Genomic DNA, 54855 nt, shown 5'->3' with positions numbered 1-54855 from the left:
TCTTCTTTGAGTTGGATTACAACATCCCAAACTCTGCAATCGCCTAATGAGTGTACATAATGGAGTCAGTGTACTTGTCGCTAAAAAAACAACGTATTTATTTTTAGAACTTTAGAAAATTGTGGCTGTGTCACCATCTGGGGTACAAAGGACCAGTGAGCCCAGTTTGCTGTAGTTGCATTTGATGACTCCAGATGTGCCACCACCAAGCTAGTCTCATGACAATCCAAGAGATTTGAGGGGACAGGCTACAGCTCAGGGTCCATTGACAGATTGTAGAATGAGACTCTGGGTGTGAAAGTTTGTACTCCAAGGCAAAACATTAGGGGATGATTAGTAGTTTCATGTTTAATATAAGCAATTTCTTGGGAATCACTATTATTTACTTGGCCTAGCCATTTATATAAGTATATGGTGATGTTTCCCAATTACTAGGTTTAGACTTCCTATAATGTTTTTTCCTTCAGTGTAATCAGCCTGTATTTTCTACTTTTAGTACAAAGTTATTGGGTGCTAAGCTAAGTAAAGGAAATGTTAATGTTAATAAAGCCACTGTTTCAGGGGAATTTACCATAGCATGCTTATTAAATAAATTTATAGTTATATGTTAAACACATGGCTTGATATATATTTGTTGAATGAACAAATTTGAATATCCTTCAAAATACATTTCTAGCTGCCCAAATGTTTTAATACCATATATTATTGTAACTTTGGTAATATAGAAAATCGTGGCTATAACCAATGTGTTTTTCAGGATTCAAAATCAATGTTGATAATCTTTCTAACTATCTGGCCTATCAATTCCCTATCTTGATCTCTGCAACTTCCATGTCATTGTGCCTCAGAGTCTCCTTTCCATAGCCACATCTTAGTTTTCACCACTATCGATATCTCCAACTTTTAAGTTTCCTTTGATCACTATCTGTCTGTCTTTCCTGTTATCCCACTCCTGACCCACTCTTCACGTGTGTAGGCCCAGTCCATTTGTTCTTTTCCAATCTGCCACCCTTCCTGGGCTTTCAGGACATCCCAAATCACTAATTGTTCCCACTCTGCTCACATCTGCATCCTAATGACACTTATCTCACTGTCGCAGCTATCCTGCTAAACTTCAGCTCTGGTTAAGGCAACCATCTGTTTCTTTTTTTCCTTTTTTAGTCAGCTGAACATTTCTGGAGAAAGGATAACCAGGTTAATTGGATGTTCTAAAAGATATTCCTTCCAATTTGTCTGGGAATTCAACAACACTGGGAATTCTTTTTCTCACCTCTCATCAGTTCACTCTTAAAATACACACAGCTGTTGTTTCAGTCCTCTGCGGTCTCATTCGATTTCTACACCTACCTCCACACTCTTTTGCTATCTACTTCATGAGAAACTGTAGGTCATCTGCTCTGAATATAATACATAAATTTCATTTTGTCCACTTTGCCATACTTTTCTTTTATCTTCTCTCTGGTCTTTCAGGGATTTTCTTGATTTTCTTCTCATGCCAGTGTTTCCATCTACCCTTTCTTTCCCTCTCATATCTTTCTTTATTTTCTCTGTTGTCAGTCATCTACTCCCTGAGTACTTTCTGGGTCTTTCTCCCTTTTTATCCCTCCCTTGTTACCTACAAACCTTTCTTCTCCCAGCTAAAGACTCTCCCTTGATTCTAAATTTCTGTTCATGGTATTTCTGTTTCCTTAATCATCACTTACAAGCTTCATTTGACTTGGTTTCTCCACCCCCCCCCCTTGATCTTCAACACCAACAGCCTATGGAAAATTCTAAAGACAAAATTTTCATCTTATGCTTTGTGATCCAACTCTGTTCTCTGCAGAAATTTGACAACACTGACCATACTCTCCTTGTTTTATTCTTCTATCTCTCCTGCCTCATGAACTGCTTCTGTCTAGTTTCCTTCTAGGTTTCCTCTCCACCCACTCACACCCTTAAAAAAAACCCTTTAAATATAAGCTTTCTGAAGAGTCAGTGCTAAGTCCTCTTTGTTTGAACTCTTGACAGCCCCTTGGTAGTCTCATTCTATCTTATGACTCAATCTATCTAGCTGTCCCCTTTATAGAAACACTCCCAGCTCTGTCTCTCTAGCCCTCATCTATATTCCTCTAGTCAAAATTATTCTGAATTGTGTATTGAGCATCCCACACTGACGGACTGCAGACACCTTGAAGTCTCATTTCAATTTTCCTCATCACTTTTTACCGCTGTGTCTTTGAGCTTGAGTAATCAATCAATGGGGTCTCTCTTGTTCATTGCCCTTCTTCAGAAACTCACTCTTCCCTGGACCCTTGAAATGTTCTTCCTGCTTTCAGTATATTTTTCCCTCCATTTAGTAAAATAATAGCAAATCAATCATACTATTCACATGTGAAATGCTTTAGCATTTAAAAAAACACCCTTTCCCCATTCTTTGACTCATTTAATTGTCTTTCTTCACCAATATCTTGAATATTCACTTGGTATTACTGCTGAAGTCCTCTTCCGAAGGTTCAGATCTGAGCATATCACTTCAAACTCAGACTCTCCTTTTCTACCCATTGCCTTCTAGAGTCAAAATCCTCCATGATTTTGTTCAAATCCATCATTCTAGTCTTATCTTCTATTCATGCTTGTGGCCTGGTCTGTAACAAATTCTCAAAAGGCTTTATACTCAGTTGCCTTTTCTTAAACTATTGTCTCTGACAGGTGCTCTTCTTTCAAGATTAGTGTTTGTGAGTTAGCCTTCAAAGCCTAACTCAAGTCATTCTTCTCCAAAAAGTTCATGCACTATCATCAAGGTCAGAGCAAGAACCTCCTCATATTATTCAATACTTGGTTTATAATGCAACAAACAGAATTCTCCACAATCTGTCTTGGCATCAAATTATTTGTTCCTCTTCTCCGTTAGACCATACACTTGGAAGAGAGAGGCCATCTAATTCATTTTTGTATCCAACCTAGTGAAAGTGAAGCGCTCCCATAGGATTTACTTCATTGTTCATTGAATTATTAAGTTCCATATGATTTATTTTAAAGAATTAAGAATAAAAATTTGTTTACTTGGGAAAGCAAAATTTTTATGTTGTTTTCCTCGATATTTGGTCTTTACTGTTTCATAAATTTTCTATTAACAATAGAACTTTTATAATAGGAATTATTTAATGAACAAAAATTCATGATATTCATCATATCAAAGTAATTCACGGTCTAATTTAAAAATAGTATGACAAAAGTAAGTACAGGTTTAAGAATATATGCAAATATCAGGGGAGTTTCTAATATAATTAAAAGAAATAATGTATGTAAAGTGCTTACTCATTATTTGGTAGTGTTTATAACTATTACTTACTATTACTCAGCAAATAAAGCAGCTAAAAAAATAATTTCCTTTTCCCCATGTAATCTGCTTAATTGTGTGTGGCAGCTGATATTAATTTTGAGCTGTAGTCAGTTATTTATTAAGTCAAAGATATGTCTTTTATGATAATTTCAAAAGCAAGTAACAAAGAATAATAATGCATGTGAGGAGATAACATGATGTAATTAACCACGTGCCCTATTGATGATGACTTGGCTTCCCTTGTACCACTTGATATTCAGTGAAATAAATAATGGTGATAATTGTCACATTCCCAACAAAGACATCTGCTAAACCAGGCAACTCAAGCAAAGCTGTTTGCTACTGACAGCTTGCTTCAAATGTGAATGTTGCCATTAAGAAAAAATAGAATTTCTGTATTTATCACATTACCTAATATGTTGTGTTGGCAGTGCTTCATCTGGAAACTAAAAGACCTATTCCTGGTAATTAAATTCAACATTCAGACTTCTTTACTTCTATATTTGCTGAAAGGACTGTTGGAAGATCTTTAATTTTTAAAAAATTTAATGGAAGTGCAATATATCTACATGATCAAAATTAAAAATCAAGTCAAGAATAGTATCAACTGAACAGTAAAATTCTTCTCCACTCTTTCTACCCACATTCCTTCTTCCTCAAGATTGTCTTTGGAATCACACACTAGATAAAAACTGTACTAAATAACAATAGTCAGCTAACTCTACTTTTTTTCCTATGTGACCCTGAATTTCTGAAAATCCCTATGTTGCATGATACCTAAAGACAAATCATTACATCTTTTTACTTTTTCTCAACCATTCAATTAATATCATTGTAATAAAAAAAAATCTCAGTTTCAAAGTGATATTCCAAAGGACCCACAAGAATGGAAGTTTTACTCTCTACTTCCTCATCTGGGATTGATCATCAAAAGCCACTGAAGCAGTATTACCCTTAAATATATTGAAAAAGTTTTGTGACCCTGGGCCCCAAACACTTGAGGGCCCCAATCCTGCCCTCTTTTGTCCTGCCCCCAACCATGAGATGAGGGGGTGGTGTGTGGACAGAAGGACATACCCACTGAACGTCTGTGTGCCCTCTATTAGGCCACATTTGGGGTAATCTGGACAGAGGATTCCTAGCTCACATGGTCCAAGGATCTTAAATGTCTTCTTCCCCATCTCTGTCCTCACAAAGATATATAGGCCAAGGACTTGGGGCTAGTGACCAGCTCTCCTCTGCCTTCCTGCTATTTTCTGGTATGAACTCTAAATATCTGAGAATTCTAAATTCAAACATAATCTTTTAGGTTTCTCTGAAGATGTCAGTGTATAAGGATTTAAATGTTTAACAATTGCTTAGCTTGATTTATAACTTTAAAATATTTATATATACGGGACATTGACTCCCATATGCACTTTTGACCTGGACCCTCTCTAATGTTAGGAGGTGGGCCTGATTTGAAAATAATGCTTTTGTGAAACTCTTAAAATTAAATGCCCTTCCATTTGAAGTGTGTTTCTAATATTCCTTTGAAATAAAACAAAATGAATTTTACTCTTCAAATTATTAGTTTTTCATGAATAACCCAATTATTTTGATTAGATTGTTTTTCCAATACATTTCCTGCATGTTTTTTTAGGTATGTGGAAGTTATTGATTTCTATTTAATAATTTCATAAAGTAGATGTTATTTCAGTTCCTTATCACTGAGATGCTTGCCATTTCTCTCCCTCTTAGGTCTTGTATGCACTTGTTGAGTACATTATTCCTAAATGCCATGGTTATAACTGTCTCATTTTCCTCCATTGTGAAATATTGTGAGAAATCAGTAAATGTTGATTAAATCAGCAAAAAAAAATTCCTCAAGTTGATATTCAATGACTAAGTCTGGGAAAATTTTGGAGTAGATCATTTGAATGATTGTTTAAAACAATGTAGGGATGCCGGGCTTACACTTTGTTTTTAACTTTCTATTTTGAAATAATTTTAAATATAAAGGAAAACCACAAAAATAGAATGAGAGTTCCTGAGTACCCTTCACCCAGCTACCCTTAACATCAGCATTGTAAGTTTGTAATATAATGATCAAAACTAAGAAATTAACATTGGTACATTACTATTATTAGCTAACCCACAGACTTTATTTGGTTTACCCTGTTTTCCTAACATCATTTTCCTTTTCTCTGATTCTATTCAGGAGTTCACACTGCATTTAGTTGTCAGGTTGCCTTGTCTCTCACAACTTAGGCCATTCCTCAGTCTCTTTGTCTTTTATAACTTTGGCACTTTTGAAAAGGACTGTTCAGTTTATTATAGATTGTGCCTTAGTTATCCTATATCTGCTATTTCCTCATGATTAATTGAGTTTTTGTGTTTTTTGTTTTTGTTTTTTACCAGAACATACAGAAGTGATGTGCCCTTCTGGACCTCATACTCCAGGAGTTCATGACGTTGATGTCATTACTAGTGATGTGTACTTTCACTTCTTGGTTGAGGTGCTATTTACCAGGTTTCTCCACTATACAGTTGCTGTTTTTACCTCTATAATGATTAAATTTCTTGGGGGAGACACTTTGAAATTATGAAAATATCCAGTTTCTATTCCACTGATTTTAGCATCCATTGGTGGATCTTGTCTGCAACGAATATTACTGTGATGTTCTGTTTCAATTTTCTATTTCCTAATTTCTTCCACATTAACTGGAATTTCTTCCACATTAACTGGAATTTTGTGTAAGAGATCTTTCTTCTCCCCCATTTATTTTAAAAATTCAACTATTTGTTAATATCAGTGTGATTCATGGATACCTACTTATAATTTGGGGCATTGTTATTTCTTGCTCAAATTGGTCCAACTCTGGCCATGGGAGAGTTCTTTTTTCTGGCTGCCCCTGTATCTTTTTCATGTGCTGCCATCATTTATTGAACACTTCCTTACTTTTTTAGAGTCACAAGATGTGCCAGACTCACCTTATATTTTCCTCACCCAGCCTCAGAGTTAGTGGCTTCTCCAAAAGGAATTGAAACAAAATAAAATCTTAGAGCATAAATAAATATTAAACATAGGCAATTGAAAAAAATTGAAAAAATAAGACAAGGTTGAACATAGATGAAGGTGGTGTACTTTTTTCCTTGGAATTTGGCTCTTGAATTATAGTTTTCCTTTCAGATAGGTTGATAGTATTCATTAAGTGATCACAACATAGTTTTATGGAGCAGTGAATAAAAATACCATTTAAGCATAAAAATTAAGAACCTACACTCTCGAAACAGATTGGGTAGGCTCAGATTCTAACTCAACCACTTACTAGCTGTGAGACATTAGGCAAGTTACTTAACTTCTCTGTGCTTCAGTTTCTTCATGTGTATAAATGAGATTACTGGTACTTAAAAGTTCAGAAGAGGCACGCAGACCTCTCCTGCTGCGCCCGCTGCTCCCCTCAGCAGTGTATTTCATCGGTCTGTCTGTTCTGTTCCCTGCTCTGGCTCTGGTGAATTCTCTTACCCTCCCGTGCTTCTGACTGTACCCTGGTTCTTGTATAAATAAATAAATAAATCTTAAAAAAAGTTCAGAAGAGTGCTTAGCACGTAATATAAAATTTTACTACCAATGTAGTGATCTTTAAATCTTACACAGAGCTTTCAATTATATGAACTCATTTTTATCACTAATAGCACTTGATGTATTACTATTTCAAACTTACAGATAAGGAAGCTTAGGCTTAGAAGGGTTAAGTAACTTCCAAGATGACATAGTTTAAAAATGACAAAGACAAGCATCAAACACCAATCACCTTCTTGCAAATTCTAGATAGGAATGGGAGAAGTAACTGTAGGGAGCAGAATATCAAAAAAATGAATTGACAAAAACCTATGTTTACAAATTACCTGGGAACTTTTAGTACTAATATCAGAACTTCAACAAGGTCTTTAACTGACCCTAACTGGATTTATTAACCTGCTCTATGGTACCAGCTTTAAAAAGGATTAAAAGCACCCTGATAAATTTTTTCAAAATTGGATATATGTGCATTTTATCTGGGAAATGTGCCCATATGTTTCATTGGATTTTCTAAGGAGTTTGCAAACCCCAGGAGGTTTAAGAACTTTGGCTGAATTTCCTGAATTCTCTGACAAGCTACTTACTTGGAGTGGTTATTATTTGGATGTTTATTTGAAGAGACATATGGGGGCAATTTTCTTGATGGGAAGAGAGCTACATTTTTTTCTTATCTCTTTTAAAACTGTTTATCATGGAAATTTTCAAACACTCAAGAAAGTGTACCTTCTATGCCCGTCACTCAGCTTCAAAATATTCAAGAGAGAATAAAGGCAAGCTGTAGAGAGATATGTACAGTATGGTACTATTTGTATAAAGTTTCAAAATATGTAAAACATGCTATATATGTGTGTGTGTATATATATATTTGATAGATATGTATTGTGTGTATGTGTGGTACAAGCAGAAAATATGCATAAGAATATAAGCATAAAATTTAGAAAATTCTACCATTAAATTAGAGAAGGAAATAGGATTGAGAAGAGTATCACAGGATTTCAATTGAATCTAATTTCTTGTGGTATTCTTTCATTATCTGTAGTTTTTGAATGCCTGAAATATTTTATACTTAAAGAAACCTATGAATCAAGTCAAAGTCACATAAAATTCTCCAGTGATTTCCTATTGCTCTTAAAAAAATTCCAAACCTCTTACTGAGGTACTTCCTGTGTGATCAAGCATGATTAAGGTCTTGTGTGATCTGTACTCTCCTTGTCTCTCTAATATCATCTTTCTTTCTCTCCATCTGTTACCATGTTCTGATTTCATTGACTTTTTTTCTGTTCTTTGAAGAAGTCAAACTTGTTTCAACCTCAGGACCTTTGCTGTAACTCTTACCTCTACCCCTAGAACTTCTTCTGTTTAACCATTCATCTTCTCATTATTGAGATCTCAAGTCAAGCAAGACTTTTCTTGCACAGCTTATTAAAATAATCCCTCCTATTCTGTTTTTCTCTACTCATCCCCCTTTTTTTCTCTTAATAGCACTAATTACCGATGAAGTTCTCTCGCTTATGTATTTACTGACTAACTTTCTCTTACCAGGATGTAAGTTCCTTGTCTCTTTCCTACTGCCCTATGTTTGGCAATTACAACAGCACCACATGCATAGGAGGCACTTAATAAGTATTTGTTGAATGAATGAATTTATTCATATTCTGAATAACCAGAAAAATCTCCCTAGCGCTCTGTTTGTTTGTAGAGGACTAAAGCCTAGAAACCTAACTACTTTTCTGGTTTCTTTTCCAGATGTTAGAAATTTTCTTTGCTATGATCCATGTCAAAGGATAATAAATCCAATTTGTATTTTGATGATAAACACTAGTATCAGCTCTTTCTCATTGCCCCTCATGTGGACCACAATACTGGGTAATGTGAGTCTGTCTACTCTGATGTACTGTCATAATTCCATTGCTGAGTCACGTTAGTCTCCTTTTTTCTCTAACACACTAATCTGGAATGTTACACATTCTGATGGGTCTTTGTCTGGCTTCTACAAATTAAGCCCCCACAGATTTTGAAGACCTAAGCTAATAATAGATTTCAAGGGAAGAACACTTGTTGGGGATCACACAATTTAATGTGCTAATGAGCCCTTGATCACTTTTAGGTCATATCTTCTGCCACCTTCGTCTATGCGGTCATCAGGTTTCAGCTGGTTCTGGAACTTTGAAATTAGGAAGCCTCTGAAAGACAGAAGGTCCGTTTCTCACTGGTGACTGCTCAGAGTTTTGTGGAATTCCAATCAGCCTGCAGGCTCAATAACAGGAATGTTGGGTAAGCAAGGTCTAGGTGCAGCTTTTTTCTCCCAGAATATAAAAGTAATCTCAAGGGCGTTGTGTCACATTTTGATTTGTCATGAGAATATGAATTATGAATAATTATATTATGAATAATTCTTAATTTTTTAAAAGATTTATTTATTTATTTACACAAGCACTGGGTATAGTCAGAAGTGCGGGAGGGTGAGAGAATTCACCAGAGACAGAATAGGGAACAGAACAGGCAGATCGACGAAATACACTGCTGAGGGGAGCAGCGGGAGAGACAGGAGAGGTCTGTCGCATCATGTGGGACCCTTGCCGGTGGTTGGGGATCAAACGGGTGCTGCAGAGGCTGTGGGCAGCTTCGCAGCCCAGCGCTCAACCGCTGCGCCACCAGGGGAGGCCCGAATTCTTAATGTTCTTAAGACATGTGATCCCTAGTGAATTCAACTTTGGTCTTTTATAGATAATGAAGATTCTTTTGTCAGGCATGTCCCCTTGATCAGCACTGATTTCTCAAAGGGGCTGCTCTGCCCTGTGAAGATGGCCTTGAGGTAACACAGGTTTGCAGTGCATAGTTCACTTAATTGATTCTTTTCTGAAAATTTCTTCAAATCTCTTTATTTCTAATAAAGGTATTCTTTTCACAGTTGAACCTACGCTGAGTATTTCTTGACTTAATCCCTTAATTTGATCTTTGGGTTAAAAATAAACATATAGGCTTTTCTTCTTTCTGGCTAGGTCTACCTCTCCAGTAAAGAAACCGAGCATATGTCTTACATTAGAGAATCTTATCAGACGCAGAAGATGTACTCCCCTTTCCTGTTCATACCACGCTTACATGCTGTGGAGCTAAATTAAAATCATAGTTGCTGTGCTATTTTTAAAATGCAGTTACACTTTGAGTTCCTGGCTCCCTTTGAGAACCATGACCATACTGTCACTTTTTCTCACCCAGTGCTATTTTGCTGTCTTTTGTGACTGAAATAAGAAACATCTTTATGCTAACATTCTCCCGAGAACCAAGAAGTCTTGCTACCTTGCTGGGTGGGAAGTTCATTTGGTAAATGAGATGTACAAGAATTTTCTTTGAAAACTGAATGAAGTGATTTGACATCTAAGTTGCATTCATTTCTTTAACAGAGACAAGGTTAGGGTGAAGGTGAAGGCATAGGGGTTGGGAGTAGGAGTTAATCCAACAAGCTAGTTAAAAAACCACCACCTTGTTTTAGAATTAAACAACAACCTTGTCATATCTTCTAAACCAGGTAAGACAGAGAGGTGGCTTTTATCTGTTACCCATCTAATCTAGAAAAACTGTAGTCTGCAAAGTGGAGTTTGCTTACTTATTGTTAGAGGGAGTTGGTAATGGCTGGTTTTTATTTGCTTGCTTGAAATATCTGACTTAGCTGCTTACAACGTTTAAATGAACTGATAATTCTGTGCTGTGTAGGTACAACCATAATCTATGACTGGTGTTCATATGTGAAAGTTTGGGAATAAATAATGTTCAGAAGGGTCCTGCTCCTGGTATCATAATTGAATTTTCGAGATAGAGTGCTCAAAGGGAGAGGAGATTAAAGTCAGGCCTAGAAAAGAGAATTGCATTTTAGTTATTAATATTTCCACTTGACAGAAATTTTTATCACTCAGAATATAAATGGGCATGAATAAAAGGATAGGTCAGCCAGTCACAGAATAAATCTCTTTCAACTGTTCCCCTGGGGAGGAGTTCCTGACGTTGTTCTTCATATGTTACAACTCTAACGTTCCTCTTCAGAGTCCTAATTTTGGCATCAAGAAGTTGGATCATTTGGGTTCAAACATCTGTTGTTTCTGGATGGCTTTAAAATTCCATTGCAAGCTCAAAAATGCTCAAAGTGCAAAGCATGTCCTTATGAGAAGTATCTACTTGGTGTATGTTTGCCTTTCTCTCTCACGAATCTTCCATGAAACTTCACTTAGGCCTACAATTTCTGCTGTCTCTACATATAGTAGTAACATAACATATTTCTTTTACCTAGGTCCCAGTTTCCAAGATTTAATTTGGGCATGGAATGACTTTTCCTAAGTTTATTCTTTGTATCGAATGTGCTGGAATCTATGTAAATAGTTATCAAAATCAGAATTCGTTGATTTCACTTGCCTTTGCCTGACTACTCCACACCAATTTCTGGTAGAACTTTGCAAGTTCTAGCAAGATTTTTTTGAGAAGCATAATTGCAATCAGTTAACCCTAAAGGGGCAAATATAGTATGAATAAACTTCTTGTTCTGAGAAATGTTTGTACTATAGTATTTTTTCCATTTACACTGTGAGATAAGATTGCAGACAGAAAATGAATTGGCAGAAAATATCCTCATTTTGAAAAAATGGTCTTTGATGAATGTATTTTGAAAAGAGTCAAATTCTTATGGCTCTCCCACCAAGCTACAGAATTCCCTAGTCCTGCATGCTTCCAAGACTTTTGAACACTTTTTTAAAAGTACAGATGGATACACATTTATGAAATGTAGATTTCTGGTGGGGTTTGGAGTCATTTAAAAACTTTTGGAGTTTAGACAATCCTTAAAAAATGAGTCTTGGCATTGATTTCCCACACGTCATCATGTATCTAAAGAAGATGATTTGGGAGGATTTTTTTTCTTTTTGTATATAAACTTGTGTTTTCTCTCTCAATCCACTAATGATCATAAATAAATACAGCCTGTACTATCCTAAGAACTACAATGTATTAAGTAAATGATTTATAGAAAAAGCAAATAAACCAAGAAAGGTCTCGGCCTTCCACTGTTATTGGTTAACTCTTAAATTCTCAGAGTCTTTGCTGGCTCAAAAATGCTCAAATTACAAAGCATGTCCTTATGAGAAGTATCTACTTGGTGTATGTTTGCCTTTCTCTCTCACGAATCTTCCATGAACACTTCACTTAGGCCTACAATTTCTGCTGTCTCTACATAACAGCTGCCCTTTCTGGTATCAAGGGGTCACTACCTTGTGGGTCATTAACCCTAGTCTTTCCTTGGCCCTCTGGCTCCTTTATCTCTAGAAGCACAAGACATGTTTTAAACCCACACCCAGCCATTGCCATTCTGGACTTTTACCGTTTCAGGCTTAGCTCTGCTTTTTCACAGAAGTAATTGTGATGTTTGGAAGGCTACCCACTTCAGAATATGCTCTGTGGTTTCTTCTTTCCTCCAAGTTTTTTTGTTTTTTGTTTTTTTTTAAATCACACACAAATTAAAAGTTTGCTCTTTTAAAGAAATCATTACTACTCCTTTTTGGATGGGCCAAAAGAGTAATATTATTAGGTTGTATTCTGCCCTTTATTATTATATTTGTGAATATTTACAAAATCTTTGCTACTGGGTTCCAAATCCTTACTGGGCTGTTTTCATATTTGTCTTCTGCAGGGATGACTCAAAGCTTGCCACTGAGAGAAGAAGGGTTGAGAACTTAGGCCCTCATGACTGAACACACCTGTATTGAAGGCCTGGCCCTGCCACCTACTAGTAAGTAACAACTAGGTTATTATTTAACCCTTATAAGCCTTGGTTAAATAAGATAATGTATGTAAACCACTGAATACATGTTTGCACAGAGTCATTATTAAAGTGTTAGTTATTAGAAGTATGTCTATACTTGCTGGATTGAGGAAGTGCAACTACTGCCTGGATTATCTTGACGGCCAGAGTATTTCCATAGAAAAACCCATGTGAATTATGTATATTGATAGCACATATTTATACAAAATAATTAATGAAATCTAAAAGGCACCCTTTACTAAACACTGGTTTTTAAATTAATAATTGCTGTTTTGAAATCCATGTGACAAAATGCATGGATGGCCCCAGCCTCAGAAGAATCTGTGAGTCTGTAATGTGCTCAGCAATTAGGTGGTGACTTTGGGCAGTAACCAGGTGACTGGGATGTCGGATACCTGCCTGGCCTTTGAATTTGGGATTGGCAAGGCTCTCTGAGGATAAATTGTTCTAAATCATGGGCCCCCTTGGAGCATGTGAAGAAAGAGGTGCATAGATAAAACATGTGAAGAGGGAGGAAAGGGAGAGAGAGAGGAAAGAAGAAGCAGAGGGTTGACACACGATGGGATTACGTACCAATGAACACATTGTAAATTGATAATATGGTAAGTTGAAATGCATTTAATACACCTAACCTACCAAACAGCAAAGCTTAACCTAGTTCACTTTACACCTGATCAGAATACTTATATTAATCTACAGTTGGGCAAAATCATTGAAAATAACATTTGTTTTGGGCCTCCCCTGGTGGTGCAGGGGTTGAGCGCTGGGCTGTGAAGCTGCCCGCAGCCTCTGCAGTGCCGGTTCAATCCCCGGCTGCTCCCTGGTCACCGGAGGAGGGTCCCACATGGCACGCAGACCTCTCCTGCCGCCCGCTGCTCCCCTCAGCAGTGTACTTCGGTCCTTCTGCCTGCTCTGCTCCCCGCTCTGGCTCTGGTGAATTCTCTCACCCTCCCATGCTTCTGACTGTACCCAGTGCTTGTATAAATAAATAAACAAACAAACAAATAAATAAATAAATAAAATCTTTAAAAAAAAAAAAAAAAAAAGAAAATAACATTTGTTTTATAATGAAGTACTAATTATCTCATGTAATTTTTTGAATACAGTACCGAAATGGAAAAGTAGAATGCCCGAATTCCAAATTTGAAGCACAGCTTCTACTGAATCCATACTACTTTCCACTATAGTTAAAGCCCCACATTGTAAATCGAATCATTATCATTTGGGACTGTCTATACAGAAATTGAGAGAAAAGAGAAGGAAAAGGGGGAAAGGAGTCAAAAATCAGAGTGGGAACAGGAATCACACACAGAGAGGCCGTGACGTTCAAGGAGCTGAATTCAAACAGACTTGGTTTAAAATTCTCATTTGCAAACTGCGATCCTAGACAAGTTACTTAACCTCTCAGTTTCCATATCTATAATCTCAGTTTCCTTATCTATATAAAAGGGAACAAAAAACAACACTCACCTCAGAGTTTTAGCGAGGATCAAATGAAACGATGCCTTTAAGAACATGTAGCCCAGTGGATGTAGTTGAAGACCCTTGCTCATATATGATACCTGTGTTTGCTTGTTTATTTATTTACCTAGGTATTAGAAAGGGACTTTACTAGAAACAAATGCATACGGTCCCTGGTCAATCTGGAGAGACTAAGATTATTGCTGTTTTATTCAGGGACAATTATAGATAGTTGTTGCTAAGGTTTTGTTTGTTTGGTTGGTTTGGTTTTTGTTTGTTTATTTTTTTCTCTTCTGAAGGGGCTGACACTACCATTTGATGAAATATTGATTTAATGGTTCCAAAGCCAAAATGGGAGTCACAAAATCTTCCCTCCCTCTCTCTCTTCCTCTCTCCTTCTTTGCTTTTTTTCTTTCTTTCAGAGTTCAGTACAGCCAAGTCAAGTACCGAGTTAGGTAGGCATAGAGCATGCAGGGTAAGGTGGGCATACACATAGTGGGGACAAAACAGAGTCCCTGCTTTAACCAAGACAAGGGATTTGTCTCTTCTTTGTCTTCTCCTCTGATGGGCAGGGAAAAATTTCTCCTGTTGTATCAGGGGATAATACCAGGGCTTCCTAAGATGTTATATAGTCAGAGGGGTCAAGGATATATAAAAAGCAGATTTCTGGGTGCTATTTCTGTTCCCTCTAGTCCAACTTTACATCATTCTATTCTGATCAGTCCAGCTGACTCATGTTGGGTTGGGTGTTTTTAGTTTTAGTTTTCACATCTATAAAATGAAAAGATGGTTATTCTCACTTCCCTTCTTTTGGGGACTGATATAACTTGCAAACATTAACTATATTTGGAAATCTTAAAAAATTAAAATACTTGGAAAGCATTTTAACGTCACAGTTGAACAATGAGTATAGTTTATGTAACAAGGTATAGTTTATATGTTTGCTGTATTTGGTAATTTCCTTTCTATTATGTCCTTCAACATGGACATGGATGTTTTCAATTTAATAATGCAGCACCTGCGAGGTTGTGGAGAAAAAGGAACTCTCCTGCACTGTTGGTGGGAGTGCAAACTGGTCCAACCACTATGGAGAGCTGTGTGGAGATTTCTGGACCTACTAAACATAGAGCTTCCATATGATCCAGCAATTCCACTCCTAGGTATTTACCCAAAGGACACAGAAACATTAATTCCAAAGAGCACCTGCACCCCTATGTTTATAGCAGCACTGTTTACACTAGCTAAGCTTTGGAAACAACCCAAATGCTCAAAAATAGATGACTGGATCAAGAAGATGTGGTACATATACACCATGGCATATTACTTAGCATTCAAAAAAGATAAACACATACAATTTGCAGCAACATGGATGGCGCTGGAAGGGATCATGCTCAGCGAAATAAGCCAGAAAGAAAAAGGAAAATACCGGATGGTCTCACTCATAGCAGGAATCTAGAAAACTTAAATAAGGGACCAGGAAAAAGAATAACTATAAGAAAGAAAAAATCAAAATCAACAAACAACTATGAACCAGAGAAACTCTATGGGGGGTGGGGGGCGGGGAGGGGAGGGATTGGGGTCAGAATGGGGGGTCGCAATTGTATGGGGAATATAAAAATAAAATTTATAATAAAAAACCCCAAAAAAATAATAATGCAGCACCTATCCCTGCATTATTGTGCACCTATTACAAAAAACTCTACTGTGCACACCTATTACCAAAAAAATAAATAACTTCACCTTTGCCCCTCACTTGTAAATTGAACTACTTTCAAATTTTACTTGTGTGCTCCCAGAAGGACCTATTTTTTGATTGAATATAAATTAACATTTGTGTCACCAATTTGATCCTTACCTATTCTCTAATATACACCCCACAGAGAGATCAGAAAGAAATTAGAATCTTAGCATCTGATGAATTTAGTCTAATAAAGAGCAGAATACATACTATAACCAACAAGAAGGGGGACCTTTATTCTTTCAGCTGGCTAATAGGGGTAAAATGGGAGAAGAAAGAAGGAATGTGTAAGGAGGGCTGTCTGTCAACACTTGGAGAACTATGTCATCAGAAGAACAACTCAGTAATTTCTTAGATGATTCCCTCTTCTGTACTATAGGCTCACCCAACCCTTCACTGGGCTTTGAAGCCTAGAATATTATGTAAAGACTGAAATCAGGTTCTAAAGATGAGACATGATGTTTAGCTTCAGCCTCAGTCTCTAATAAGATTTAGTCTGTTTACCTTGAGAGAGCCTCCAGTTTGATACCTTTCCAACATTACACCAGTATGCTCCAAGTTTCTCTGCAGGGCTATAGATCTATTTTAGCTGGCTCCATTTTCCTTTGGAGCAGATAAAGCTGAGATTGCAACATCAGATACAGTTCAACCAATCATTATGTATAAACCTCAGCCCATTTATATAATGCGATCCTTCTGGTAGTAATGACACCAGAGATGCAAACAGGGAGGATCACAACCCTGTCAAAGTCCCAAGTCATCTGTGGCAACAGGGCCACAGACTCTCTCTTTCCTTGGAAGTATAATAGTTACTTTAATGGTAACCAAATACCCTCCTGCTGGACAGTATTTCAAGAAGGTGGTGTATGCATGTATTATATAAACATATATGATTCTTTTAGAAGATGATTATCAATATCATGCAGGGAAGAGGACACACAGAAAGACTGAGTACTGTCTGGAAGACCATGCCACAAATCTTAGAAGAAGCACTTATGTCCAAGTCTGGGATCCTTTATCCTGGTCATGAGATAGCACAGCCCATGTGAAGAAAGGACCAGCTAGTTTTCCAGCATAACATGGTATTTTATTTCACCATAGTAGACTGCTGGGAAATCCCTGGAGGCCCTGGCAGCTGCGTCTTGTCTTTAGTATGAAGCCTGGGGCGAAGAGAAAGAGAGATACACATAATTCACAAGAGTCACAGCCATAAGAAAGCCATTCTGAGTAACTGAATCAGACACAGGGGGGGAAGCTGCTATTTTATTCCCAAGTCAAGAATGCCTTTTGTCTTCCTTCCCTCCTTATCTGCTGTGTCCTCATGAAAAGATCATTTATGGATGGTGGAATGAGTGCATCAGAGTCAGCTTCTGTTTCTTTCCTTTTCTTCCCCCATTGCTACTATCCTGTGAAAGAGATCTTTTGTTAAAGACTAAAACAGCAGATTCAGCTCAAATATTATCTTAAAAAACTAGGGGTTAGGGGCAGTAGTTTATCTTGAATTGACCCACCACCATTTTTTGTATTGTAAGAAGTTCTGCTACTGATCCAAATTTTCTAGAAAGTTGAGAGACACATACCAAAGTAATATTTTACTCATTTCTTTAAAATGATGTAGGGCATAGGAGACTGATAATAGCAAAAAATTTTTAGGAGAAAAGGACATAAAATCATCATGGGCTGAATGAATCATGTGAGGCCTTATGGATGAAGTTGGATTACTAGAAAGTGCTGACTTAGGTCTAAATGAAGGTGTGGTGCTAGGAATGGATTTAGTGTGTGCAGAAGTAACAAGACTTGTTTCCTAGGTACAGAGTTAGAAGCAGGCAGCAGAGAAAGGTGCTCAGGCCCTGCAGAGTCTAAAAACCAGGTCTACAATTTTACACTGTTTGAATAATCAATTGATTGCTATTCATGTTCCTATTTGTGGAAAATATTTAAATATAGATTAAAAAAATAAAATCATTTATAATCGCCCCAGTTGTAGAGTAACAATGGTGAACATTCCAGTGCATATTCTCCCACATATTTTCTTTACAAACTTATTGTCTTACTTTAGGTTCCCAAAGGCAGATCCTGAGTCAAGGATTCAAGAGCAAGTAGTTTATTTATGAGGTTATTTCAGGAAATACTGGTTGGGGAGTGGGAGTAGTAAGGCAGACAGGAAAGAAATTTCCCCCAAAAGGCATGTTCTCAAATGAGTCAATTAGAACCTGTCATACTGGGGAGCTCAGTTGCCTCACTGAGAGATGAGGAACTGTATTGTTTATTCACTAACTCCTGTCAGTTGAGGGCATTAACTCTCTGAATGAGTTTCCCTGGTCAGAAAAATAACCTTAGGCAGAAAGTCATAGGTATTTGCAGTAAAGAGCCCCCACTGTGTTTTTCGGGGATATGGATGCTAAGTGAAACTACGCAGGTTATTTATAAAAATAGATTTCTGTGCATCAACCTTTATACTGCCTGCATTAGCTCATGTAATCCTCATGGAAGCTTTGTTTGGTAGGTGCTACTCTCATCCCCTGAGGATAAGATGCTAGTAGAAGTAAACATGAGAATCACATTTGCAGAGATTAAATACCTCCAAAAGAATTTTAATGACAATCATATTCAGTTAGCTCCAATCTTCTGTATACTTTTTCCTCTTCCTGCCAACACAGAGTTTTTCCATTCCTTTCTGTTTTCAGAGACATTAGCTAGAATACAAAACAAGACCTTAATACAATAAAGATCTTTAATGGATACCTGTCAGTTGTGTCTGTTCAGAAACTCTTCTGGTACAATACTATTTCATCTGGGGGAAATGATTCACTTCTTCTCTTTGTGGCTTCAGTAGGCTGTCAAACCAGTCTTCACAATCAAGATGAACATTAGATCCAGACTTGGCCAACTAAGGTCTCCATAGATTCATCCAATCACTTGGTCACAGTGATTGTTTAGAAATGTGTTTATGGATGAAAATAAGCCAATCAGAGCCTTTCCCTGGGATTTTACATATGGACTATGGGAGAAGGAAGCTGTGTCACTAGATTGAGATGAAATAACCAGGAATTGTCTGAATCATGTTTATTTCTTTTCCACTCTAAGGTAGAGCTAGCCCACCTATAGTAGTAAAGAAGGCAGCATAGAAATAGAACAGAGATAGAGATAAAGAAGTAGCTAGATATTTAACCTCATTGTTAAATCCCTGGAATCCTGAGGTCTATCTCCCATTGCAATAGCCAAATAAACAATAAACCAATAGTCAACAACCTTACTCCATGATCCCCCCTTACTTTCTTCATCCTTGTTTACTTGTTTATTTGTTTGTAGCTGGTTTGACTTGGGCTTCTGTTTCTTGCAATCACAGAGTCTTGACTAATTCAGGACTAAGTACATTCTAACCAAATATTTGTGTGTGTCTCTAAGTTATTTATTGGTGTAAGAGAACCAGAGATCAAGGGCCTCCCTGGTGGTGCAGGGGTTAAAGACAGAGCTATCAAGCTATCGCCAGCCACTGCAGCATGAGTGCAATCCCTAGCCATCAGGCCAGGGAGCTGACCCAGTGGTGCAGCAGACCTTTCCTATCTTGCCTGCTGCTCCCCTCAGCAGTGTATTTCAGTAGATCTGCCTGTTCTGCTCCCCACTCTCTCTGGTGAATCCTATCACTCCTCCCACACCCCTGCACCTCAAGAACTGCATACATTCCAGTTCTTGTATGCATAAATAAATACATCTTAAAAATGAGAGAGAGAGAGAACCAGGGATGGAGAGATTCCAATTATGACAGGACAGGGGTGACCTTTTCCCCATCCTTCACAACTTTATTTGCCTGCATGATTCCCAAATCGATTCCAACTCTCTGAGGCATGAAGGAGGCAACTGCCTCCAGGAAACACTGAATTGCAATAGTAACCTGGAACATGGTTTCCTAGTGACTGCTATCTGTTGCGGCTGTGGATGACAATAGGAAGCTAACCAATAGGGACCATCAGGTTTTTTCCTTCTATTCTTGCAAGTCAAGGACATGGAGAACTGTTTTTAGGGGACATGAATTGATTGTTCTTTGAGGCCTAAACTCTGGCATAAACAGTCTTTGCCTTGTGTGATCCTCCAAAGATTCAGCATATCTAAGATCTCAACATGCTTGTATTAATCTGGAAGCTATAAAACATCCTTAAAATCACAGATGCCATTTATTAAGCACTTTCTATATCCTGGCATTCTTCCTTTGGGCTCTGTGTGCATTATCTATTTGTGTAATGTAGTTTGTTTTTTTTTTTTAAGATTTGTTTATTTATACAAGAACCGGGGTATAGGTCAGATGTGCGGGAGGGTGAGAGGATTCACCAGAGACAGACAGGGAACAGAACAGGCAGATTGACTGAAATACACTGCTGAGGGGAGCAGCAGGCGAGACAAGAGAGGTCTGTCCCGCCATGTGGGTATCTCCTTGGCCGGTGGGGATCGAACCGGCACTGCAGAGGCTGCGCTCAACTGCCTGTGCCACCAGGGAGGCCTGTGGAATGCAGTTTTTGCTGAACCTTGCAATTATGTATTATCAGTCCCTTTTACAAATGATGAAATTGAATTCAAGGAGATTAAAAGCCAATAGTCATTCCTCAACCCCAGACCTGTAAAACCAAATGCTTCTCCTATGCCTTCCCCTCACCTCCCCCGGCTCTCACACATACTCTACTCCCTGCTTCATGGCTGAATTTCAGAATTTAGGTTGAACATGTTTACTCTTAGGATATGTATCAAGGCTCAAAATATAATTCTAAACTCCCAAGTACAACTTATAAAAATATTCTCTGGCCTGGTTTGTCCTTGGTTAAATCAGTGGATCTTAAACTGGGTATGAAGACCCCTACTGGGTGGACTTGTATATCAGCTCAGTTAAGTGGAAACTACAGCACCCAGAATTACCTTGTCTGCGTAACTCTGGTTTCAAGAAACATTTTGTGCAAGATTGGAAGAGAAAAGCAAAACAGTAAAGTGGCAACTTTATTCTCTTTGCACTTGGAAGATTGGTGCAGGATACAGATGCTATCGTAATTCATCAATATTGATGTTTACTGCTGACTCATATTGCTGTGAGTAGAACAGAGGCTGGGTCTCCTTTTTCTCCAATCTCTCTGACTCTGAACCAGATATGTGTTTAGCTATGGTGAAAGGACACCAGCTTCTCCTACAGATAACTGTACCATTGAAACTGGGGGCTTAGAGCAGTAAGATATTATAGATCCCAATCCATCCTGGTGGGCTCCAATTTGCTCCTTAGCTCCCCCCTTCACAGCCAGTATTTTTGTTTATTTGTTTTTTTTACTAATGTAAACAAAGCAGCTTTATTTTTACATCTTGCATTAATGCAAGTGAAGTTTTCCTTTTATGCATATATTTTAATACTTTTAAAAACATATTTAAAAATTTTTTTTCCCTTCACCAAACCACCCATGCCTAGACCCCATCTGTCTTATAACAATATTTTTTTTTAAATTTATTTATTTATTTTTATTGATTGATTGATTTATACATACATGCATACAAGCACTGGGTACAGTCAGAAGCGCGGGAGGGTGAGAGAATTCACCAGAGCCAGAGCGGGGAGCAGAACAGGCAGAAGGACCGAAGTACACTGCTGAGGGGAGCAGCGGGTGGCAGGAGAGGTCTGCGCGCCATGCGGGACCCTCCTCTGGTGGCCGGGGAGCAGCGGGGGATTGAACCGGCGCTGCAGAGGCTGCGGGCAGCTTCGCAACCCAGCGCTCAACCGCTGCGCCACCGGGGAGGCCCTGTCTTATAACAATATTTTGTTCCCAAGTACCTTCTCTGAGAATTTCAGGCTTTAGCACCAAACATAGTAAAGAAGCAAGAGCCTCACATAGGGGTGCAAACAGCTCCTCCAGTTGAGTACAACCAAATCCCTATAACATATTCTTCATTAAATATATATTTCCTGGTATTCTGCTTCTCAAATTCAACCCTGATTGGTTCCTTCCACCTATGTAGTGAAGACTTAGAGGTTACAAATAGTTCTAAGGCAATCATTTCCCTGCCTACCTATTTTTTTTAAGGATTTATTTATGCATACAAGAGCTAGGGTGCAGGCCAGAGATGCAGGGGGTGAGAAGATTCACCAGAGACAGAGTGGGGAGCAGAACAGGCAGATCTACTGAAATACACTGCTAAGGGGAGCAGCGGCAAGACAGGAGAGGTCTGCTGCGCCATGTGAGTCACTTCCCTGCCTAGGGATCAAACTTGTGCTGCAGTGGCTGCCAATAGCTTCATAGAGCTGTGCTTAACCCCTTGCGTCACCATGGAGGCCTTGCTTACCCGTCCTTAAATATGATCTCTGAAGAATAGCTCAGTTTGGTTTTTCAGGAGAAAAACCAAAGTTTTGGTTTTTTTTTGGTTTTTTTTTGGTTTTTCAGGAGAAAAACCAAGCTGAAAAAGTGTAGGGAGTGACAGACATGAAAAGGGAGAAGGCAGTGTCGGGCAGTTGTAGTCACTTGACATGATCAGCTCTTGTGGGAGCCCAGAGCCAAGGTGTCCCCTTACAAGTCCTTATGTTGGATGGAAATTGCCAGACTCTTGCACCCCAGTCTCACTTACTCATTGGTAAGAAGCATTTTGCGAAGTGTGTGAACTGTGCTGGAAAGCTGAAGGGAGACCTAGAGGAATCTTAGCTAACCACACTCTTCACAGCTGGGCAGCACATTTGAAGTCTTCATCCCTCTCATCCTAAGTCTTATAATGAGCATTGCTCTGGGCTGTGAAAAACTTGCTTAGGAAGCAAATAAGGGAATACATTGAAATATTGATTGGAGGACCTCATAATTCCATCAGTGTCATGAATGGGAAATTACTCTTCATCGATATTTCTCAACTTTTTTTCTTTTATTGCACATCTGTCTCCCTACCCCATCTCAGGAAACTTTTTAGTTATCACTGCTCCCTCCTATTAAAATGTAACATCACAGGTATACCATGTATATGTTTATATACTTGGTGTATCTGTGCTTTGTATATAAAAATAGTAAGATTTTTATGATCCCAAAGAAACAATTTTCACTTCTTGGAAACAATATTACCCCATTAGGAATGCATGTTCTAGTCAAAAGAGATATAAAGGATATGACAACCACATGCAGTGTATGGCCCAGAATTAGATAGATCCTAGAATGGATAAATCAGCCATAAATGGCCTTTGGGCTAGGGGAGGGCATGTGACAAATTTTTACATGGTCTGGATACTTGACTTAAATAGTTAAAACAATCTTTTGGGATTTATGTGTGCAAAATATTTAAAGATTCCTGAGCTAAAATAATGTGTTTCAAGTTAAGGAGGCCCTCTCTTTTGCCTCTCTTTCTTTCCCAGGAGAAATGGCTAATAATAGACACCAAATACACCTGATCAGGATTCCAGACAAAATGGCAGCCCTTTGCTTTTACTGGTGAGAACCAAATTTATTTCAATAACATTTTATTTTTTCTCAGTGGTAGATTTCCACTTTCATATAGCCACAAAGCACATCGGTAGGACTCCAGAAACTTATATAAATCTGCAGCTGTCTCCTGCAACTTTTCTCTGCCTTTTACAAAGCTCACTCCTCAGTTTTCACTGAGCAGGTGAGACCCCCTTCCTGTTAACTGGCAGGTGAATGAGAAATCATTCTAAATGACAAAAAAAAATCACTTTTGTTTTCTTTTTGATATTTCCAGTCAGTATTAGATTGAAAAGTCAAATGTGAGGGACGGTGTGTTTTTTTCAGACAGGATGAATCATTGGCATGTTGCTTTTTGAAGGGTGCCTAAATCATTTCACACAGCACACTTTTTAAACAAAAGCCCTCCCATAAGGCTGAAGCATCTGGTATGATATATGTTCTTCCATATTTCTTGTGATTCTAAGCTTCCCAAGGCACGTTGTACCCCACCTTTAAGGATTTGTTGGTCTGTCTCCCTGCTGGAGCTTGCATATCATTCTCATTACTGCTGACTTTGATTGTCTAGTCTTGGCCGAAACTTGGAAAATTCCAAAGAGGAATGTTCTACTAGTTTTCAGGCCAGAAGTAAAATTCTAACAAGATCTTTTGTTGCTCACAGAGTCTGCGACTCTTGGAAAATGATTACAATCAGCTGTTAGGATTTAAACAGACTGTGTGCCATTAAGTCTCAGGCCCTTACCTTTCTCTCTTAACTGCAGGCCTATAGGTCCAACTATTTGCTGAGCATGTTCTTTTGATAGTTTACCATGATATCAAGCTAGATGTCAGTGAAGGAACTGCTGTCTTCTCCCTTTAATGCTTCCTGGTGCTGTACCTAATTATGCTTTCTGAAGTTCTATTTTTGATCCTGTCACACCCTCCTGCTCAAAAGCCTGCAGTCATTCACCATTGTCCATAAGATAAAACACAAATTCTTTTTTTAAAAAAATGATTTATTTCTATTTATTTATGCATACAAGAATTGGGGTACTGGCCAGAGGTGTGGGGACTGGGGATGAGAGGGTTCACCAGAAACAGAGTGGGAAGCAGAATAGGCAGATCTACTGAAATACACTTTTAAGGGGAGCAGACAGGAGAGGTCTGCTGCACTATGTGGATTAGCTCCCTGGCTGGGGATTGAACTCATGCTGCAGTGACTGGCGATAGCTTGATAGTGCTGAGACTTAACCCCTTGTGTTACCAGGGAGGCCCCTAAAATACAAATTCTTTTTTGATATTCTAGGTCCTGATTATTTCTGTTAGATTGGTCCATTTAATATTGCCCACACAAACCTTCTACTTAATTCCATTAGGTTTTTGGTCAAATGTTCCCACATTTTGGAATGCTCTGTCCACTTTTTTTTTTCATTTATTTTTCCAACAAATATTTACATTGTTCTTCAGATTTAACCCGGATATCTGCATGAATTTGTCCTCATTTCCTTGAAGTCTCTGCTCAAATGTCACTACATCAGTAAGACTTCAACACTCAATTAATGTTTTAAGTTGCCCTGGCTGCCCCCACACTTCCTGTCTCCATTTTGTTTTATTTTTCTCCTTATCACCATATACAATCTATTCATGTATTTGTGCATTTGCCTCCACAAAGGCAGGGATTATTTTATTAATTTCGGCCACTGTTGTATCCTCAGCAACTAGGAAAGTGTCTGGCACATAACAGGTATGCTATAAATATTTATGGATTAAAGAATTGAATGTATAAACTCTGAAAATAGTTAAAGATATTTAGCATATGTCAGGAACTCTCCTGGGCTCCAAAAAGGTGGATGTGAACAAAATAGGGTTCTTGTAGAATCCTTACAATCTTGTGGGAGAGAAATTTGAAGTGTAAAAATAAAAAGGTTTACCATTTTCAAGTAGAATGAGGTATAGGGAAGAGCAATATGCTAATGTTGAGCTCCCTTTTATGACACCATTCACATATCTGGTCTCATTTAAGTCTCACAATGATACTGTCTAGCAGATTTTATTATTTGCAGTTTTGCAGATAAGAAAACTGAAGTTCAGGAAAGTTAAGTAATTTCCCCCAAGATTTAATGCTAGTAGGTGATTCAAATCAGGAGGGATTTAAGCTCAGGCCTTCTCTTGCAAAAATCAGTATACTTCGCACTATATCATCTTTCCTGTCAAGTCATTAGGGAGCAAATAGCTTAATCTAAGAAAGGCATCATGGAATAGGGGCTATTTGAGTGATTAATGATAAGTTCATCAAAGCAGAGAAGAGATAGCAGCATAAACTTCCCAGACCACTGTAGTTCACCTCTTTACATTTTAATCTTTTATTCCTTTCTGTAATATTTATTTATTCAGTAAGTATTTATTAAATAGCTGCTATATGCCTAAAAATGTTATATACGCTGGTGCTATAGTACCTTTTTGAGTGAATAAGACAAAGATTCTGTTTCTGTTCTATAATTATTCTGTGATATTGAGAGAAGCAGTATATTTCAAATTAGAGTTTTGGCTTCATCATAGTCTAACTGAAGACCTTGGAAAGGTCACTTAAAACTCCCTGAATCTCAATTTCTATATTTGGAGTAGGAACAACTACTCATCTCACCAAAATATGATGGTGTGATGCTTAAATAAGATAAAAATACCTTGAACCATGAAACACTAGATACTGTGTTTTATTCAATCTGACATTGATTTTAAGAAACGTTATGTTATGTACCATTAAGAAGCAAATAGCCCACATTATGACATAACATTGACTGTAAGACCCATCCTGATTATAGAGATATTAAAATGTGAAGAAAAAATTGTGTATTTCAGAATTGTTGGAATATGATACAAGAAAGCTATTAACATCATTCCCTATGTTAACTAGCATATGGTACATGTTCAGACAGGAATGTACTGAGCGAGATGCAATTGAGTGGACCAATGAGACAAATGATAGAATATTTCTCAGAGATTTTCAAGGGTCTGTCTTCAGATATATCCTGCCCAACCTCTCCTTCCTGGGCCCCCTGCTAAAATCTTGACAACTATTTTCTTATGTTGTAGAATTTTAGAGCTCCAATTAGCTAGTTTCCCTTGAACAGGATCACTATGTTGACTCCAGAGCACTACTTGGAGACTATATATGAGAGAAAAATGAATTTCTTACTTTTTAAGAAGTAGTCTCTGCCAATGGAACCAAATAGAAGCCCAGAAATAAAACCACACTTATATGGACAACTGATCTTTGACAAAGGAGCAAAGACTATACAATGGAACATGGACAGTTTGTTCAATAAATGGTGCGGGGAAAACTGGACCACCCCATGCAAAAAAATGAGACTAGACCACTACCTTTCACCATGCACAAAAATCAATTCAAAATGGATAAAAGAACTGGACATAAGACCTGAAACCATAAAATATATAGAAGAAAATATAGGTAAAACACTACAAGACATACCTCACGATAACATCTTCAAAGACGCATCACCCAAAGAAAAAAAAAGTCAAGGAAAAGATAAACACCTGGGATTACATCAAACTGAAAAGCTTCTGCACAGCAAAAGAGACATTAACCAAAACAGAGATATACTCCAGTGATTGGGAAAAAAATCTTTGCACTCCAGTCAACTGACAAGGGACTGATCACAAATATATACAAAGAACTTGCATGGCTCAACAAAAACAAAATAAACAATCCAGTCAAGAAATGGGCAGAAGAACTTAAAAGACATTTCTCCGAAGAGGAAATGCAAATGGCCAACAGGCATATGAAAAAATGTTTAACATCCCTATAATCAGGGAAATGCATATCAAAACCACACTGAGATACCACCTTACACCAGTAAGAATGGCACAAATCAAAAAAACAAGCAACAACAAATGTTGGCGAGGATGTGATGAAAAAGGAACTCTCCTACATTGCTGGTGGGAGTGCAAACTGGTCCAAATATTATGGGAAGCTCTCTGGAGGTTCCTCAGTCTACTAAAAATGGAACGACCATAGGACCCAGCAATTCCACTCCTAGGGATCTACTCAAAGGATACAAACACACTGATTCAAAAGAACACCTGCATCCCTATGTTTATTGCAGCACTATTTACAATAGGTAAAACCTAGAAACTACCCAAATGCCCAAAAATAGATGACTGGATCAAGATGTGACATATATACACAATGGAATATTATTCAGCAATCAAAACAGATAAACTCATGCCATTCGCAGCAACATGGATGGAACTAGAAGGAATTATGCTCAGTGAAATAAGCCAGAAGGAAAAAGAAAAATATTGAATCGTTTCACTTATGGCAAGAATATAGGGGAACAAAATAAGACATCAGTGTAAAAAAAATTACAGTACAAAACACAACAAAACAAAAAATGAACAATTATAAATAAGAGACATACTGCAGGGGAGGAGGAGGGAGAGGGATCAGAGGGAGGGAGGGAGGAGCACAGGGGACTGAGGTGATGGTGCACGGGTGCATTGGTGAAGGAAACTCTATGGGGACGACACCTGAGTGGGTGGGGGGGGGAAGCAAATATTGTTTAAAAATGAAAACTGATGTAAAAAATTAAAAAAAAATTTAAATTAAAAAAAATAAGAAGTAGTCTCTGTGCCAAGTCCATGCCCTAACTAATAGAATCACATTGCACTGTGACTCTCAAGGAAAATTCCTATTAGGTAAAGTCATACTTTATTACAACAATTTTTTTAAAATCAAGTGTGACATGCTAATCATGTAATAGATCTCTTTTAAAATAAAATTTTATTGATTTAGCATTGCTTTACAATATTATATAAATTTCAGGAGTAGTTTCACACCTCAATAGGTATATATAACCCACTGCACCCACCAGCAAAGTTCTAGTGCCATCACACTATCAAATTGACCCTCACTACCCGTACCCCCTAGTCCCCATCCCCTTCTCTTTTAGTAGCCATCATATGTTTCTGGTAATCTCCATATTCTTTCAGAGAGAGTCATACAGTCTCTCTCTCTCTCTCTCTCTCTCTCTCTCTCTCTCTCTGTCTCTCTGTCTCTCTCTCTCTGTCTCCTCCCTCTTTTTCTCCGTATCTCTCCCTCTTCCCCTCTTCTGTCCCACTTCTCTTCTGCTTTTGCTCTTAGGAAACTCAGTCGCAGAGTTGTAGGTCTTTCTGATGTTCCTCTAACTTCAGCCTTTTGTCTGACTTTCATTTTTCCTTTCTCCTAAATCTTAACCTATTCCCCCCTCCAATATTTTATTATAAAAAATATCTAGCATCTAGAAAAAATGACAGAATGTTACCATTAACACCCATATATATTCATCCACCACCTGGATTCTTGAATTAAGTTTTTAGTGTACTTGCTTGCTTTATCATGTATCTAGCTGAGTATGCATCCTTTTTTCAATTATTTTTGATTCATTTCATATATTGCAAACATCTATATACTTTACCCTATATATTTAAGTGTGTACTTCATTAACTAAAGTTCAATATTTAGTTACCATGCTTTTTGTATGTTTGTTTTTCGTAAGATAAAGTCTATATACAACAAAGTATACACACCTTAAGTGTATCACTCTGTGACTTTTGACAAGTGGGATATATTTGTGTAACATGAATCCTGATCAAGACACAGAACATTATCATCTTTCCAGTATGTTCTCTCACAGCCCTTCTTTCATATATGCTCTTGGAGATATGTATCTAGTATGTACTTATATGTTATCTATAAAAGTAATTTTTTTCTGTTTATAAAATTAATATAAGTACATTGTCAAAAATTTCAATAATGCAAAACATATATTAAAAAGAAAGTACAGGGGCCTCCCTGTAGGCGCCAGGGGTTAAGAAGCAACTTCTGAGGCTGTCCGCAGCCACTGCAGCACGAGTTCGATCCCCGGCGAGGGAGGTGACCCGCATGGTGCAGCAGACCTCTCCTCACTCGCCTGCTGCTCCCCTCAGCAGTGTATTTCGGTCAGTCTGCCTGTTCTGTTCCCCACTCTGTCTCTGGTGAATCCCTTCACCACCTGTACCTCTAGCCTGTACCCCAGTTCTAGTATACATAGATAAATAAATCTTTTGAAAAAAAAGAAGAAAGTACAGATCAGTCATAATTTAATACCCAGAGATAAGCCATGGTGATAATTTTTATCTACTTTGATATTTGAATCTCTGCTCTGCGTCTTACAAGTGCTTGATACCTCCCCGAGTTTCATCTTCCATCTAGGTAATGGGGATAATGACCTTCCTCCTGGACAAGCTGTAAAAAGGAAATGATACATGTAAAATCCTTGGCAAATAACAGATTCTTAATAAGCAGAATTTTGTAAAATAATGCCATTAAAGGATTTAAAAAATGAATGGGTAGTAGGGAAAAGAATCTCAGTTTCTTTTTTTTTTTTTAAAGATTTGTTTTTATTTATGCAAGAACTGGGGTACAGCTCAGAGGTGCGGGAGCATGAGAGAATTCACCAGAGACAGAGCTGGAAACAGAACAGGCAGACTGAAGGAATACAGTGCTGAGGGGAGCAGTGGGCAAGGCAGGAGAGATCTGCTGCGCCATGTGGGTTGCTCCCTGGCTGGCCGGGAATCGAACCTGCCCTGAGGAGGCTGCGGACAGCTTCACAGCGTGGTGCTCTACCCGCTGCACCACGAGGGAGGCCGCAAATCTCAGTTTCTTTTTACTCCATTTTAAGTTCTGTTATTAAATTCCTTTAAAGTAGGCAAACTAGAGGGACAGAAAACAGATGAATGGTTGCCAGGAACTAAGTTGGGTGGGGTGGGATCCGGCGGGTCAATTACAAGGAGGTAAGAGAGAATTTGGGGGATGAGGAAGCCCTTATAAATCTTGATTTTGATGGTAACTACACAACTATATGAAATATTGAGAAGCACAGAAAACACTAGAAGGGCAAATTTTATTGCATATTGTACTTACATGCTTTAAAAAGCTGGCTTTTAAAGATATTTTATTTTAAAAATAGTTTTCAAAGTCTTCATTGATTTTAGGTTGGTTTCCAGTTCCTCTCAGCTTCCCCTCCAGCTTATTTTATTTCTAGACTCTCGAGGCTTTTTACCTTCTTGGTGGTATTTTAATTGCTTGTTTAACTCTCCTGTTGTCATACTGTATTCTTTATTACCTATCGCCTCACTTTGCTGCATATTTTATTTCCTTCTTTTGAACTGACACTGTTGAGCCAGGCTCAGCTGTGTTCAACAAACAAAATGTATGGCTTTTTCACTTGTTCCTTTTGTGCCAGTAGCGATCTGATGGGGCAATTAAATAATTATACTAACTGAGATAGAGAAAAGCTGATCCTGAGTCCTTGTGTCAATGGTTAAACAAAAGTCCTTTAAAATCTTCCAGACAGTTCCTTTTACTATGAACAAAGGACTAGGAACAATGTTTATGCTGAAAAGTAAGTATAATACCAGCTCACAGTCTAACTTGTAGAAATGCTTATTGTAGCTTCTTTAAACTATATTCGGCTAGTTGTAGTCTATGTTGATCCTATTCCTGAATTTTCTAGGTCAGTCTGGATTTCAAATATTTCTACTGTTAGCTGAGACATTTATTCTATAGAACAATGTGCCTTGATTTTGGCTTATACAATAGAGTTGTCACACTCATAAGTTAAATTTATTCATTTGTTCTATATCTATTTTTCCATCCTGCAAGTTTTTACTGAGCACCTATTACAACTGAATGTGAGGCTTTCTAGCAGGCTCTGGAGAAACAGAGAAAAATTAAATCACTCTTGAGAAGTTAATGTCTTTCAGTTTGGGGGGTGGGCAAGCTAACAAATGAGTTCAGCTTCCCCAGAGAACAATTGTATATAATTTATTTGGAAAAGTTTTAAATTTATAATCTGTATGCAATACGTTTTAATTGTATGTATTTACATACATGTAAAATGTTGCACATATTCGTGTATTTCTTAACGAGACATATTGTACTCTATTCCCAGTGCTCTTGTTGGTATAACTTTTGGTTAGATATCCTTCTACTAACTTGACTATATTGCAATTACTTCCTAGATTACTTCCCATAACAGCTTTACTGAGTTCTGCCAAATGCCAGGTAATTGGCACATGCCTGTTTTAGAGCCCTTTCAGCTCAGTGGAATAGACATTGTTCTCTCGAGTTATGCACTGGCTGGAAAATGGGTTTTTGAAAGGGTGAGTGACTTCCCATGCCATCAGTTGACTGAAGGTGGAAGGAAGATCTAATCTGCCCTGCCTGACTAAGGCAGTGTGCTGTCCTTCAAGCCACACAGCCTCTCATTGTTGGGTTCTTTGAACTGCATATCTGGTGTGCATTTATTTAAATCTCCAGGGCTACCAGAAAGAAAAGTGAGAAAGAGGGAAGTAATTAGGATGCAGCTACTTCCAAAGCAATCTTTGTAATCCAATATTCTTGCTGTAGCCAGAGCCATTTGTTTAAATGCCAATAGGGCTATGTTTCTCCATTCCTCAGAACCTTCTGGGGCTCCCACTGTTTTTAGGAACACTAGTCTGTTCCTATTTTCCTAGCCCTGAAGCTGCCCCAGCCACATCAATCTCATTCTGTCTTTTTCTCCCTCCTACAGCTCTGTCCCACCCCTGAGCCTTTGCTCCTAGAGCTCCTTTTGCCTAGAAAGCTCCCACAAGTCCTCCCACTTTCTCCCTGTCTGGTTAATTCTGCCTCTGCTGGACCCTCAGCACACTGTGGCCCTTTCAGATAGTCTGTCCTACTGCACCAAATTTTGCATCTGCTCACTAACACCTGTATCACCCCATCATCAGCCTGTCATTTACAGCTGGATTCAGTTTGATGCTGTGATAATGTCTCCTCCAGGAGAGCAGGGGTGTGGCACTTCTTGCCCATGATTATCTTGGCCCTTGGCCCTGAGTGGGCAGAGTAGGCACCCCCCAAATAATTACTGAACAAATGAATCCTTCAGTTTTCCCTGTAATCTCTACTAGATTAGGATCCCTTGTCATGTAGTTTCAGTAGGAGCCTGAACTTTTCCTCCCAAGTGCTGTAATTATAGACCTGACTGATTATTTGATTGTCTCTTTCCCTGAGGGTCCCATGAAGGCAAGATTCCTGTGTACTTTCCTCACTCTGATGAACTAGCGCAGTGACTATGGAGTGACCTCAATAAATTTTTGTTGAATGGATAGGCTCGGGGACCTATTGATTTAAAAGGGAGTGACTCAGAAGTCAGAGGGCAAAGGTTAAGTAAAGAGACCAATTATCTACCAATTCAAATTTGTATTAATTTAATAATCTACTAGTGTTATCAGCAGCTTCCAAGCTGAATAAAATGTTATTGTTATAAACTGAAATTCCATCCATCCATCAACCTACTTTCCTATCTACCCTTCCACTACCCATCCCTCCATCCATTCATTCATTTATCCATCTACTTATAAATCTGTTAATAATCTGTTACTTCATGACCCCAGAACCACAACAATTTATATCTCATGGTTTCTGAGATTCAGGAATAGTTGGTTAGTTAGAATTAATGGTGAGAGACCTCAGTGCCTCTCTGTATGAGCCACTTCAGAGGACTGCTTGTGTCCTCAAAGCTTGGAGGCTGGCTTCTCCTAAGTGTGGCACAAGGAACCAAAGCAGACTGTGCAGTGACTTTGATAACTTAGCCTTGGAGGTCATGCACTATTACTTCCCAAGAATTCTATAGTCTTTAGGTCAACCCTTTTTCAGAGGTGGAAGGGACAACACAATGGTACAAATCCCAGGTAATGAGGATCATGTAGGCCATTTTGGAGGGTGACTGCCTCCCTCCAGCCAGCCAGCTGTCCACCCACTATGGTGACCTGAAGCCCTTTGCTACGATAGCATTAGCTTTCCAGCCAGTACAGGTACGTTAGTTCTGTTCTAGGCAGAGGCAAATTTTCCAAGAGAAGCTTAAGGCTCAGGAGTCCTTGCCCTGGGAGGGGTCCTAACAACAGGTGCACAGGGCTATATGCCTATGTAAAAATTAGCAAAAGTCAAGATATTTAAGATCACATCTAGGACCATGTCTCTATCCCCTTTGATTTCCCTTGTATTTTCTTGTCAGGAGAATTAGAGTGGCCATTAGTGTCTTGAGGTTCAGATTACAGGGAAGTTAAATTGGGGACTCACTTAATTGGTCTTTAGTTCGTGTGATTTTCAGGCAATTCTATTTATGGTTAAGTCATGGATAGTAGTCCCAGGGTCAGACTATCTTCTTGGAATAACCTTACCACACACTCTGACAAATTATCTGGTATTGTGACACCAAGGTGGTGGCAGTATCAAAAGATTCCTACTGAGGATCTCTTGATTCGGTGCTATAAGTGATGGGAATATACAGGTGGTAGCGTCCCTAAACTTCCTATATTTGCTAATTCCCTGAAAATGGTTTTTTGATCTTTGCTTTGCTGGTTGTGTTTGTATTTGATGATTGTGTCAGCATTTTACTCTCTGTGTTATCCTCCGTTCAAGAATTACCTGAAACACCTATAGGGGCTTTTCTCTTTGTGGCTGAACTTTGACTAGGGGACATAAACTCTGCTTATAATATCAGTACTACCTTCTGGCACCTTCTATGCCTTTCACTCCATGTCTGCTCCTTCTTGCTTTGGATGCGCTGCATGGAACTGAGGGGTGAAGAGACAATTGTTCCTCCTGACTCAAGACAGACCTCCAAAACTCTACCTTGGAAAAATAGTGTAAGAATAGACAGACAGCGGAGTGAGCAGGAGGCAGTGGGAGCAGAAAAGAGGAAGAAGATTAAAAGCAGGAAGATTAAGGAAGACTACCAGGACAGCCATAGATGGTGAGCTGAAGAAGATGCTGAGAAGAGCGAAACTGAGCTCTTCCCTTGCTAGACATGCATGTGTGCATTTGCATCAGGTTAACCAGAGTGGAATCACTTCTCAGGCACCAACATAAGGGTGGGCATGCTTCATCTCTCATCTGGATCATTGCAGTAATTTCCTAACTGGTTTCCTGGCTTCCACCCTCGTATTTCTAGGTCTGTTCTAACCCAGCAGCCCGAGCCATCCTATTCAAGTGTGAGTCAGAGCATGCCACTCCTCTATCCTCATATTCTTTGACCTCATTTCCTCCATTCTGTCCCCAACCTCAGACATACTGTTCCTCAAACATTCTAGGCCTGCTCCTGCTTCAGGGCCTCTGCACAGGCCATTCCCTTTGCTTGGAAGGTGGTGCCTCCGGATATCCACCGGTTGTTTTTGTGTATGCAGCAAGTCACCTCCTCACCAAGTTGCCACTCAGGCTTTTCTGGCCACACCATCTAAATGACAGCCTTTCCAGGGCTCCCTAGCCCTTTTCCCTTCTAACATAAAATACAATCTGGTTATTTTGTTGTCTATCCTCTGCCACTAGACTATAAGCTCTGTGGAAGGGCAAGGATGTTTGTTCATTGTTCTCTCCCTCTTCAAGTAGGGTGTCTGGCACATAGTAGGAACATAAATATTTGTTGACAGAATTATTGCTGATGGTGCTATTATTAAGCACATTCTACAGATGATAATATTTGTGCTTACAAGGGTAAAGTAACTTGGCCAAGATCACAGGGCACGGTGAAAAATCAAGTGTTGAGCCTAGTCATGTCGGTTTCAAAAGCTTGTGCTCATAACTACTCCCCTGTAATATGGCCTTCCAGTTGAGATGAGCTGCTGAATCAGTATAAGGAAACATACCTCACATTAGCCTTTCTTTATGATTAGCTAGACCACTAGGCCTTTAGCTGACTTCCTGACTTGCAAGGGAAGTGTTTATTGACAAAAAGGGACCAAGAAGAATATTACCATGCATGTATTATGTGGGGAAGTGAAAGAACAATCTTAAGTCTCTTTGGTTAAAATAGGAATATGAACTTGTCAGAGTCAAACTCATCTGGGGTGTTTTGGAGAGGAAAAGGGGCTGTCTCCTCATGACAGGATCAGCTGTAGTCACCAGCAATGCAGGGGAACCAAACTAATGAGAAACATGTTATATGGCTAACACTTTAGCTATTTGATATTTTCAAAAGCATCTAAAAGGTGCTATTTCAGGAACAGTCATAACTTCGCTAAACTTTATTTTGATATTAAATTACATGTAGGGAGTCTCATCAACTTTTGTTGCAGAGTCTACAAAAGTTTTTTTTTTTTAAGTTTTTTAAAATTAATTTATTTATACAAGCACTACACTGGGTACAGTCAGAAGAGTGGGAGGGTGAGAGAGCCAGAGCGGGGAACAGAACAGGCAGACTGATGAAATACACTGCTGAGGGGAGCAGTGGGCGTGGCAGGAGAGGTCTGTTGCGCCATGTGGAACCCTCGCTGGCGGCTGGGGATTTAACCAGTGCTGCAGAGGCTATGGGCAGCTTCGCAGCCCAGAGCTCAACCGCTGAGCCACCAGGGGAGGCCCTTTCTTAAAAATTTTTTTTTTAATTTCAATTTTTTTAGTCTACAAAAGTTTTAATCTGTACCTATTGATCCTAGTTGATGGGATCAGTAGACTCATTTATCTATCAGTTACTTTCAAAAATGGGGTGTGTGGGGCCTCCCTGGTGGCACAAGGGGTTAAGCACCACACTATGAAGCAGTCTGCAGCCTCTGCAGCATGAGTTCGATCCCCAGCTGGCCAGGGAGCAACCCACATGGCGCAGCCACCTCTCCTATCTCGCCCACCACTCCCCTCAGCAGTGTATTTCAGTCCGTCTTCCTGTTCTGTTCCCCGCTCTGGCTCTGGTGAATCCTCTCACACCCCTGCCCCGCATCTGGCCTGTACCCCAGCTCTTGTATGCATAAACAAATAAATCTTTTTAAAAAATGGGGTGTGTGTATGCATGTGTGGTTTCCATTATGTAATGAGATGTCAATGACGTACGAATAGTTGTTTTGTAAATCCTAGCAGAATAATGGTAGTGTTTAGGGCAAGGTTGGTTTAATGCTGTTACTTTAAAATTGGTGTTGGAGGTCTGAAAAGCCTTAATCCTCCTTCTACACTTTCTCTGGGGTCAACTTTGTGAAACCTTCTCCCTGAGTTCTCCTCCACCAGCAATTATTCACTTCCTTTTCTAAGCTACAGATATTACTACATTTATCATATTACATCAGTCATTTGTATTCATTTTTGATCCTTCATGAGACTCAGAACTCTGGAAGTACACGGCATATTTGTTATTGTATCTTGTTCATGTTTGTATTGAGTACAGAGCCTGCAGGTTTCCAATACTGAAGGTTTGCAATATCTTGCCAAAGGCAAGTAAAACCAGACTCTAGAGGCCAAAGGAGTTTCTATGGAAAAGATGTTCTTTGGTGAATTCCTCTGCAGGTCAAGCCAAGTGCCCAGCACTTTCTCCAAACAGGCCACATTGGAGCAGTTGCTTTCAGTGCTGCTCTTTTCTCATCAGGCCTTCTCTGCTGGACTGTTCAGTGATTGAAGCAGGAAGAAGAGGCATTGGTGCTAAACTGCTCTCACCTATCTCTCCCACTACACCCCCCAAGCCCCCAAAAGAGAAAAGATTGGCTTGAGATCCTTTGGGCTGCCAGAGCCCATCATTTCACTTCTCTGCCTTTTGAATCCTTATTCTGTAGAAACAAAGAGTTGAATTAGGAAAACTGTTTTCTCTCCAGGCCCTAAATGTATGAGTCCTTGAACCAATTCATGGGCAATAATCTGTCTGTAACCCCAAACTCTTCCCACTCTCTGCAGAGCAGGCCTGGTTCCCTGAGAATGAGACCTGCCACCATATCAGTTATCTTTGACCTGCCCTTCACGATGTGCCTTACCTTTTGTGGGGTGCTCATTTCTCTTGCACCACGCTTGCCTTCTGCTGCCTGCCTGTGTGCTCCACTGCTTTGATTCTGTGGATCAATCCTGCTTTCCCTAGCGATTTTAACCAGATCTCTATAAAATGATGTGCTAAATTTAGAACACTAAATATATCATGATGCTATTTATGTGTTTTATTTTAAACTACATAAGCTGGTCTTTGGTCTGTTTGCTCTCAGATCTATGCTCTACCATCCTCTGCCCTGGGCTTTGCATTCCTGGCAGCTACATTTCTTAGTCTCTCTTGCAGACACAGTCAAAGAAAGCTGGTGATGGAAGACTGGAGAATGAGCAGAGAGAATTCAGGTTTTTTTTCCCTTTTTTATGCTTCATATTCTGTCTGGTAGCATCTTGTCAATGTTTCCAGCCCCTGCTGTACAACCCTTTCCCCATTGTTCTAGCTATAGCTTACAAGTACTGTCATGGTTCCAGATTCTTCTAGGAGTGTATGTATGAAAATATGAATAATTATGTGAATATATATATAAAAATACATGTGTACTTATGAAGACACATGGAAGACCTGGAAGTTTGCATATGAAACTGTTTCCAGTGGTTTTATGACTGGGAAAGCGGTGGGTCTGGGTGGGTGCATAATTGCCGGAGGATGGGAGTACTGCAACTTATTTTTAATTTACTCTTTTTTTTTAATTAATTTTTTTACATCACTGCTCATTTTTAAACAGTATTTGCTTCCCCCCACCCCCTCAGGTGTAGTCCCAGAGTTTCCTTCACCAATGTACCTGTGCACCATCACCTCAGTCCCCTGAGCTCCTCCCTCCCTCCCTCTGATCCCTCTCCCTCCTCCTCCCCTGCAGTATGTCTCTTGTTTATAATTGTCTGTTTTTGCTTTGTTGTGTTTTGTATGGTTATTATTTTTTTACACTAATGTCTTATTTGGTTCCCTATATTCCTGCTATAAGTGAAACCATCTGATATTTTTCTTTTTCCTTCTGGCTTATTTCACTGAGCATAATTCCTTCTAGTTCCATCCATGTTACTGTGAATGGCATTAGTTTATCTGTTTTGATTGCTGAATAATATTCCACTGTGTATATATGGTACATCTTCTTGATCCAGTCATCTATTTTTGGGCATTTGGGTTGTTTCCAGGTTTTATCTATTGTAAATAGTGCTGCAATAAACATAGGGGTACAGGTCTTCTTTTGAATCAATGTTTTTGTGTCTCTTGGGTAGATCCCTAGTAGTGCAATTGAGCACTGCAACTTCTTAAAAATAGCTTCATTGCGGCATAATTTGTATGTCAGACAGTAATTTCCTGTATATGCATATGTGTTATTTGCATTTCTGACATTGAGCGTGTAGTAACATGTTGCTTACATAATATTACAAAATAACTAATTAAAAAACTAATAGCAGGAGTCGGATGAAAGAGACAACATACCAAGTGTTTTAGCCAATGCCTAAGCCATGTGGGCGGCGGGAAATTTTGCAGGTGACATTGCATTGAACAAATATTTTTATTTGCAGTGTGCCAGGCACTGAGGGTCCATCAGTAAACTATGGGCATGTTCCCTGCTTATATTATATGCAGTAATTAAACACACAGTTATGTCACAATTAATTAAAGTATTATAAAGAAGTGAGGGCAGCGAAAGACTTAACCTAATCAAGGGAGACTTTCCTGAGGAAATGACTTACCACTGAGAAGAACAGAAAGATGAGCAGATAAAGCTGAGTTGAGGTGGTCAAGCTGGGAAGCCGCTGATTGCTTTTCTGGTTCCTGTTCATGGGGACGCTGCTGTAATAAGAGTTTGCTACAAGGGGTCTCCTTGGAACTCCTGGTAGAATGCCAGTTGACTACCAGTGTGCAGAGAATCTGTGGGTATGGTCTTCTGATGTCTGATGCCTCCCACAGTGTTGAACTCATGGTCTACACCCCAGGGGTCTCTCACCAGGAGGAGAGGAAGCCAGTGTCCTGGCTCCTGTGCTAGTTGTCAAGGCTGGATTGGAAGTGACTCAAAAGCTAAGGATATCAGCAGTGGTACCAAACCCATATTCACCAACACTGCTCCTTTGATGGGAATAACTGACATTTTCTGTCTTAGTAGAGTGGCATACAAATGCCCAAGAAAAGCCCTTGAACTACCTTCCCTCCATATTTCCATTCTTTTTTTTATATATATATTTTTTAATTTTTATATTCCCCATACAATTGTGACCCCCTTATTTTGACCCCAATCCCTCCCCTCCCCGCCCTCCACCCCCCATAGAGTGTCTCTGGTTCATAGTTGTTTGTTGATTTTGATTTTTACTTTCTTATGGTTATTCTTTCTCCCACAACCACTATGGAGAGCTGTGTGGAGAGTTCTTGACCTACTAAACACAGAGCTTCCATATGATCCATATTTCCATTCTTAACTCTTCTTGAAATGAAATGCTGGAACTTGTGGAAAAACTATCCCTGAAGCAAGTTTCATTCTTCCTAAGCTCTGTATTTTTCTCTTCTTGCTTATGCTAACTCAAATTCCTCCTCCCCGCCCCCACTATGTCTCAGTCTTTCTAATTCATAGACATTTTGGCAATGGCTATAATCCCCTTGTTTTACTGTAAATCATCAATCTCCTTTTATTGTAAGCCACCAATTATTCTGTGAAATTAGGTTACTTATAAAGTAGTCCATTAATTACAATTATAGTTTAGTTGCAGCATGTCCAGGTCTCCTAGACTATGTAAAATCAGGTTATGTTTCCTTCTGATGTCTAAATTACAAAGGTAATAACAGGATCTTAACTTGACCTTAGAGGCCTCCAGCTATTTCTGGGCGTCTTCTGCAGGTTGCATCATCTATGCTTACAAACCAGTTGCCACCTGCCACAGATCCACCTGCTCCTTTCTCTCTTGGTCTGATTCTTCCAGGTCTGCTTCCTGCTGGGCCATTTGAAAAACATCAGAGCTGTCGTTGAACATCCTGAAAACGTCAAATTCAGATTCTTCCTGGGACTGCCAGTGTGGAGTAGAGTTTGTGAGCAAATGGCCTTTTCCTCCCAATTCTACATTTACTTGAAGCAATGGTGCTTGGGACTGAGGACCATAAAAGATTTTTGTGAGTAGTATCTCCATTCTCTGATGCTCACCTGTCTAGTCATCAGGGCTTACCCTCAAATCTAAAGAGCTAGGTGGAACATACCATCCCTCAGAATGCCTTAGTTCTTAGTCATCTGAGTCATCACAGCAACTACACTTGGGTCCACTCTCCAAGTCACAAAACAAAATTTCCAACCCTAACAAGAGAAGAAAACAGATTCTGCAATGCCTATGGGGGTTGGTAGTTGTGCTGATCTATGGCAAAAGTTTAAAATTAGACTCAGAAAAAAAAATAAATAAAAAAAAATTAGACTCAGCTGGCCAAAAGATAGTTTATGTAATACTAAAATTTTAATATTTACTCTACCAACTGAAATACCTAGTTTTAAATAGATTCTGAAAAGGAATACCCTCTATCACAATGTCTTCCTCAAAAAATACTGAACATATGTGCACATTTATGTCAAATAACTCACAACAATGGCATCAGTAAGAACTTATCATGGGAACTGAGCAAGAGTTCCTTCTCGGTTCTCATGGGGTGTGTGGCTGTGGTTTAAGAGCAAAGCCTGTGGTCTAGCTATGCTCTTGCCTCTCTGAGGCCCCATTTCACTTCAAGATAGAGCTTCTTCTATTTCCTGGAGAAACTAATAAAACAGAATGGGTCAGAGTGGGACTGTGATCTCTCAAAAATATTCTTTCACTTAACATTGTGTCCCCTCCCTGTAGAGGCTTTGGGAAATTAAAAAAAAAAAAAAGTTTAAAACATTCTCTTTAGAAGCTTACAATTTTGAAAAATTGGTTTAGTTGAGGGTATTATGGTCAGTGATATAAATCAGACAAAGAGAAATACACATGTAGAATCAAAAAACCCTGAACTCATAGAAACAGAGAACAGATTGGTGATTGTCAGGGGTGAAGGTGAGTGTGGGTGGGGGAAATAGGTGAAGGTGGTCAAAGGGCACACACTTACAGTTGTAAAATGAATGCATTATGGGGATGTAGTGTGCAGCTCAACTCAACAGTGTTATATTGTATGTTTGAAAGTTGCTAAGAGTAGATTTTAAGTTTCCACCACACACACAAAATTATAAATTTGTGACATGGCATCCATATTAACTCACCTTATAATAATAGTTATGCTATATATATATTAAATTATTTTAAACTTACATGGTGTCACATGCTAATTAAATCTCAACAAAGCTGAAAAAAAACAGACTTTTTAAGAGCTGAGCATTATTTAATTTATATTTACTATGGATTCTCTCACTTAATTCTCACATAAGGTAAAAACCTACTATTTGCTTCATTTGACTAAGAGGAAAGTGGAGTAACTTGCTCAAGGAACCAGTAGAATTGGCATTCAGGCCCAGAGAGCCACATTCCACAATCTTTGCACTGTCTCTCTAGCCCATTGTCATTAAAAATTCTAGGACTGTTGCCAGCCAGGTAATCAGATTCTTCTCAATACGTATTTGACTAGAACATAGCGAGTGTGTAAGATGGTGGAAAATGGTTTCTTCATCGGCAGGCAAAATTTCTAAGAGTAGTCTCATCAAATTACCATGTTTCAGTTTTCTAAGCAGATACTTGGATTAAAATGCTTTAAACCTTTAAATTCTTTAAAAGTAGTAAAGCCTTTTATTACTGGTTATATTTATAACTATTATGGTATGAATATAGAAACCTAGAGGGAGGTTTTTTTTTTTTTTAAACATTTATATATTTATTTATACAAGAACTGGGGTACAGGCCAGATTCGCTGGAGGGTGAGAGGATTCACCAGAGACAGAGCGGGAACAGAGCAGGCAGACTGACAAGATACACTGCTGAGGGGAGCAGCGGGCGAGACAGAAGAGTTCTACCTTGCCATGTGGGACTCTCGCCTGCCGGTCGGGATCGAACCAGCACTGCAGAGGCTGTGGACAACTTCACAGCACTGCGCTCAACTGCCTGTGCCACCAGGGAAGGTCCCTTAGAGGAAGTGTTTATTAGATGTTTAACTAAGATGTACAAGCAGTGAGAAAACATTTCTTGTTTAAGCCACTGGTTTCTGGTATTTTTTTTTTTTAATGGTGTCCCAAGTCAACTAAAACACCTTGTAAGGTTGTTGAAAGATTAAGTTAGTCAAGATCCACATGAAGAGCTTCTCCTTTAGTGCCTGGCACACAGGAAGCTCTGAATGAGGGTTAAATGGCATTGCTGACCTTAGATCTGTGAACCTGGGTTTTAAGAATCAGTGATGTTGTCCACGGATGTGACGTTACAACTGCATGGGTATGATGACTTTTGAAAAACACATTCAAAAAGCTAATTTTAAATTAATGAAGCAGGAAGACATTTACATTTTAAAGTGAACTCAGCCAGGTAAAAGTGAACATGTCAATCTAGGGCTCATAATATCTCACCCCTTCCTGCCTCCCTTCACCTCTCCTCAAAAGTTTGGATTCATGTTAGTTTAATAAGGCTCCCCCCTCCCTCAACCTCACCCCTAATAAAACTTCAAACTGATAATAAGTATGTTCTTATGGATTTCTAGAGAAAGAGAAAACAGAACAAGAAGTGTATGTATAGATAAAGGAAACCTAGAAAACATAGGTGATGATTGTAATTTTAGGAGTTCCAGTATGAACGGTATTTAGTCTAATTTTAAAATAATAGAAACTAGAATATTTAAATTTTAATTTTTACCCTCTTTTCCTTTCAATGTAGTAAATTTACATATATTATGAACTTTTAGGTAATGTTATGTGAGTCAGCCTAGGATAGACGAATCATTTCTGTGAAGGGCCAGAGAGCCATGTGAAAAAGAAATAATTACTTTAATAAATTAATAAAGTGCACTTTCAGTTCCCAAGCATCACCTTTATGAGGGAGGAAGAAGAGAAAAAGGGAGCAACAAGAAGTAGAGAAGGGAAAGGGATAAAAGGAATGGAAAAAAGTAGAAAAGAAGAAAAGGAGGAAATAGAAGGGAATAAAGGAATTTATAAAATTTCTGTAGGTTTTGAGGAGGCTGTTGTCAAAGTTATTTATAAAGTTACTGGAGAGGAGTAACCCACAGTCTTCATCATCCTTCTGAAATGTAGCTCATTAGCTAGTGTTCACTCAACTTCCATTGCCCAAACCTTTATTTTTATTTTTTTTAAAAGACTTATTTATTTATGTATACAAGAACTGGGGTACAGGCCAGAGGTGTGGAGGGTGAGAGGACTCACCAGAGACAGAGTGGGGAACAAAACAGGCAAATTGACTGTTGAGGGGAGCTGTGGGCAAGGCAGGAGAGATCTGCTGCCCCATATGGGTTATCAACCTGGATGGGGATCAAACTCATGCAGCTGTGGCTGTGAATAGCTTCATAGTGCTGAGACTTAACCCCTTGTGCCACCAGGGAGGCCCCCATTTCCCAGACCTTGAGATAACAACGCTTGGCCTACAGGACATCGGACCCACCAGGTTTGGAGATGTATTAATAGCACTTGTCTACTTTTAACAGTAATTTAAACAGATGATCAACAGTCCCACCTCCTTTTACTCAAATGCATAGGTGGCTTTCCCTGAGATGAATGATTTCATCTTGTCCACCATTTGGATAAAGGCCACACATGTGCAGAGCATGAGAGACAGAGGGAATGACCAAGAGGTAGCTTTGGCTCCCTCCCTATCTTCAAGTTGAAGTCCATCAATAATTTACCCTTCATAATGAGTCTTTGTCTGGAGAGTAAGTTCCAAGTTAAAAAAAAAAAAAAAGAATAGAACACTTAATCTATAGTGGATATACCACTGATATTCAAATTATGTTGTTTGGATAGAGTTTTCTACTTTTAAGACATTTTCTAGGCTTGCCCCTTGTCTTCTCCTTTGTAGAGTTAGAGTGAAAATGACCTGGTCCATAGACTTCTTGGGTGTCATTGGTCTGGGTTTAAATATCAGCCTTTTCAGGAGTTGCCTGGGAAAGCCAACTGTCCAGCACCTGAGAATCTTGGTTTTTTTTGGGAGAGAGAAAGAAACTGGCTCTGTGAAAAGTTTGGGTGCAACTTTTCATCCTTCTGCTCGAAGTGAAGGGTTGAGCTCCCAGCTGGATTATTATCCAGGCAAGCAAGAATGAGCCAGTATTTCAGTTTTTCACAATCCTGATCATGTCACCAAGAGTCTCACTCATCTTTATATACCCAGCACTTAGCACAGAGCCTGACATATGATAAGCACAGGAGCAATGTCTGATGATTTAATGAATTCATGTATTTTCGTGCTGATTAAAAACCAACTGATTTTTTTCTGCTGATGAAATGAGAGGAAGGCTAGTAAGAACTATTGTTTATGTTTCTTGATTCTATAGATGTTTGTGTGCAGGTTCTGCTTCTACTTTGGTAGAACCCTCTCTTAAGAATTCACAACTATATGAGGGTTTCTCACTCAAACAAGATCTACTTACACTGATATTCTGCCATTTCTTTGTACTTCTGGCAAGTCAAGTCAGTGTGTGTCTGGGATCTGGGACACTCAGCAAAGGAAGGCTGGGCAGGCAGCAGCAGCTCTGGAATGTCCCACAGCCACTCCTCCAACAAGCTTTTAATCTCAGCACTTTGAATTAGATGCAGAGTTTAATGGAAAGTTAGCCACTGTTTGTAAATTTCTGTGAAAACAATTTGAAAGATTAGATCCCTTGAACATTTTTCTCCAGGACAGTCTTTTCTAACTAGTCACCACTGAAAATCCTTTTAAGTGTGTTTCCCCACAGAATCCCTGATTTGAAAAATATTGTTCATATGCAAATATATTTGTTAAAGAATAATGAATTTATCTCCCCAAGCTGAAACCATCGAGTCAAGATTTTTTCCTACCTAAAAATCATCCATGAGGTTTTATTTTGAGTAAAAAACCAATTCCTCTTAAACTTCATAAATATCTGAAAATAGTTGGAGGACTGCTCCTCTACCCCCTCAGATGCTGGCTATGACTTTCCTAAAGTGCTAAGCTTCAAGGTTTGAAAGTAGTGCATCAGAGGGCACCAGGCAGACAGCATAGATTAACAGAGTCCTATGATTTCTCCCTAGGTTTTCTGTTATCGATTTACCCTCCTTCCTAGCAATGGTGGGAGACTGAGACAGGTAGTCCTGCCTCACACTTTTCCTGTGTAGGGACCTGTAGCATGATGAGAGTCCTATCTGCCAAACAAGCAGAGGATAAACTTTATCCCCAGTTTTCTGTTAACATGCCATCTTAAGAGAATGCCCACTAAGCCAGCTGGTATCTCCAGCGCCTCTCACCTGAGGAGCTGTCCCTTGAGATGTGGAACAAGTCACCTGTCTCTTTCAGATGAAACGCTTCACCATGGTTTGATTTGATTGATGGTATGAAGTTTCTTCTTTAGGATGATGAAAACTTCTCAAGCAAGAGATAACAAAGCATACTAAGAGAAAAAGGAGTACTTTTGTGAATTTCATAAATTGCAAGAGATTTTTGGGGAAAGATTAAAGCTTGGAAATCTGATCTTGGCTGGTGTAAGAATCTGGTACTTCTTAATTTCCCATTCAGGTTCTCAGTGTTCCAGGAAGCAGTTTGCTCAAGTTTCCTTTCTCCATTTAGCTCTCCTGAATGCCCAGCTTCAGTGCCTGGGCAGTGCTGCCAAGGATCCTGCTGGCGCATTCAGCTGCCATTCAAGGAAACAACCCTCCACACCGCCTCACACTTGGAAGTCTGTCTTACAGCATAAAACAGGTGGAAGGACATTTTGCCTTTAGAGTTCCGCTGGCATGTCTTGCGACTTTTACTGCCCAATGTCAAGAATGACAAAAATCTTTTGTGTATGTTTGGGGGTGGGAAAGACCAGATATTTCTGTGAATAGCAGTTAACTGGCTGTTCAGACAAGATTCCCAGGGCAGCTGTTGTAACTGAGGCAGCAATCGCTCTAACACTTGGCTTTGTTGCTAGGATGGATTGATAGAAACTTTGGACAAATCATTTAAAAAATTATGCAGCCATGATACTGTTTGAATATATCATGGATTATCTTAAAGACTGAATATTTGCTAGTATCAAAATAAGGAAGTGCGATGAGTATGTTAGGTTGTGTTTATACTTCTATTTCCATCTAAATATCTTTTGCTTTCTGTAAAGTCACTAGTATTTGTGGCAAAAATTTGAACATATACAGATTTGCAATTTGTAGCTACAATTTTTGAGACAGGTTTTTTTATATGCTGACAATCTTATTTACAGTAACAAGTTAGTCAGCTTCACATGGACTTATAAATTCTAATTTCTGAATTTTCCAATTATGTGTTCTTAGTCAAAGACTATTTAATTTTTAGGCTGGACACATATATGTACACACACATTTTTTTGTATAAAGGAAAATGTCATGTTAGTATTCAATGGTATTTACATTAAATTAAATGTATACTTTAGTGGAAGATAAAAAATGTGACTAATTGAATTTTCAACATAAAGTTATATAAATCTCAACAAAGTCAATGAAATTTCCTTAGATTGCATTAACCTGCCTTGGTTAAAAAAATAAGAGAGACCTCCATGGTTTTTTCTTTATCTTTTTCCTTTTGATGAAAATATTCAGATGACTAATAAGGGATGCAATTGGCCCATTTGAGAATGGATTTAGATGAGCATTATTGACACAATTAATGATCTTGTCTCACTAACAAAGAATAGAATTAAAATTGACCTTGGCTTCAACTGATTTACATTTTAATTTGGTTATTTGGTCACAGCTGGAAAATGGGACATGCACAAATAGCCATCTGGCCTGCCGTCTCTGTTCATCCTGACCACTCACTACCTGGGCTTAACTACTGCCCCTCACCTTTCTCTCAAAATTGCCTCAAACTCCCTGAGTCAAAGCCCAATACAACCTCAGCTGTGGTGTTGCCTAATCTAGGCTGTCCTGCCCAGCAGCAGCCATTCACCTGTGCAAGCTTGTCATTCCTGGTGCCTGATCACACCCAGCAGCCTTTGCCAGTTCCTGCTACCTATTTCCTAACCTATGCCTCAATAACCCCCGATGTCTTCTGCCATCACACTTTCTCCTGCACTCTTGGTCTCTGCTTTTCTTGGCAGCAATGGGTTCAGTGGTGGCGCTTGCCTGCTCCCACATATTACAAAGTCAAATCTCAGGCAAACTCTTGGCTTCCCACTGTCTTTAGTCGTCCCTTCAAACTTTTGCACAGTTCTGGCCCATGAGCTTCCTGGGATTCCCATTTTGGCATTCTGATCTTTCTTTGAGAATTCTTTCTCCCTTGCAATCTCAGGAACTTATCCCACCTCCCTGCTCTAGGAACTGATAATAGTGTCGATGCCTCCTGCTTTGTGGTGTCTTCTTGTTACTGTCTCTGAGCTGGGTCAGCTCAGCAGGTCTCCTGTCCAGCTGGATTCAAATGGTTGCTCTCGTTACCATTTGTTTATTCACCCTGCACAATTGCAGCACTTTTTGGACAGGTTGATAGTGCTTCCTCTGTTCCCCGGCCTAGTCTTTAAAGCAATATACACCTACAGATCAGGGCTGATATGAGTAAAAGTAAGTGGAAAAAATGAAACTTAACTGTGAGAAAAGAGTTCTGGAAAAAGAGGTGGGATGAGGAAATCTATGTGGAGTGACTGGGAGGAGTAGGTAAGGATAAATAGGAGTGCATATGAAAGAATGAGTGGGGGGACATGAGTATGAGATTGAATATTGCGTGCTATGCTGACAGTGATTCCACCTATCCAGCATGTGACTGCTAGCATTTCCCACACATTTAATGGACACAGTTTAGTAGCTTATCCTATTTAATTTTTAAAAAAAATCCTAGAAGAATTAATGAGAATAAAATTAAGAAAGGATTTCCCTAATTCCTTAAATATAGTTTGTGAAGTATATGAGAATAAGACTGTTATGTAGAGCAGCAAAGGAAAAATAAAGCTTTCATGTGAGGTTTTAACATAATTTTATCATATCCCCAAGAATGATATTGTTGGGGCCTACGGAGACATAAATCTTGACAAACAATGACTATAAGGTTACATGATGAGGATGGTTTTCCCACAGGAGTAGGTGGTTTCTTTCTGAAATAAGATACAGGTATCTTTCTGAAATAAGGCCCATTTGTATCCCTTGCCAAGTGCAATAAATTAGAATTGTTCCTAAATAACAAATTAGATAGCAATAAATTAGGATTGTTTTTCCACTAAAAAGGAAGGGAAAGCCTTTTCAAAGGTAATCATCATAATAAACCATTATTTGTGTAAAGTTATATTTAAAAAATAGACTAGAGGTGAAAACTTATTAATGTTTAGGCAATATTCAAGATTTATTTTCACAGCATTTGTACTTGTGTTGTCTCATTTCTCATCATACCTTTAATCTTACTTCAAGGTAAATGATGTTTTAAAAGGATTTTGTATTATCTAGAAAATATTTCTATGTTATAAGAAATATTATATACTTGATCATACTTAGCAATTTTTCAGACTGATAATTATTATATCTGCAATTAGGTATTAAAAATTCTCTAAAGTGACTGATACTGTTTTTATGAATAAAGGATTGAGGATTTTGTGGTTGTAGCTATGAGCCTCATTTGTATCTGAAAAGCCCACGAATAGTAACTGAAACTGCCAGATAAGCCACAGGTGATTCTAACACCATATGCCCACATCTGTAGTCCTTACAACTTGCCCATTTAGAGGGTTCTTGCAATATGTTCCTGAATCTGCATGTTGAAGTGGATCAAGAAAATGGATTTTATTTCCCCAGAAGAGCAGTGTCTTACTTGGGGCAGGAGCCATCACCAAGGACTCAGAAATAAACAGATTATAGAAGTGAATAAAATGTGTGATGAAGGTGAAATTTGAACCATATACCTACATACATAAGTTACTAATTTAACTATTAAAATATATCCATATCCAAAAAATGCATATTCATATATTATGTACTTTCCTTATCAAATTATTGTACTAAAATTTATTTCATATAGAAAATGAAATCCCATTAAAGCATATGACCAAAAATAAATTTTTAGCCTTTACAATTTTTATTGAAATATTTTATAAAGCACTGAAAGTCAGCACAAAAGGATGTGATTCAACTGATTCATTTCACAGATGAGGAAAATGAGAGCCCAGAGACGGTAACTAAATTGCCAAAGATAGCAGAATCCCAGTAGACTGCAGGCTATTAACTCCTAGGACAAGCCTTCTCCACCTTCTCTTGCAGTTGACTACCTATGTGATCCTCATAACACATGGAAGAAATTTAGGGGAGTTACTTTAATAGTTCAGTACACCTTAATATTATATGAGAAAGTCTGAAAATACCCCCTTTTTTTTAAACCAGTTTCTATATGGTAAAAAGAGATTATAATCATGGCTGTTTTTAAAATACTGTCTGCTCCTCCTGATTCTCTCCACTAGATGGAAGACTCTTGTATGATCAAATTGCCCAAGAACAAGGAAAAGCAGGTAAGTCTGAGCTGCAGGTCTAAACTAAAACAAATGAAGATTGATGGTGACTGTAGAAAAATGGATGAAACTTAAAAAAACTCTGTAAGTAAAAAGAAGGAAATTGTGTAAGCCCATAGTATGGTGCTATTTTTATAAAAGTCTAAGTACATATTTATATTTTTATGTATTTTGTTTAAAAATACATACATATGTTGTCAGACAAACACCAAATTCATGATAGTGGTTACTTGTAGAGGAGGAGGACAGAGAGTGTGGAGAAGGATTTCATCTGTATCTGAATTGCTTTTTTTTTAATTCTGAAGTGCTCAGATAAATAAGAAAAATGTTAAATTTTGACTTGTTGGATGATGCACACTGGACATTCATTACATGATTCTAGCAACAAATTCTTTCATTGTTAAAAAGAATGCTGGACTCAAGTTGCCACAAGAGGGGGACTGCATATTTGTACAAATAAATACATTAGACATATAGGAGTATTTAAACAAAATTTTGATCTAAATCTTCATTGACACAAGTCGTATTAAGAATACTAACAATTTGGCTCCATTGAAGACTTACATAGTCTTAATATAAAATGGTATCTATCCAGTCATTGCAGAATTTCATCTAAGAAATCCAAAGCCTCATCCCAGAAGCCTTGGGAGATAATGGGTTGGTTGTGGTTGCTATCATTTTGCTCCCCTACTCTGAAAATATTGTTTTTAACAAGGTGAAGAGTACCACTGACATATTTGAAAGCCAGAGAAGGAATTTAACCTACACAAAGGATATATCACTTGCCTGGGTTTTTAGGGTTTCTTGTGCCTTTATCTTCTCTTGGTAGTATGATAGCTAAGATTCAGCCTTTTCCTGATCCCCAATCAGATTCCTTTCTCTTCTCCCCTTCTACAGAGAACTCTGCATTAAATGATATTAAATCATTCCCAAATCTGGGATCCAAGGTTCAACATTACTTCTCCCCTCATCTTAATTTTAATATATTTAAAGTGATGTATTCTCTTCCTCACGACTGTATCTTTTCCTGATAAGGTGACTTGATATTTAAATTCCATATTCTCACTTGGAGTTCTGTCATCTACACCAAGTTCTGTTTTTAGTTCTTCTATTTATAGATTGTAGAATCAAAAACATGTCTTTCTTATTTCATTGCTATTTGAATTAAAATGTTTTTCATCTGATACCACCTATTAGTTTCCCTAAGCAGAAAAGTAAATAAGTTATATTGCTAATTTATTTTTAAAAATCAGTGATTACTAGCTAAAATATTTAACTGCATTCACATTTAAGGGCTTTGAACCATTTATGTTAGATTTCTGGAATTCTTTTTCTCTGATGCAATGATTTAGGGCTAGAGTTGAATTTGTCTGAACAATGACTTTCATTCAAAAATTATATACTCAGCCTAGCAAGTAAGAAGAGATAGTAAGAAAAGATAAAAATGGGATAAGAGATTACAGAAGGAACCAAGATCACAGAAAAAAATGATATGATAGGTTTGAGTTAGAAAAATTAGACCAAAAGAGGCAGGATGGAGAAGTTTGTCATAAATACTCAAAGTGTAAAATTTGTCTTGAAATGTAAATTGAGATCAAGTTTCTAAATTAATATCAGTCCCAAGGTTTAGAATTATAATTTCAAGTAGAGTTAGAATGAAGATGTCTTATCCAGAGACCAATTCTACATATCTGTGTTTTTCTTCTGTTTGCTAGCCCTTAACAGAGTACAATGGCATCTCTTAAAGGCAGAAGCAACCAGCAACTGTAGCTTTCTACCTTTCCAGAAGAACATACAGTATTTCTGTCTAATGGTAACTTTTGTTGTTTTCATCTGAGTTATTTTATTGTAGGACTGTGAAAATGGTAATTCTGAAAACAGCCAAGATGTTATAAATGAAGGAGTTTTGGTTTTGACTAAAAAAGTGGAACAGGAAATGAAACGTTAAAGGGAAAAAAAAGTTCCCCTGCCTCTCCTGGACAAATCAAATGTCCAGTTATCAAAGAACACAAGAAATATTGCATAGGTGAGCAGAAGGGGTTCTAAATATAATGTCTAAAATGCAAAGGCTGTGTCAGTTCCCAATTAAACATTCTGTAAGCAAAGCCTTGCTCTTCATTTATTTTCACTGGAAACTTCCATCAGATAGTGAATGGTGTATAACAGTGGGGCCACCCAGTGGCGAAGGTGGTTAACTGCAGCAAAGGTACATTTTATGGTGCATTTTTCTGTTTTCTATTTCACAAATGTTTACTCTTGAAAGTATAATACATTAGGTACCTTTAAGTAGAAATTTCATAATATAATAAACATTAAGCCCATAACTTGAATATTACTCACAATTTTAATCTTCATCTAAAAGACTGAAAAGTTTGTGAGCAGGCAACTTTTAAAAATAGAATAAAAGAAAAAATATTCAATTCTGCCTGAATTTGTTTTTTTTCTACTTTTTTTTTTTTTTGAAGATTTATTTTTATTTATTTATACAAGCACTGGGTACAGTCAGAAGCACGGGAGGGTGAGAGAATTCACTAGAGCCAGAGCGGGGAGCAGAGCAGGCAGAAGGACCGAAGTACACTGCTGAGGGGAGCAGCGGGCGGCAGGAGAGGTCTGCGGGCCATGTGGGACCCTCCTCCGGTGGCCGGGGAGCAGCTGGGGATCGAACCGGCGCTGCAGAGGCTGCGGGCAGCTTCGTAACCCAGCGCTCAACCGCTGTGCCACGGGGGAGGCCCTTTTTTCTACTTTTTAAAAACATGGGAATATACTCCTTTTTAAATACTGTTTTTTAAGACATTTTATTAATGCATATAAGAACTGGGGTACAGGCCAGAGGTGGGGGGGGAAAGGGGTGAGAGGATTCACCAGAGCCAGAGTGGGGAGCAGAACAGGCGGAATGACCGAAAGACACTGCTGAGGGGAGCAGCAGTGGGCAAGATTTGAGAGGTCTGCTGTGCCATGTTGTGAGGGTCAGCTCCCTGGCCGGAGATCGAACTCATACTGCAGTAGCTGCGGATTGCTTCATAGTGCTCATGCTTAAACCCTTGCGCCACCAGGGAGGCCCCTAAATACTATTTTTGATTTAAGAAAAAATTCTTTACAGAGACTAAAACTGGAAACTTGAAATTAAAACTTTAAGACTAAAAATATCTCCCTGACTCCACCCAAATTGTCAAAAAAACAAAAATACACTGATACTCAAAATATGAGGGCTTTTGAAGAGAAATGGCTGTCCTTGTGAAATAAATATATATATAAATTTAAAAAGATCAAAACTGAGGATATAAAAAGGGTTGCAGCTGAATCAAAGGAGAAGTGAGCATTTATATATTAAAAATGTTTTTTTCTTATTAAAATAGCAAAACAAATTCATTTAGAAAAACATGGAAAATTAGATAAACACAAAGAAGTATAATTCTCATCACAAATCCACTATTGATATATTTTTGGAAATTGTTCTTTATAGATGTATGCTATGATTTTAAATGAGAAAGGATTTGCTAAACATAACTTTTGCTATGCTTTATTTAAACAAACTAGAAATCAAATTGGATTTTTAGTTCTCATTTTTTTTCTTCTTTTTTGTTTTTTTTTTTTAATAGAGGCATGTTTTTATTTATTTATTTATTTATTTATTTGTTCGTTTGTTTTGTTTGTTTATACATGCACTGGGTACAGTCAGAAGCGCAGGAGGGTGAGAGAATTCACCAGAGCCAGAGCGGGAAGCAGAGCAGGGAGAAGGACCAAAGTACACTGCTGAGGGGAGCAGCGGGCGGCAGGAGAGGTCTGCGTGCCATGTGGGACCCTCCTCCGGTGGCCGGGGAGCAGCCGGGGATCGAACTAGCGCCGCAGAGGCCGTGGGCAGCTTCGCAACCCAGCGCTCAATCACTGCGCCACCGGGGAGGCCCTTTAGTTCTCATTTTTTGCTGTCATAAACAATGACCTGAAATCACTGCCTATAGCCCTTTTAAATTTAGGAAGATTTACAGTGAATAAATTAGTTGGTTAATTTTGAGAATTTTAAAACCTGTCTGATAGTTGCTTTTTAATTTTTTTTATTGAAGTAACTGCATTATAACATAGAATTTTTAGGTGTGCATCATTGAAAATCAATGTGTATATATCACATTAAGTTCAGCACCAAAATTCCAGCTCTGTCCTTCACCATACAATTGTTCCCTTTTACCTAACCTACTACTCCATTGCCCCCTTTCCTCTGGTAGCCATTAATTGGTATTATCATCTAAAGTTTGTTTTGTTTTATTTAGCTCATCCATTTGTTTCCTCTATATACCATACATAGTGTTTGTCTTTCTTCATCTGATTTATTTCACTAAATATGATACTCTCTAGGTTATCCATGTTGTTGGAAATGGCAGGATTTTATCTTTTTTTAATAGCTGAATACTTTCCATTGTGTGTATATACCACATATTCTTTAGCTGTTAGTCTGTTAATGGGCATTTAGGGTGTTTCCAACTCTTGACTATTGTTAACATTGCTGCAGTAAACATGGGGGTTCATATATCTATTCAAATTTGTATTTTTCAGGTAAATACCAGATGTGGACAGTATATGGACAAACATTTTTGAAGACCACTGTTGTAGGCCCTAAGAGCCACCTATAGTCATGTCAAAAGGTGACCCTGCTTCTGTTCCACTTCTCTTTTCCCTTCTACTCCCTCTCCCTCTCCTTCTCTTGTTCCATCTCCTCCTCCACCACACCACCATATATAGATCTATATCTTTATATATATGAATTAATTATAAGTACCCACATATATAATGATAATTTGAAGACATTATAGGAAATAATAATAGTTGCTAATGTAGGATGGTTAGATTACACAAATTAGACCACAATTTCTTTTTTAAAAAAAAAAGATTTATTTATTTATTTATGCATAAAAGAACTGGGGTACAGGGCCTCCCCGGTGGAGCAGTGGTTGAGTGCTGGGCTGCGAAGCTGCCCGCAGCCTCTGCAGTGCCAGTTCGATCCCCAGCCACAGGGTGAGGGTCCCACATGGCGCGCAGACCTCTCCTGCCGCCCGCTGCTCCCCTCAGCAGTGTACTTCGTCAGTCTGTCTGTTCTGTTCCCCACTCTGGCTCTGGTGAATTCTCTCACCCTCCCATGCTTCTGACTGTACCCAGTGCTTATATAAATAAATAAATAAATCTTTAGAAAAAAAAAAACCTGGGGTACAGG

At 38.5% G+C, this 54855-nt stretch overlaps 1 long non-coding RNA gene across 1 annotated transcript; it reads left to right on the top strand.

The window, feature by feature from the left end:
* Positions 1 to 8718: 8718 nt before the first annotated feature.
* LOC119244399 (uncharacterized) lies at positions 8719 to 54501 on the top strand. The gene is made up of 7 exons (XR_008550786.1): positions 8719 to 8756; positions 8998 to 9164; positions 12565 to 12663; positions 40025 to 40211; positions 49605 to 49652; positions 51505 to 51678; positions 54201 to 54501. It is a non-coding gene; the product is annotated as an uncharacterized LOC119244399 (long non-coding RNA).
* The last annotated feature ends 354 nt before the right edge of the window (positions 54502 to 54855 follow it).

Source organism: Talpa occidentalis, unplaced genomic scaffold, assembly GCF_014898055.3.
Source record: "Talpa occidentalis isolate TD23 unplaced genomic scaffold, MPIMG_talOcc4v2.1, whole genome shotgun sequence".
NCBI classification, from domain to species: Eukaryota; Metazoa; Chordata; class Mammalia; order Eulipotyphla; family Talpidae; genus Talpa; species Talpa occidentalis.
The sequence above is the reverse complement of the archived record's forward strand: the minus strand, read 5'-3'. Positions and strand labels throughout refer to the sequence as shown.